Here is a 72,089-nt window from a genome sequence, read left to right as displayed (position 1 = left end):
AATCAACCCTTCCGGGTACAGTATAGTGAGAAAACTCACCTCGCGGACGCTGGAAGATAACAACTCCTGAAATCCCTTGCACTTGATCCTCCGAGCTACAAGCTCCCTGTAACATAATATATCTCTTCATTAATACTTCTATCTTCCATGTTAACTGACCCTAAGAATTCACACCGGTCAACTCTGGTCAACGGCCATCTCGACTGGACTCGGCGAGTACCCTGGCGACTCGGCGAGTCTAGTCGTCCTCACAAATTCCTGAATGTTCCCTTTCTACTCGTCGAGTATCCCTCTTGACTCGACGAGGTCCTCGTGGAAGAATCGCGGGGCCACCCCGACTCTACTCGCCGAGTCTGAAGAACACACTCGGCGAGTCCCAGTAAATCTTCAAGCTACTCGCCGAGTCTGCTCATCCGACTCGGCGAGTCCACGCCATGCAGTCGATCGAACTGCTTCCTGAGATACATATATTCCCGAATATACAAACATGGGACCTTCTGGACTTCTAAGGGTCCTAATACAAGGTTATAAACATTGGGTAACGACACAACAATCCATCTAATCTCCAAATGGGTTTCATAAACCCTAAATTCGTGTACACATCAAAATAACAGGAATGATCCGAAACATAACCTGAAAACGTACTCTCTGTGTCCCCAAACCTCAGAACTCGAACCCCTTGATCTTCCTTTGGCCAAAATCCTTCCTCTTCTTGCACCACAATTCCTTCAAAGTCAATAATGGCCTTCAAGTTTGCTCTAGATGCCACAGTCGTTCAGGGTTCTCCTCAATCGGCCAAAAGACGTGAAATGACGACATAACAATCCTTATATACGACCCAATACGAAACGGCTAGGGTTTCCGCTGAACAGCGTCGACTCGCCGAGTCCATACCTGGACTCATCGAGTCCAGTCGCGAACCCGCGACCAAATCTGCGACCCTACTCGGCGAGTCTGGCTCCAACTCGCCGAGTCTCCCCTTTAAAACACCCCAAAAATGCAATTTAACAATACTTGAGATTTTGGGCTGTTACAGCAAGGTTTCCCACGACGTGTTCATGTTGGAAAGGGCCAGACGTTATGGAGCCACCACAACGTGGCAGCTGTTTAGGCCCAAGCCCATGAGTTTCCATGGCTCTCTTCCTTGGAAGTGAGCTTGGTGGCTTGATCCTAAGGTTAATTTTCTCTTTTGGTGAAATTTGAAAAAGAAAGAAGTTCATCTTGGTCTATGGAAGCTAGGAACAAGCATGGACCCAACATCTTCTCCACATTTCAAAGTTATTGGAGGTATAAAAATCATATCTTGACCTTTTGTTTATTGTTTGATGTTTGAGCCCATTTTTTGATGTTTTGGTTCCATTATTAGATACTCTTGGAGTTTGAGAAACTGCATATCTTGATATGGTTCTCTTATGGTCATGAGCTTCTGATGTTAGTGAGAAAAAGGTCTTAGCTTGAGTGTTCTTGATCCCATGTTTGAGTTTTGGTCGTACTAAGTGCTTATTGGATTTAGGGCTCATGATTTAACTTTGGATGAGGTCCTAACAGATAAACTTGGAAACATTATCCATTAAGTCATTTAGAAGGTGTAGATCAAAAGTTTTGGATTTAGGTCTATAAGGATTAAGTGCTTAATGAAGAAATAGCAGTTCAGACGGTTTTCCACGGTGTGGCGAAGGTGAACACACGTGGCAGAGTTTGGAACCTCGATTGTTTTATCTTGGAATGGCCATGACATGGCCAAGAAAGGACATGACATGGCAATGGTCTGCATGTTGACTGTTTGACTTTGACCGTTGACAATTGACTTTTTAACCAGTTTGACTTTGGGTCAAACTTGAGTAGAATTGAGCTTTTGGATAATGATTGATTCAGTTTGGGTTTAGGAAGTTTGGGTTGGCTGTTCCATTGCTGAGGTGGAAGTTGATCTTTCCATGAGTAGTTCAGGTGAGTTTATCCACTATACTTGTGGGTCGAAGGCTCCAATTCCAACCTATTGGATTATGTTAGTAGTAGGATAGTTTTCTCCATGAAAATTTCATGTTATGCCTAATTATGCTTGTTGGTTTTGTGACTTTTGCTGATATGATTATAGCTTAGATGTAGGGGTGAAATAAACATAGTAGCAATTGAAAGATACCAGAGTAGATGAAATAGACCTAATACCGGTTGAAAGATACTGAAGGGCGTGAAATATACCCAGTACTGGCCAAAAGGTACCGAAGGGGGTGAAGTAGACCCAATAGCGGTTGAAAGATACGAAAGGGGTTGAAATAGACACAATACCGTTTTGAAGATACTAAAGTGGGGTGAAATAGATCCAATTATGTTTTGACTGTTATGTATGTATGGTATGGGGTATTTTGAGGGAAGTCACTAAGATTTGTGCTTACAGTTTATGTTATGGTTTCAGGTACTTCTGGTATGAAAGGGAAGGGCCCGACGTGATCGCACCGCATCCAGCCATGTTTTCCACATTATGTGATTTTATGATTTCTACTCTAATGTTATATTCACTGTTACATACTTTTGGTTGATTTGATATGAATATTCAATGCCTTAGACTGAATTAAAAATAAAGTTTTTATCATCATTTTTTCGGATGTTACACCATCGTGGGGCATCGTACTTGCTATTCTTAGAAAATCATGTCTACAAAACCAATTATATCTTCTTCTTCTATTCCTCCCATTTCTTTTAACAATCTATCACGACGTCCAAACAGACATCATAATAAGAAGAAAACTTATGAAACCTCCAAGAAAAGCACATCTCCGATCACTAGACATGGAAGTCAAGGATCTAGGGAATTCCAGGATCCTACCATTTTAATGTCCAACAACGAAGTCTTCTCCATGGTAAAGATGTTGAGGAAGTAAGTGAGTCAACAACATGAGGACAACTAGACATTGCTCAAATAAATGGAAAGAATAAGAGCAGAGATCCGAAAACCTCGCATGACCATCGATCTTGAAATCCAAGATCCTAAAGTTTGATAGCGTAGGATCCTCAATGAATCATCGGGAGACTATAGCCCCAACATCAGCTGCTATTTCGAATGGAGGTGTAACCCCAAACAATAGAACAACTGTGATGCAGGATCTTGAGGAAACTTTCATTACTACTGTTAGGGCTAGGATCTTAGGACTACCATCAAGATCCTCAAACCTCAGGATCCTTAAACCTTAAGATCCTTAAACGTCAGGATCCCAAACATACTTTAGGATCCTGACTATTATTTTACAAATATTTGTAACGATTATATACTCTTTTATCTCTCTCACATGTGTAGAAATAATCGGTCAAAACATTATTCTCAACGAATAGTCGTCATAGCCATGTAAGAGACCTGAAAGACCAAGTCAAGTAACGTCTATAAGTTGATCTCAGAGGATCCCAAAATTCTCAGACTTTTTGTTACTTAGCTTTAGACTATTAAAATCACTTGTATTCATCACACTGAGCATGAGACTTAGTAGAACATCAACACTTATACTTGTACTCTTTACATTTTCATTGTAATCGATATTTTCAATCAAGGAAATCATCAAGGTAGGTGATCATTATCACCTCCCAAGGTTTTATGTCGGAGATCCTAGCAAGGATCAATTACATTCCTTGTAAAAAACTTTTGTCAAATTGATCAACATTTAATACTTAGATTATTCTAAACATCACAGCTTCTTATACACTTTGGTTGACTCTTGCATGTTATTTTTTTACACAAAACAATTTGGCACCCACCGTGGGGCCATGGTGTTCAAAATCCTTCAAAAAAACATGTCCACTCAATCAACTCTATCCTATTCCTCTATTCCTCCCATTTACAACAAAAAACTTCCACCACTTCCAGTTGGAGCTCCCACGAAGGTATTAGAAAGACTGAAGAAAAACACCTCTCCGGTCATTACCCCGGGACCCCAAGATCCTTCTGTATTTATTTCTAACAGCAACATCTTTTCTATATTAAAGAGACGAGAACGATAAGTCACCCAACAACAGGAAGATATGAATAAAATTATAAAGGAAATGGAAGGATTGAGGATAAAAATTCATAAGCCTGAGGAGGTAGCACCCTTGATCTTGCAGCCCAAGATCCTAAAATTTGATAACCTTGGATCCTCAGTGATTCATCGTAACATAGGATCCTCAACACCGACCTGTAACGACGTAATTTTTCAAAACAATTTTTCATTTTTAAACATAATATACATCTCATAAAACATTCACAAACTCAAATGTGAACTCAGCAAAACACATCCTAGAATCTCAATACATAAAACTTCACCAGTGTGTACAGATCATGCCAGAGCCTTCCCACGATCCTCGCTAGTATCTGAAACACATAACACATAACACGTTAAGCATAAATGCTTAGTGAGTTCCCCAAAATACCACATACAACACATATGCCAGTCGAGGATATAACTCGGTATGACCCTCCGATCAATGTGTCTCTGCGGGACCCTCTAGTCTCGCAGCTCGTTGGACACTCTGGTCTGGTCTAGCTCGTTGGACCCTCCGGTCCGGTCTTATCGAGGACCCTCTGGCCTCATGACTCGTTGGACCCTCTGGTCCGATCTATATATCACTTAGCATACATATAACACATTGCACATAATCACAAACATACACATACACATACGACCCTCTAGTCTGCACATAGATACCACTCTAGGTAATGTATAGTGAGAAGACTCGCCACGTAAGATGTCTAGAACGCTCTCGTGCTCGAATCCTCGATCTACCCCGCCTATCAAATGATAACATCTCGAATCAATACTCTCTCTTTATGCTCTCATCTCTAAAGGATGGGTAAAAGACCATTCTACCCCTCCATGGCCTCTCTTGAATCAGTTGACCAAAACCCTAAGGTCCACGGAAGTCAACTCCAGTCAACTGTCCTTCTTTGACCAGACTCGTCAAGTGCATTCGAGTGACTTGGTGAGTCCATATGTGTTCTCAGAATCCTCCTAAGGCCTCACTCAAATAATCAAGTTAACCACTCAACTCACCGGGTTACCACTAGTCACGAATCACGGGGCAACCCGACTCGACTCGTCGAGTCCTCTCATGGACTCAACGAGTGTCCTCCATGGCAACACTCAGTTGACCTCCTGAGGTTAGATCTGTTTCTCTAGCTTATAGATTTGTCCTTCTGACACCCAAAAGTCAGGTAAAGGGCCAATCTTTATGCTCATGCAACACTCATATGGCTCTATTAGATGATTTAGCTCTTAATATGACAACCAAGATCCAAAACCCCAAAGGATCTGAATAAAGATGGATGATTGGGACTCTCTGGACCTCCTAAGGTCCTGATGTAAAGAAGAGATTAATGTAGAGTTGGATCATGTTTATGACCCGAACTACCCTCCTCTAACAAAATGGACTAAGGATCATCCCAAAACATAGATAATTGGTGAATCATTCGAACGGGTTCTCACAGTCTCAATTGAAAGCGAAGCAAACTACATTATTCTCTCAAATTGAATTCTGCATGTTTAATTCGTTTGTCTCTAAAATCGAACCAAAGACGGTCAACACTACACTTGATCATGCTAATTGGGTACATGCAATGCAAGATGAACTCCATGAGTTTGGACGCAATCGAATTTGGAGAGTAATACCCACACTAAAGGATGCTTCAGTAGTGGGATTGAAGTGGGTTTTCAGGAACAAGATGGATAAAGAAGGCAATGTTATTATGAATAAGGCTCAGCTGGTGGTAAAGGGATATTGCAAAGAAGAAGGAATAGACTATGAGTAGGGCTTCGCTCCTATAGCCAGACTGGAATCAATTCAAATCTTTTTAGCATATGCTGCTCATAAAAACTAAGAAGTTTTTCAAATGGATGTGAAATGTGACTTAATAACTGGAGAACTAGAAGAAACGGTGTATGTTGAGCAACTTCCCGGGTTCGTGAATGAGAAATACCCTGATCATTGCTACGTGTTAGATAAAGTTGTGTATGGAATGAAGCAAGCACCAACGGCCTGGTATGAAACATTAACATGCTTTCTAAAAATGTATAAATTCAAGCAAGGTTCGGTTGACCTAACCTTCTTTCACAATAAAGAAGATGATTCTCCATCAGCTTCCTTGATGGTAAACTAGTTAACTGGCAGTCCAAGAAACAAACCTGTGTGTCTCTCTGAACAGCCGAAGCAGAGTACATAGTTGCTGCTTCGTGTACCTCACAAGTAGTGTGGATACAAAGTCAACTTAGAGACTATGGCCTGAGTATGAAGAAGATTCCTCTTTATTGTGACTTTGAAAGCGTGATAAGAATTTGTCACAATCTGGTGCAACATTCAAACACAAAGCATATTGCACTCAGGTACCATTTCATTAAGGACATTACTGAAGATGGAAACGTGGAAGTCCATTTTGTTAGGTCCTCAGATCAACTTGCAGACATTTTCACTAAAGCATTACCAGAAGCTAGCTTCAATAAAATTTTGCAAGGTTTGGGAATGATGGAAGCCGAGTTAGTACCGAATCCTCAGACCTCTCTCAGTCTATTTCGGTTCCAAAATTTTAGGAACCAAAATAAACCGAACGCTCTGCTTATTTTGGATCCTTAATTTTTGGGAATCAAAATGAACCGATCACTCGGTCTATTTCGGCTCTGGAATTTTAGGGAACCGAAATGAACCGAACGCTCTACTTATTTTGGCTCCTAATTTTTGGTAACTGAAATGAACTGATCGCTCGGTTTATGTAGCTTCAATTATTTAATGTTTAAGTTCGGTTGTACCTTTTATAAACTTTCTTTTCGCCCATTATTTTTTTTATTTTTTTATTTCTATCATGTTTTAAAGTTCATTCTTTTTGCTATTTTTTTGTTTTTATTATTTTTCAAAAATTTTAATAATCCAAAAAGTTTTTGTTTTACAAAAATAAATTTAAATTCCAAAAAGTTTTTTTGTTATTTTTCTTGTGTGTGATTTGTTTCTTTCTTTTTCCTTAATAGGTATCAAGTGCACACCCATAATATAAACTCGTGAAGGGGCAGTTACGTTAATTTTACTATAAACAAGCTAGGTGTCCCTAGAAGCATGGTGTTTCATGTTGTCCAAAGCCTCTTAGAAATTTGAGTGAGGCCTTAATGATACGATCTGTGCATATCGTTTCTTCCCAATCTAGCCAACTATATTCACTCAAGTCATGAGCTGCCCCTACTCTTCTCAAATGAGTCAAGAGTTTTCTGCAATGTCACTCTTTTAAAGCAAGGGTACTTTATGTTCCTTAACCACCTCATCTATATTCTCCATCTACTTTCGGTTCATCAAAGTAACCCTTGAGACTCTCAGAGATTACCGTTGAGTTTTATGGTTACACAAACTCTGTGTTTATGATGTTAGATGCGTACACCTCATGCTAAGTGAGACCCAAAATCGAACACCAATGCTGAATTGCGGTGAATATTTATATTCAAGAACTCACTTGTTACCAAAAGAAGTCTCTTTTATTTTTCTTGTGTGATCTTTATGAAATTGTCTGACAGCAAGACATTTCTTCCCAAAAGATCCAGTTTAGTTTTTGTTTTTGAGATTTCTATTATAAATCCTGTTATTTCCAAACATTCCAACCTACTTGTTCAACAGACCACATCGGTCTCACAAGAACTTCTTCCCACATTCGGTCTTATGTTAAGTATCGAAGTTCGGTTGAAGAACAACCACACACTATAGCCGATGTTTAAAAAGAAGCCTTTCAATGTTTCTTAACAAACATTTGATCATATTCTCACGGGAAACCACACAAGCACTTCAAGTATCTCTTGACTTTGAAGGAAGAGATTCGTACCTTGTATCTTCTGCTTTATGTCATATTTGACATCACTCACATCCCATACACTTGTTGCTTTATTTCTTATTTGTTGGCACACTAATGCATGAAAATCTTTGAGATTTTCCAAAATTTTGGTTCGTGACCATTGTGAGTTGTTTTTACTTTCGGCTCTAACCATTACTCAAATTATGGAAGCAATAACGTATTCTGTATTGTGACTTAAACCTGGATTGGGGCAGTTGAATGGATACGAAGTTACAACGGGTCTTTGGATAAGTTGAAGAATGGGCACGTGAAGTCGAAACAACTCCTAAACCTTCTTCGTATGACATGTATCTAGGGAAAACCAATTTGTCAAATCCCACTTTTACATGCACCTTTTCAGAAACCGTTTCATCATTATGGCAGATTCTTTCTCTCTCATGGTAGTCGTATATAAATGAGGTCTCGCTCTACTATACCTTTTACCTCACTCCTATTCTCTCAAACACACCGACGATTTTAAATTTTTCATCTTCTTCACAAGTTTAATAATGGCGGATTCTTCATCGCTTCATGCTCAAACTGTGTCGTCATCCCTTCTTTCGATCAAGCCCAACCAGAATATGATCATTCAGATGACTCCATTCCTGTATGATTCATACATGCTTCAAGTCGTGGAATGTCTCAAGTATTCCCCTCTTGTAATCGCTCTAACACAAGTGGAATCCGTTCCAATGTCATTACTGTCCCAAGTATACTCCATAACAACTTACGAAAAAAATCAAAGAGAGAATGTATTTTCAGATTCATTCTCACAAGGCTTCTATTTCCAAAGGACGATTTTGCTCTCTTCTAGGGCTTGGAGTAGACGCCTCAGTCATCTCACCAGACTTTATCACAATGACTCAACTGTTCTCGATGTTCTACAAGATGGGCTACACTGAGGTGGTTACCACCTTCACCAAGTTCAAGAAATCTTGCTTACCCTTTCAATGGAATTGATTACTCACCCTTCTTCACAAGGGGTTAGTTGAGCGTGTTGGTGGATCCGATGGTTCGAACAAATGTTTTATGACGATCTTGTACGGTATCTACAATGGAATCAACCTGGACTATGGGTCATTGATCTGGACCCAACTGGTGCAAAGTCTGTCCTCCTCTACCAGGCATTAGGAAAAATCCCATGGTTGCTTTTGGACCATTATCGCTCAAAGGGAAATAACCTCTCTCAAGGTTCCGGTTATGAAGGATTCTCTACTCTCCTTTGTCTCCTCCTTCCATACCAAAAAGATAATCGTACCTGATCCAACCAAGTTTTCACACAATGGTTCCATTTTGGAAACCATGTACCGGTCTGTTTCTCAGGAAAGTAGGGTTATCTCTGAATACAAATTGCTTCCTCCCAAGAGTCCACGAAAATTGACTCCTTAGATGCATGCTGCCTTAGACGAGGTTCAGAAACCTGCTAAACGAGGGAATAAAGCCACTCTTAAGAAAGAAGAAACCGAAGATCCCTATTTCAAACTCACTAAGTCAAAGAAAAGGAAAGCTGAGAAAGGTGATTCCTCTGCACCAAAGAAAGTAAAGAAAATGGCTCACAGAAAACAAACTCCTTCTCCTTCCCATTCAGAACAGAAAAATGAGCAGTCTAAAGGAGAGGAAGAGGAAGAGCAGCACGAAGGTTCACCTAGGGGGACTACACCTCCCCGAAGGTTGTTATAGATACTATTCCCACTCCTTCTCCATCTCCACCCAAATCCACTGTTTAGGATTTGGTTCCACCTCCACCTACATCTCAACCCTCTTCTACAATTGCTCCATCACCGCCTGTCAGTTCTACTACTATCACCACTGCTCTATTACCACCTCCTATTTTTTCCCAAGCAAACCTTCATCAGTACACATACCATCACCTCTACTACAAATTCTCCAGTCAAAGTTAACACATTTGATGTGGGGGCTAAGACTGAAGATCCTCCTAAAGTCACTACTGAACCAATTTCCCCAACTCCTTCTATTGATTCCAATCCATTTCTTGGAGGTGCTGAATTTGAGTTTGAATCCACTTACTTTAGTCCCTACAGAATCCCAAGTGAAGAGGATGATTCTGCTTTAGCAACCAAGCAACAGATCGACAATGTTAATGAAAAACTTGATACATTGATCGAGACATCCAAGAAGTGTAACGATATCATAATGAAAGCCTTTCTAGACACTACTTTGCATTAATATCATGAGGCTATCGACAAGTGCACTGCTGATGTGGATGACTCTACTTCTATGTCAAAATGATCCACATCTGATATTAAAGAACTCATCAAAGATTACAAGGTTTTTCTTGACTCTTTCAAGGGTCACGCTGAGACGAACGATGGAAAAGTGATTGCATCCGTTGATTCGCTCTCTCAGTCCCTTCAAGGGGAACACGCCAAGTTCGAGACTCTATGTTCTGTTGTCTTTACTGATAATAAAACCTTTCTGGCATCTGTTGACTCTCGGTTAGAAAAGCTCAATGCTGAATTCCAAGTGGAAAGGCAACTCCGAGATGCTCTTGCTCAACAAACTGCTATTAATGAAGTGCAGAAAGCAGAACATGCCAAGGCAGAAAGAGAGATTTCCTTGTTAAAAACAGAACGAGCACTTTTTCGCAGTTGTGTTGGGGATGTAATTTCTTAGTTTCACAATGTGCTTCAGGCTCATGATCCCATTCTTATGCTTACAATTCACAATCATTTAACCTACAAACTCCTTCCTTCACTTGAAGTCTTACACAAAATGAAGGGTGTTTCTGAGAGGATGTCTACTCCGTAACAAGGGGGAGAAGGCATTGTGATTCCTCCTGATAACAAATCGAAGGTGACTGTTAAGACCAAACTGAAGGATAATGTAGCTTCGGGTTCTGGTAACAAAGAAAAGAAAAATTATGTCATTGGGAGCTCTTTAGTAGCTCATAGCAGGGTGACATCGAGAACCTAGGAGATCCCAGGAAGTGCCTTAGTGCAGGAGCTATGTTGTTTAACGGATTTTAGTAGTATCATAATGAGGAGGTAACTTAGAGGATTCAGGATGATTCTTGAGGAAATTATGGATACGTGTGGAAGGTAGTATTGAGCATGTACTATGGGAAGCATAGGATCCATAATCGAATCGAGGAAAATTTTAGGGATTCTAAGGAGCTGATTGAGGTTAGATTGTATGGTTTGGCATCATGATTCATTGTAAGTGTTTACATCTTATTCGGTTTATCATTCATGGTTGTTCAGGCTAGGGATTAGACTGGTGATTTTTGGGCCTTGGTGGCATTATCAGATTAGGATTGAATGGTGCAGAACCATGTGAGTTAGTTCATTTCGAGGTCTTTAGGGCCTTGCTCGAGGTTGTGCTATTTGAGTCGTAAGACTCAAGAAGGAGGAGTTTATGATGATCGACTTGAGGATTGTAGCAGGGGTCTGAGTGAATAGTAGACGGATTAGGATGTCTCTATCTTCGATGGGAATTATGTTCGTCCAGCTTTCTGTATTCGGAGGAAAGAGCAAGCAGACATGAGATTTTCATAGTTGGAATGTGTACTAAGCTTGAGGCTAGATGGTTGCGGTGTGTTAGCAGCATGTAAGATAGTTTGGGGAATGCACAAGAGGATTTTTATGGTATGGTTTCCTTGAGAGGAGATCAAGGGTCAGCTTCCTTTAAATTTGGATGGATTCGGTGCTATTTGTTTATTCTAGGTGATCAAGGAAGGTGAATTGTGAGCAACAAATTTTGTTGTCTTTGATGTATCTCGACTATGAGGACGTTCCCCCTTGTATTTATGAATGATCCTCACGATGAATTAATGGTTGGGGATATATATATGCGGAGAGTGTAGTAGTCCATTTATTTCTAGATAGGAAATCAGTGTTATGAAAGGACTGTCAATTATTGTTGTGCATTTGCATGAGATTCTTGATGTTAAAAACAGTTATGATTGGGAGGTTTCTAAGGTCTGCATGGGAGATTCAAAATCTCTTTCAATTGTTTGGTATTTTTTGGAAGATCCTCATGTATTATATGTTACATTCCAAGGGCCATGATGTATATGGTTGAGCCAATTTGAGTTTTGGTCAGTTTGGAATGTAAGTTGGTTGTAGTTCGAACCCTAAGTAGGGGAGAAATAGGGAATCTGTTTGAAAGATCATCGATCTGTTCGGACGAGGAGGTGAAAAGTAAGTTGCTGTCAGATGTACGTGCTCAAGAATGCATGAGTTGTCTTCGCGACATGAAGTCGTTGGCCAGGGAGCTTGTTGTAGCCATTGCTTCTTTTTGGCAATGCCGATGTATAGATCGAGAGCTATTTGGGTCACTCAAATTGAGAATTGGTTGTTGAGGGATTTGTCAGCTCATTGTATAGATTGATATCTACAGTCCAGGATGGGCAGTTGTTTTCTTGTAAATCAACTTTAGATTTTGGTATGTTTAGTTCCACATAGTTTTTTTTGTTCAATAGTGAATTGGATCATGGATTAGTAATCAATGTATTCCCGATCATTGGTCATTTCATTTGTCGTCAATAACTAATGTTCTTGGAAGTTTCGAGCTTTGACAGTTGAAGATGAATGGATACGTTAATCTATTGTCAAAATCTGTATATTTTATATTTTGATTTCTGGGTTCGGGTACCCTCAATTTTTGGTTACAGAAGTATTATTGATAGCAGGCTAAGGTTTTGCAAACGAAGTTCGTTATTAGAAGTTCGGAAATTGAGGCAGTGTTAATTAGTTTTTCAGGTATGGCTTTGGATCTGTATAGAATTCAATTGTGGCATATCGCGACAGAAGGTTGGTATTTTGGATTAATAAAAAAAATTTGATAGCATTTTGCTTGGCTTTGGATGTTTTATCGAGCTATTTAGCTATTGGTGGTATCTATTTGGTTTCAATCAAGGTATGAGATCATAGTCTTTAGATAATAATGAGGATGCTTCTATTAGTGGTTGAGGTTCGTCATTTTGATTAGATCTACTAGTACCCCACCTAATAGTTAAGGGTTGTGAGGAAAAAGGAGTGTAGTGGATCTAGGTTAGGTTAAATAAGATAACATGAGAACACATGGATTGAGTTATTGTCATGGTTCTAACAAGAATGCAACCGAGTATCACATTCTCTATTTGTGTAGAACTATGTTTTTACCTAAAATATGTATTGGTATCCGCCTGTCCTGTGAAGGAATTGCGTGTGATAGAAGGGTATGACCTGTATTCATGTTCAATTAATATTGAGAGGGATGCTGATTGGGTTTCTGCAAGTCGGTGGATTGATGGTTGTGTATATTTAGGCCCCTGTGGCTGTTGTCATGAGTCTCTAGGACAGTGATGGGATAATAGCAATATTGGTATAGTATAGTGAGCCAATCATTTTAAGTGGTTAGAAGGTGTCACGATGTATCGTGAACTAGTGGTGGTATGTTTCTTATGGGCAGGACCCAACGTCGTTCGAATGATCCTGTTAGGTCTTGGAGTGTTAGTCCTATTGGCATGCTTCGGTTTTAGTTCATTGATGGGCGTCGGGAGACACAATGAACAGCTGGTCAGGATCTTAAGGATTGTAGAAGTGTGTTTTGGTGGGTATATTAGTTATGCGTCGGAAGTCGCTTGTTGAATGTTATCAATTTGGGACGTTGTCTCCTCGAGGATGCCTTATTAGGGGTATGGTTGTGAATGATGGGTATTGGTTCTGAAATCTCGAGTGATGATATCCGTTGTAAATGTCTCGAGTGATTTTTAGGTTAATGTACACCCGAGATGATAAGGGATTCATAGGTAACATGAAATTCTTGGGTGAACCATCATTATGCTTGTCAGAGTAATGGGTTAGTGATTACTTGTCGAGAAGTCAAGTGTATATTTAAGGCTTTTTGGCACAACTTCTGGATTTGAGATTTGTGGAAATTCGCGATCGGGATATTTTAAGTATTCTTTCGGCATTAATTGGTGTTATTCGTGGTCAGGGAACTAGGGGTAGGTTTGACAAATGGATGATAATCAGTCTCAGGGTATGGTTACTGAAGTTTAACTTATGATTTCCCGGTTTTGGGAAGTGTATTGATGGAGTTGGTTTTTGGTTGTAGTTTTGAGAGTTTCCAATGTGAGAAGTTTTCACTGGAAGTGGGGTCTTACAAGTTATCTGAAAGGAGTGTCTTTATCAAGTTAACTACTTCTTGTTGAGGATGGAATCAACATCGGTAGTGGACGGTAGCCGGTTGCTTATGATGTCATCTGGAGTTTCAGAAATCATGGTGTACCGAACCTTCTGGGTCTTTTAAATGTTGGGGATGAGCATTCAGATTTGGAATCCATAAGTTCTTGGTTACTATTCGAGATGAGAGGACAATGACGAAATGTATAGGAGGAATGGGAATTGGAAGAACACACAGGGGGCTCAGAGGATGTTTAAGTGTAAGCTGTAAGAGAGAATTTTAAGGATGAAATCTAATTGAAGTAGGGAGAGTTGTAACACCTGTGTTCCAGATTGGTTATGCCTTTGTCGTCTAAGACTAAAGATGGATTTTTTTTTGAAGAAAACTTAACGTAAAATTGTGGCGCAAGGTTTCCCACGACGTGTCCATGTTGAAAGGGCCAAACGTTATGGAGCCACCATGGCGTGGCAGCTGTTTAGGCCCAAGCCCATGAGTTTCCGTGGCTCTCTTCCTTGGAAATGAGCTTGGTGGCTTGATCCTAAGGTTAATTTTCTCTTTTGGTGAAATTTGAAAAAGAAAGAAGTTCATCTTGGTTTAAGCAAGCAAGGAACAAGCTTGGATCCAACATCTTCTCCACATGTGCAAGTTATTGGAGGTATAAAAAAAATCATATATTGACCTTTTGTTTATTGTTTGATGTTTGAGCCCATTTTTGGATGTTTTGGTCAAATTATTGGATACTCTTGGAGTTTGAGAAACTTCATATCTTGATATGGTTCTCTCATGGTCATGAGCTTCTGTTGTTAGTGAGAAAAAGGTCTTAGCTTGAGTGTTCTTGACCCCATGTTTGAGTTTTGGTCATACTAAGTGCTTATTGGAATTAGGGCTCATGATTTTACCTTCGGATGAAGTCCTAATAGATAAAGTTGGGAGCATTATCCATTAAGTCGTTTAGAAGTTTTAGATCAAAAGGTTTGGATTTAGATCTATAAGGATTAAGTGCTTAATGAAGAAATGGCACATCAGACGGTTTTCCACTGTGTGGCGGAGGTGAACACACATGGCAGAGTTTGGAACCTCGATTGTTTTATCTTGGAATGGCCATGACATGGCCAAGAAAGGCCACGACATGGAAATGGTCTGCATGTTGACTATTTGACTTTGACCGTTGACAATTGACTTTTTAACCAGTTTGACTTTTGGTCAAACTTGAGTAGAATTGAGCTTTTGGATAATGATTGATTCAGTTTGGGTTTAGGAAGCTTGGGTTGGCTATTCTATTGCTGAGGTGGAGGTTGAGCTTTCCATGAGTAGTTCAAGTGAGTTTATTCACTATACTTGTTGGTCGAAGGCTCCAATGCCAACCTATTGGATTATGTTAGTAGGAGGATAGTTTTCTCCACGGAAATTTCATGTTATGCCTAATTATGCTTGTTGTTTTTGTGACTTTTGCTGATATGATTGTATACTTGGATGTAGGGGTGAAATTAACATAGTAGCAATTGAAAGATACCAAAGTAGATGAAATAGACCTAATACCGGTTGAATGATACTAAAGGGCATGAAATATACCCAGTACTGGTCGAAAGATACCGAAGGGGGTGAAGTAGACCCAGTACCAGTTGAAAGATACAGAAGGGATTGAAATAGACACAATACCGATTTAAAGATACTAAAGGGGGTGAAATAGAACCAATTATGTTTTGACTGCTATGTATGTATGGTATGGGATATTTTGAGGGAACTCACTAAGATTTGTGCTTACCGTTTATGTTATGGTTTCAGGTACTTCCGGTATGAAAGGGAAGGGCCCGACATGATCACACCGCATCCACCCATGTTTTCCACACTATGTGATTTTATGATTTCTACTATAATGTTATTTTCACTGTGATATACTTTTGGTTGATTTGATATGAATATTGAATGCTTTAAAATGAATTACAAAAAAGTTTGTATCATTATTTTTTGGGATGTTACACCATCGTGGGGCATGGTATTTGTAATTATTAGAAAATCATGTCTACAAAACCAATTATATCTTCTTCTTCTATTCCTACCATTTCTTTTAACAATCTCTCACGACCTCCAAACAGACCTCCTAATCAGAAGAAAACTTATGAAACCTCCATGAAAAGCACATCTCCAATCACTAGACATGGAAGTCTAGGATCTAGGGAATTCCAGGATCCTACCGTTTTAATGTCCAACAACGAACTCTTCTCCATGGTAAAGATGTTGAGGATGTAAGTGAGTAAACAACAAGTAGACAATTTGACATTGCTCAAATAAATGGAAAGAATAAGAGTAGAGATCCATAACCCTCGCATCACCATCGACCTTGAAATCCAAGATCCTAAAGTTTGATAGCGTAGAATCCTCAATGAATCATAAGGAGACTATAGCCCCAACATCAGCAGCTATTCCGAATGGGGTGTAACCCCAAACAATCGAACTCCTGTGATGTAGGATCTTGAGGAAACTTTCATTACTACTGTTAGGGATAGGATCTCAGGACTACAATCAAGATCCTCAAACCTCAGGATCCTTAAACCTTAAGATCCTTAAACGTCAGGATCCCAAACATAATTTTGGATCCTGACTATTATTTTACAAATATTTATAACAATTATATACTCTGTTATCTCTCTCACATGTGTAGAAATAATCGGTCAAAGCATTATTCTCAATGAATAGTCGCCACAGCCATGCAAGAGACCCGGAAGACCAAGTCAAGTAACGTCTATAAGTTGATCTCAGAGGATCCCAAAATTCTCAGACTTCTTGTTACTTAGCTTTAGACTATTAAGTTCACTTGTATTCAGTACACTAAACATGAGACTTAGTAGAACCTCAACACTTATACTTGTACTCTTTACATTTTTGATTTAATCAACATTTTCAATAAATGAAATCATCAAGGTAGGTGATCATTATCACCTCCCAAGGTTTTATGTCGGAGATCCTAGCAAGGATCACTGACATTCTTTGTAAACAACTTGTGTCACATTGATCAACATTTTATACTTAGATTATTCTAAACAATCATCTCTATGATCTTCCTCTATTCCTCCCATATACCCTAAAAAACTTCCACCACTGCCAGTTGGAGCTCCCAAGAAAGTATCAGAAAGACTGAAGAAAAACACCTCTCCGGTCATTACCCTGAGAATCCAAGATCCTTCTGTATTGATTTCTCACAACAATATCTTCTCTATAAGAAAGAGACTAGAACGATAAGTCGCCCAACAACAGGAAGATATGAATAAAATTATAAATGAAGTGGAAAGATTGAGGACAAAAATTCATAAGGCTCAGGAGGTAGCACCCTTGATCTTGCAGCCCAAGATCTTAAACTTTGATAACCTTGGATCCTCAGTGATTCATCGTGACATAGGATCCTCAATACCGACCTGTAACGACGTAATTTTTCAAAACAATTTTTCATTTTCAACCATAATACATATCTCTTTAAACATTCACAAACTCAAATGTTAACTCAGCAAAATACATCCTAGAATCTCAATACATAAAACTTCACCAGTGTGTACAGATCATGCCAGAGCCTTCACCAGTGTGTACACATTGCACATAATCACAAACATACACATACACATATGACCCTCTGTTCTACACATAGAAACCACTCTAGGTAACGTAGAGTGAGAAGGCTCGCCTGATAAGATGTCTAGAAAGCTCTCGTGCTCGAATCCCCGATCTACCCCACCTATCAAATGATAACATCTCAAATCAATACTCTATTTATGCTCTCATCTCTAAAGGATGGTTAAAAGACCATTCTACCCCTCCATGGCCTCTCTTGAATCAGTTGACTAAAACTCTAAGGTCCATGGAAGTCAACTATCCTTCTTTGACTAGACTCGTCAAGTGCATTCGAGTGACTTGGTGAGTCCATACATGTTCTCAGAATCCTCCTAAGGCCTCACTCGACTCAGAAAGTTATCCTCTTAACTCAACGGGTTGCCACTAGTCACGAATCGTAGGGCAACCCGAGTTGACTCATCGAGCCCTCTCATGGACTCGACGAGTGTCCACCGTGGCAACACTCAGTTGGCCTCCTGAGGTTAGATTTGTTTCTCTAGCTTATAGATTTGGCCTTCTAACACCCAAAAGTTATGTAAAGGTCCAATCTTTATGGTCATGCAACACTCATATGGCTCTATTTGATGATATATCTCTTAATACGACAACCAAGATCCAAAAACCCAAAGGGACTGCATAAAGATGGATGATTCGGACTATCTGGACCTCCCAAGGTCCAGATCTAAGGTCTATTCCACATTGGGACTTCTAGTCCAACTCAAGAAACGGTAAAGAAACCCTTGATTCAGCAAGCCTACACAATAAAGAAGAAAAGGGCCAACTGCTACCTCAAAGTGGAGTCTCCTTGCTTGAAAGTCACAAAACAACAACCTCCTTTGGTCCTTCTTGCTAGATCACTTCTCCTCCTTATCAAAATAACAACAAATGGCTCAAGGTGGCCCTCTCTCTCACTTCACACACTCGATATGCTAGGGTTCTATTATGTAGGAAGGGTGGCCACAAATGAAGGCCATAAGGATCCTTAAATAGGGCACCAGCCCAAGGATTTAGGGTTTCTGCCAACAACACAGTCTCGTCGAGTCCATTCGCCGACTCGTCGAGTCCATTTGCTGACTCGCCGAGTCCATTCATTAATCTGAGTCATCATTCGCAGTCCTACTTGACAAGTTAGGGCATCATCTCGTCGAGTCACTCCTTATATCTCAAATAAATAATCATATGATCATACCTAGGAATCCGGATTTTACAATACTCCTCCACTAGAATCAGACTTCGCCCTCGAAGTCTTACACAAACAACTCTGAATGCTGCTCCAGCATCTCCGCTTCCAGCTCCCAGGTCAGCTCGGACCCTCTCCGATGTTGCCACTGGACCTGAACCAAGGGCACCTCTTTGTTCCTCAGAACCTTGATCTATCGATCCAAGATTGTGATTGGTCTCTCAATATAGTTTAGGCTGGCATCCACCTGAACATCCTCTAGTGGTACTACTACTGTCTCATCGGCTATACACTTCCTCAACTGGGATACATGGAAGGTATCATGAATCTGACCCAACTCCTTGGGTAGCTCTAAACGGTATGCTACCTTGCCCACCCTGTCAATCAATCTTAAAGGACCAATGTATCGGGGCCCCAGTATGCCACGTACCTCACCCATAAATGACACCCAAATCTGACCATGGAAGGTCATAAGCCCACCACGTACCCCACCCATAAACGACACCCAAATCTGACCATGGAAGGTCATAAGCCCTCGACTATCGGTAACAAACTTAGATACCTATCTAATCACCCGCTCTCTCTTGTAGTTCTCAGGTCTCACAGCCTTTGCCTAGGCCTCTTGAATGGTATCCAACACCGAAGTAATCACCATCATCCTCATTCATATGTATCGAACCAGGGCACTCTCCGCCCTGTGGCTCAGAGCATCGACTACCACGTTAGCCTTGCGCGGGTGGTATAGGATCTCACAATCATAATCCTTTACCATATCTAACCATCTCGTCTGATGCATATTCAGGTTGGGCTGATCCATCAGATACTTCAAACTCTTGTGGTCCATGTATATGGTACAACAAACCCCATACAAATAATGGCACCATATCTTGAGGGTGAACACCACTACCCCCAATTCCAAATCGTGGGTAAGGTACCTTGTGTCATGAGGCTTCAGCTACGTCGATGCGTATGCTATCACGTATCCTCTCTGCATAAGCACTGCACCTAGCCCCAATATAGACACATCACAATACACCACAAAATCCTCCATTCCCTCCAAAAGAGTTAACAGCGGGGCTTCGCATAACTTCTGGAAAAGTGTCTCAAATTAGGTCTGCTACTATAGACCCCAAGTAAAAGCCACACCCTTCCAAGTCAATCTAATGAAGGAACGAGAATCTTGGAGAAATACCTTATAAATATCCTATAGTAGCCGACTAATCCTAGAAAACTTCTGATCTCAGTGGGGGATCTCGACACCCCCAATGCATAACAGCCTCAATATTGGCCGAATCGACCAATATCCTATTCTGGTTAAGGAGGTACCCCAAGAACTGGACCTCTCGTAACCATAAATCACACTTGGAGAATTTGGCATAAAGCCTCTCCGATCTCAATAATCCGAGGATCTCTCTCATATGCTCCTCATGCTGCTCTCTGGAGTTCGAATACACTAGAATGTCGTCAATGAACACTATCACCAATCAATCAAACATCGGCCTGCATACTCGGTTTATGAGATCCATGAATGTTGCTGGTGCATTGGTGAGCCCAAAAGGCATCACCACGAACTCATAATGCCCATAATGAGTCCTAAACGCCATCTTCGGGATATCCTCATCACACACTCTCATTTGATAGTATCTCAACCTCAAGTCTATCTTGGAAAACCAAGACACTCCCTGCAATTGATCGAACATATCATCGATCCTTGGTAGTGGGTAACGGTTCTTGACCGTTTACTTGTTCAACTCCAGGTAATCAATACACATCCCGTGTGTTCTATCAGTTTTCTTGACAAAAAGGATTGGCACTCCCCATGGTGAGCTACTCGGTCGAATGAATTCCTTCCCCAGCAACTCCTAAAGCTGCGAGGATCAATCCTGCATCTCTAGTGGCGCAAGGCGATAGGGTGCCTTGGCAGTAGGCGCTGCTCCCATAACCAAATCAATGTGAAACTCTGCCTGCCTCTCTGGAAGCACACCCGAAAACTCTTTGGGAAAAACATTCGGGATCTCACACACTATCGGGACCTCATCGATTGAACTCGACCTCACGGTGGCAATTCATGTATCCATCATGTAGGCTACAAACCTTCTACAGTCTTGTTATAGACTCTGCCTCACATTGGCAGCCGAGCAAAATGCTGACCCAGATCGGGTACCCTCGCCATACACCGTAAGTACTCCCCCACTAGGGTCTCAAATGCTCGCCAACTGATGCTCGCAGTTGATAACAACTCTAAATCAGCTCAGATAGTCCATGCCCACGATGACACATACATCCCCATCACAATTGGTACCAAATCTATCGGGAACTTAACATCGAAAATCTTGAGTACACATCCTCGAATCAGATCCGTAGCATACACAACTCGCTCATCGGCTATAGAAACTCGTATGTAACACCGTAAAATTTAAAACAAATTTTCACATTTTTAAACACGTTTTACCAAACACATTTAACAAAAAAATCCCATTGTATCATAACTTTGGCTCACAAAATATTTCCTAAGAACAAAATACATAAAGATCCATGTGTGTGTACGAATCATGCCGGCGCCTTCCCGTGATCATCACTGGTACCTGAAACTCATAACACATAACATTGTAAGTGTAAAGCTTAGTGAGTTCCCCAAAATACCATACATAACACATATTAGCCACTCGGGGCTATAACTCTGTGGGCCCGTGGGCCCTAACTCTGTGGACCCTTTGGTCCTAACTCTGTGAACCATTCGGTTCTAACTCTGATATACTCTAATATAAATCACATAGAAACAATGCAGTACAACACATCACATAATAGCATACGATAATTCTGGTACATAAATCTAATTACCACTCCAGGTAAAGTATAGTGAGAAGACTCACCTCAGATGTCCCGGTAAATCACTAACTTGGTAGAAATACGATCTAGCCTCCGCCTAAACACATAAAGTAATACTTTCATAAATATAACTCTCAGAACTAGGCTCCACTCTCTCTAGGCACCCTCAGAAGGGTAAAAGACCATTTTACCCCTCCTTTGGCTCAAATGCCCTCAATGTTAACCAAAACATTAAAAGTCAACCAAAGTCAACGGTCAAACTTTGACCCGACTCGGCGAGTGCACTTGGGCAACTCGTCGAGTCCACCTATGTCCACTTAACTTTTTAGTCCCATTCAACACGTCGAGTCCCTCCCTTTACTCGACGAGTCCCCAGGAAGAATCACGGGGCCACCCCGACTCAACTCGCCGAGTCTCAAGAACAACTCGGCGAGTACATGCCATGCACAAACTCCATTGGCCTCCTGAGGTTAGATCTGTTCCTCTAATCCATAGATTTGGCCTTCCCAAGCATAATAATCACGTAAAGTCCATACCTTGACACCCATATATCATCTAGATGGTTTCAGTTGGTGATTTAGCCCCAAAAATGACATTCTAAGCTCATGACTCCCAAGATAATTCTTAAAGCTCCAAGGGTTAAGGTCTTTAGACCTCTTTGAATCCAGATCCAAAGCATAAACTCAAGAAGGGACCAATTACTCCGTATAATCATCCTCAAAAGAGGTTGGAAAACCCTAACTCTAAGAATCAATACCAAGACTAAAGAAGGTCCGAATAAATACCTCAAGTTGAAGTCTTTGGACTCTGAAATCACTAGAATCACACCTCCTTCAGTCTCCTCTTGCTCTTGATCACCTTCTTCTTGCTAAACCAAAGATAGAAAGATCAAATATGGCTTCTCCTTCCTCCCAAACGATCTTGCTGACTTAGGGTGCTCTCAAGGGACTAGTAGCCGCAATAGGAGGCTAAGAGTGCCCTTAAATAGGATCCAACCCCGGAGGATTAGGGTTTCATTAAATAGCGTGGACTCGTCGAGTCCACTCATGGACTCGCCGAGTCCAAATGCGAACCCGGATGATAATCCACGACCCTACTCGGCGAGTCTTAGCATCAACTCGCCGAGTTCCTTCACAAATTCCAAAAATAAAATATTAGAATAATATACCTGGGAATCCGGATGTTACATCGTAGAGGTCGACTCAATGCCTCTCGTCGGATACTGATGTGCTGACTAAATGCTAAAGATACAAAAGAGTGACTTGCACCTGAGTCAAATAACACCAAAGAGATACAAAATTCACAAGAAAAGTACCTAATCATACCACAGTATAAGCACAATATCTCAAACTCAACATAAATAAATAAAAGAATACATACCAACCACGACATCGGGCGCTGGACGGACCTCCTCAGCTGTCAACTAGAAGGCTCTCCCGCAAGACTTTGGTGCCTCGGCCTTCGCTGGCCTGACCTCGGTAGCTCTAGCAGCAGGTGCAGATCCATGTGCTGATCCCTGAAGTAACTGCAGGCACTCGGCCTTCCGATGGCTGGTGTGGTTGTAGCGAAAGCAAACTGCTAACCCTTGGGGAAATCCCTCGCGAAATTCCCCTCCTTGCCATACTTGTAGCATACCATTGCTTTGTATACTCCCTCATGGCTCTTGCAGCAATTCCCAAAAGTGCGACCCTTCTGACCCCCAAATCTCGAATCAGCAGGCTTTGTCCACTTGGCTGCCAGCTGAGACTAAACTGGATGCCTATCCCTCCTCTGAGAGTCAGCCTCCTCCCTGGCCTGAGTCTCCAACTTGATCTCCCTCTTCCGGGCATTTTCCTGGAGCTCAGCAAATGTCAAGGATGTTGAGTTCGCCACGAACTCACAAATGTATCTCCTCAGTATGCTCAGATATCGACTCATGCGTGCTTGCTCATTAGACACATGTTCAGGGAAAAACAATGCCTTCTCATGAAACATTTGTGAAATCACAGTCATGGACTTCGTCCCCTGCTTAAGGGACAAGAACTCCTACGCCAGCCGTTCCCACTCCACTGGGAGAACATACTCATCTCGAAACATGGTGGGGAACCTCTCCCAGACCACCGATGTAATCTCTCCAGAAATGAAATTAGCCATCAAAAATTGCACCAATCCTTCGCTCGCAAGCGAATCTGGTTCAAAGAGAACCGAACCCTGAGATGCTCCAGACATGAATAGGTGTAGAAGCATCCCTCAACGTTTGAAATCCCTATAATCACAACTATCGAATCCTGAGTCCCATCAAACTCCGTGGCTTCGTATTGCTGAACTTTCGGTACAGTAACGAGTCACCCCTTGTGGCCTCGCGGCAACAACAACTGATGTGGCTACAACAATAGCTATATTGGTAACAACAGTGTACCTCTAATCAAATGTCTCAATTAGCATGGTCTTGATAGACCCAAAAATCTCCGGAATGGCCTCCCAGATTTCCGCGGCCACCTCGTCATGAATCATCCGAGGAATCTCCTCGTCGCTGATGCCGCTGCCCCTGGTGTGTGGCGTGTCCCAACAATGATGTCTTTGAAACACAACACAAAAAATATCAGAGACTCACTCGAGTATACTCACACTCGATACTTAGCCCTACTTGTTCCTTGGTACCCCAAGGATTCTTACTTGGACTGATCACCGATCTAGTGTTTCTAGTAGTACGGACCCTATAGTACCTTCCACACCGCATCAGTAATCACCCCAAGTCCTCTTCCTCGGATCCTAGGTTACAAGTACTCTATATCTCACTGAACACATGCTACCTTCCAGTAGACCACTCATAACTCCTTGCTACTACCTACTCACCCTCATAGTATCTCATAATAGTAGTAATCTCCTGGGTTAAGGCATCACGAATCAGGCCACTCTAGTCCTAGATATGAATACCTAGCCTTCTCTAGCATGCATAGCATATCACATAATATCTCATAACACATAATGTAAGGGTATTTTAGGAAATCACCATTTGGGTGTTGGCTGATTGTACACACTGCTCCGTTCTGCTTGTATCAAAATCTTTTATTCTTTTAGAAGAAAATTGTTTATTTTATGAAAATTTTATCAAATCCTCAATTTGAGTTTAGATACTCCTGAAGGTACATCCGAATCCCACAAACCAAGGCTTTGATACTAACTTATAACGACATAATTTTTCAAAAAAAATTTCATTTTCAAACATAATATATATCTGATAAAACATTCAAAACTCAAATGTTAAATCAGCAAAACACATCCGTGAATCTCAATACATTAAACTCCACCAGTGTGTATAGATCATGCCGGCACCTTCCCACGATCCTCGCTAGTACCTGAAACACATAACACATAACACGGTAAGCAAAAATGTTTAGTGAGTTCCCCCAAAATACCACATACAACACATAAGCCACTCGAGGGTATAACTTTGTATGACCCTCCGATCAATGTGTCTCAACGGGACCCTCCAAACCTGTAGCTCATTGGACCCTCTAGTCCGGTCTAGCTCGTTGGACCCTCCGGTCTGGTCTGATCGAGGACCCTCTGGCCTCATTAGTTGTTGGACCCTCTGGTCCGATCTATATATCACATAGCGTACATATAACACATTGAACATAATCACAAACATACACATACACATAAGACCCTCCAGTCTGCACATAGATACCACTTCAGGTAATGTATAGTGAGAAGACTCGCCTCGTAAGATGTCTAGAAAGCTCTTGTGCTTGAATCCCCTATCTACCAACGCCTATCAAATGATAACATCTCAAATCAATACTCTCTTTATGTTCTCATATCTAAAGGATGGGTAGAAGACCATTCTACCCTCCATGGCCTCTCTTGAATAAGTTGACCAAAACCCTAAGGTCCACAGAAGTCAACTCCAATCAATTGTCCTTCTTTGACCAGACTCGTCGAGTGCATTCGAGTGACTCGGTGAGTCCAGACGTTCTCTCAGAATCCTCCTAATGCCTCACTTGACTCGTCAAGTTAACCTCTCAACTCACCGGGTTACTACTGGTCACGAATCGCGGGGCAACCCGAATCGACTTGTTGAGTCCTCTCATGGACTCTGCGAGTGTCCTCCATGGCAACACTCATTTGACCTCCTGAGGTCAGATCTGTTCCTCTAACTTATAGATCTGGCCTTCTAACACTGAAAATTCATGTAAAGGTCCAATCTTTATGATCATGCAACACTCATATGGCTCTATTTGATGATTTAGCTCTTAATATGACAACCAATATCCAAAACCGTAAAGGGACTGCATAAATCTGGATGATTGGGACTCTCTAGACCTTGGGCTATTTGATGATTTAGCTCTTAATATGACAACCAATATCTAAAACCCCAAGGGGACTACATAAAGTTGGATGATTGGGACTCTCTAGACCTCCCAAGGTCCAGATCTAAGGTCTATCCCACATTCGGACTTCTCATGCTTCTTATTCCAACTCAAGAAAGGGTAAAGAAACCCTTGATTAAGCAAGCGTACACAATAAAGAAGAAAAGGAGGAATGGCTACTTCAAAGTGGAGTCTCCTTGTTTGAAAGTCACAAAACAACAACCTCTTTTGGTCCTTCTTGCTGGATCACTTCTCCTCCTTAGCAAAATCACAACAAATGGCTCAAGATGTCTCTCTCTCTCTCTCTCTCTCTCTCACACACACACACACTTCACACGCTCAATATGCTAGGGGTTCTTTTCTTTTGGAAGGGTGGCTGCAAATGAAGGCCATAAGGATCCTGAAATAGGGCACATACCCAAGGATTTAGGGTTTCTGCCAACAGCATAGACTCGTCGAGTATATTCAGCAACTCGTCGAGTCCCTTCATTAATCTGAGTCATCATTCGCGGTCTTACTCGACGAGTTTGGGCATCAACTCGTCGATTCACTCCTTATATCTCAAAATAAATAATCATCTGATCATACTTGGGAATCCTAATGTTACATGACCTCTGTTCTCACTTGGAGTTTGAGTCCGAGAAACCAAGCCCATACTACCTAAGTTTCCAACGAAAACTTTGTTACTCCCAATAACAAGGAGCCTGGTAACCGCATGAATAATAATATCCATACTAATAACTTAACGGATATTGATACATGTTTAAGCCCGATCATGGCTAAAATGATCTCAAGCGTACCCGAATTAGTTCAGCCAGTACCGGAAGTATACCCCACAAGGCACATGATCTACATATTTTTATAGCGATAGAGGTTACCAAAATCTTGAAGCGCTTTCAAACCCCCAGGATGAAGCCTTACGATGGAACTAAAAATCCTAAGGAGCACGTAGCACAATACAGAGAATGGATATAAATCATTCCCATCCCCACTCAGTTGAAAGAAGCTTGCCTGTGCATGGGTTTTGGTACCACCCTTACAGGATCAACTCTAAAATGGCTTCTTAAAGTTCCTACTTATTCGATTACGTCATTTGCTTATTATATTAATTTATTTAACAATCAATTTTCTTGTAGTAGAACATTCAAAAAGATCACTAGTGATCTCTATTGGGTGGTTCAGGATCCTAAGGAACCCCTTAGGACTTTTGTGAACAGATTTGGAAGGGAAGCTCTATGTATCCCCAACATCGACATGGAAATTGCAGTTGAAGCCTATAAATTGGGCTTAAAGAAGGATTTTCCCTTATATGAAGACCTCGTAATGACTCCATGCAAGGGAATGGATGATGTCAAAAGCAGAGCACTAAGGTTTATCAGGCATGAAGAAGACAAGGAGATCCAAAAGAGGAGCAACCACCAAGCTCTAATGATCACCCCAATAGGAAGGAAAATTCTTTGACCCAAAGATCCGATAAATGAAGACATTATTCCAACCCTGACCATCACATGGTTAATTCCCTTGAAGATGAGGGAGTGGAAGAAGATTTTCCTATGATTAATGTCTATTGTTTTTATGTGGATTTTTTGGGTGTAATATTTGCTATTCTAGATCTTGGAGACATAGCAAGATGGACTAGAAAAGGACGAAAATCGACCATTTGGAAAGACAAGACCAAATACTGCGCATATCATGAAGACTTGGTTCACATCACAGAGGATTACATAACTCTCAGGAAGGAGATCAACTATCTCCTAGGAAAAGGATACCTCAAAGAAATCCTTGGAAATAGAAAGGAGAGATCCAAAGAAAAAGACCAGGACCCTCAGAAGATCCTCAACAGACTAGTATCCCTCCCAATTTCCGACACCAAGGTAATCAATGTGATCTCTGGAGGATCCGACATTTGTGGTGCCTCTTACGCTGCACCAAAGAGGCATGCCTAGGTATCCAAAATGGAGAATGAAAAAGGACCATGGAAGAACACATTGATCACAAACGAAAAGGAGATCACCTTCGACGATGAGGATAGACAAGGTATCCAAGATCCTCACCATGATGGATTGGCGATTACTCTCTACATCACTGACCATTTCGTCAGAAGGATCCTCGTCGATGGAGGATCGTCGGTTACCATCATACTCCTAGATGCATTGAAAAGAATGAACATCCCGAATCCTGAGATAGTTGTAAGATCCTCAGTACTGATTGGATTTAGAGGCAAAACCAAGCACACCATCGACGAGATAAAGCTACCAATCTACATAGAGGGGTAAACTCTATACAATTTTTTTTTGTAATTGATACATTATCCTCTTATAATATTGTAAAAGGTAGAACATGGATCCACGAAATCATGGTCGATCCATCAATGTATCATCAATGCGTAAAGATGCCCACCCCATGGGGGACAGTGAAGATCATAGGAGACCAATAAGATTACAAGGAATGCTACAAGATTTCGATGAAATCTTTAATAGTACCACGAAAAGCATAACAATTAAGGCAGGGGCACATGATGTGATAGAAGCAAGATATAAAAGAAGTGCCCCTGAACCTTGAGGATCTTGAAACCAAAGTTCTCATAGGGTCCTCAATGTCTAAACAAGTCGAACATGATCTCATAAAGTTCCTCAAGTCTAGAAGCAAGATGATTGCATGAAAGCATGAGGACATGACATGTGTCAATAAAATCATATAAACCCATAAACTTAACATTGATCCATATTTTAGGTCGATACACCAAAAGAGAAGGAAATTTGCATCAGAAAGAAACCAATTTATACAAGAAGAAGTAGAAAAAATCCTTAACACTAGCATGATCAAGGATGTGAAATTACCTAGATGCGTAGCTAATGTGGTCGTGGTACAAATAAAGAATGGTAAATAGAGAGTGTGTGTGGATTACACATAACTTAACAAGGATTGTCCCAAGGATCCTTTCCCTATACTACAGATAGACTCCATGATAGACGAAATAGCGGGTCATGAATTACTAACATTCATGGACGCATCACCAAGGTTCCAACAGATCCAGATGGAACCCCCTGACCAATAGAACATGACATTTATAACTCTAATAGGTATCTAAATATTGGTCAACAGGATTTTCAAAGAGAAACTGGGGGACACCATGGAAGTCTACATCGATGATATGGTGGTCAAGTCCAAAAAAGATGAGGATCACCTAAAGGATCTTGAAGAAGCCTTTGACATCCTGGACCTGTATAACATGAAGCTAAAACCCTCCAAAGTGCCAATTTCGGATGAGGTCGGGTAAATTCATGGGATACATGGTAACCAAAAAAGGAATCGAAGTAATCCCAGAGCAAAGAGAAATTAGGGGATACCATGGAAGTATACATCGATGATATGATGGTTAAGTCCAAAAAAGATGAGGATCACCTTAAGGATCTCAAAGAAGCCTTCAACATCCTGGACCTATATAACATGAAGCTAAATCACTCTAAGTGCCACTTTGGGATGAGATCGGGTAAATTCCTCGGATACATTGCAACGAGGAATCATAGCAATCCCGGAGCATATCAAGGCTATCCTTGATCTAAGATCACCATCCTTGACAAAATATATCGAGAGACTCACAGGAAGAGTGACATCCCTAAACAGGTTCATCTCAAGATCCTCAAAAAGATGCAAGCCTTTTTACGACATCTTGAAGAAGAACAAAATGTTTGAATGGAACCTAGAACATGAAGATGCTTTCTAGGAAATTAATAGATATTTGAGTTCACCACCCCTATTGGTAAAACCATTGGACGGGGAACCACTCTTTCTTTACCTCTCAGTATCCTCGAACACAGAAAGTGCAATATTAGGTAAAGATCTTAATAGGGACCAGCATCCCATCTACTATGTAAGTCAAAATGTCTCCTGAATCCCGTGACAAAGTATTCCCACCTTAAAAAACTTATACTTGCATTAGTAATAGCTTCTACTAAATTAAGACGTTATTTTGAAACACACCCTATAACTGTAAGAACTAACTATCCCATTAAGATTGTTATGAGAAGACCAGAAATGTTAGGAAGGATAGCAAAGTGGTTCATAAAGTTAAGAACATATGACATAAAATACGAACGAAGATCCATTATAAAGTCCCAAGCATTGGCATATTTTGTGGCTAACTTTAATAATGATATAAGAACTGAGTCGAAATAGAAGCCAAACAACTTTTCGAAGAAGAGAACATGGGAATATGATCATTATTCGTAGATGTAGCATCAAACCAAAGATTAACTGGATTAGGGATCATACTAAAATTGCCACCAGGGGACATCCTACACGAAGGAATCAATTGTGAGTTCAATGCAACCAATAATGAAGCAAAATACGAGACACTAGTCATGGGACTTTAGCAAGCCAAAGATCTTAAAATCACAGATCTTCAGGTATTCATTGATTCTTTTTTGTTAACTAACCATTTTAATGGATCTTATGCAGTAAAAGGAGAGAAGCTAGCACTATATCTCGAGATCCTCAAAAACATGGCCTCAAAATTCGAAACATTTAGCCTAAACTTGGTTCTTAGAGAATACAATGTTGAAATAGATGCTTTGGACAATCTAGGATCTTCCCTAAGGATCCCACCAGAAATCAAGATCCCTATAACCCATGTATTGATCCCCAAAACTGAGTATCTTGCCGAGAGACTGAAGGATCCCAACAATCACGTGAAAACCACTAACGTCGCCACAATCGAGGTTCCCTATCCGACGATACAACATCAAGATCCCAACATCAAGGATCCGTCTTCAACCTTGGGATTTTGGATCGAACCCATTATGGAATACCTCCAGAATGGCACGATCCCTAAGGAAAGGAAAAGCGAAAGGGCATTTAGAACAAGGATCTCAAGGTTTATTACAATCCAAGGTAAGATATAAAAAAAATCTATAGCATGTCCATACCTTAGGTGCCAACAAGAACATGCAGTTGTAGAGGTCCAACATGATATACATGAAGGATACTACAGCAACCACACTGGGGGCAGATCCTTATGCTCCAAAGTGTTGAGAACAAGATACTATTGGCCAACCATGAAGGAAAATTCCTTCCTTCACGCCTAGAAATGTGATGCTTGTCAAAGACATAACAACATCCTACATTAACCAGTAGAACCTATACATCCTATTATCTCCCCTTGCTCATTCATGAAATGGGGAATGGATATAGTTGGTAAATTGCCAGTACTCATGGAGGAAAGGTCTTTATGGTAGTGATCACTAACTACTTATAAAAATGGATAGAAGCTGAAGCCTTCATCCAAGTAAGAGACAAATAGGTGGTTTCCTTCATCAAACATGACATCTTGACCAAGTTTTGGATCCCAGCCGAAATTATATGCGACAATGGATCCCAATTCATAAAAAAAAGGACAAGGGACCTTTACACAAGTTGGGGAATCAAGATGGTAATGTCTACTCCTATCTACCCTCAAGCCAACAGCCAAGCAGAATCCAACAATAAAATCATTGTCACTAACTTGAAGAAAAGGCTGGATGAGAAAAAAGGAAGATGGGTAGAAGAATTTCCTTTCGTATTATGGGCAGATAGGACCACTTCCAATGTAGCTACTGGTCAAACCCCATACTCATTAATGTTTGGACCAGAAGCAATGATTCATACTGAAGTGGTGATCCCAACAGTGAGACAACTACTTCAAAACCAAGAGGACAGGAACAGGATTCCGGTGCAGGATCTTGACACTATAGATGAACTTCCAAGATCCGTATTGCTGCTCATCAACAGAGGATCACTGAGGCATACAATAAAAATATAAAATTCAGAAGATTCCAAATAGGAGACTTGGTACCAAGGAAAACATTCCAAAATACCAAGGATCCATGTGCAGGAAAATTGGATCTTAAATGGAAAGGGTCATATCTCAAAGATGCCAAAGTAGGAAAAGGGGCATATTCGTTGGCCACCCTAGATGGAAGCATCTTGCCAAGATCCTAGAATGCTATACAACTGAAATCCTATTTGATGTAAGTAAGGTTAGTCGTGTCCCAACACACTAAAGGTACGCATGCTACTTACCTTTTACCCTTTATTTTTATTACTATTTATTCTTTTTAAATATTATTACTAACTTAAGCATCATAGGGACGTTAGCTAGGCTAACGCCCAACCTTAGCTAATGTTTGCTGCATGCAGGGACTTAAGGATCCTGACCTATAAGGAACTTGACGGTTGAACACTCAAGGACGCTGATACTTAAGGATGTTGACCTCTAAGGATCTTTAAAGATGAATATTCGTGGATCCTGAAGTTCAAAAGAGCACTGGAATAAAAGATCTCCATGAATGCAAACATCCAACTATTCACTATATGAATTTCCAAAGAATAGAGACTGATCATCTCTCCTACGAATAAGGGTACTTAATCCCCTCTAAGCATTAAAGAGTTAAGTACCTCTTTCACACAAGTTAAGGTTTATACACCTTACTTGGATGCACCATATCCAACAATAGGATGAATAAGGGGATCATTTCATCCTTTAGTGGCTTGGCAACCCTCTCATTTGTTAACATAAGTTGAGATCCTAAAGTTTGATTCTAAGGTTAATAACATTTACATGTTATCTTAAGTTGGGATCTTCCCCATAAAATTCCTAAGGTTTATAACATTTACATCTTATCTCAATTTTGGATCTTTCCCATAATATACATAAGGTTTATACGTAACATCCCAAAAACCGAGACCAAACTTTTTTGTTTTAATCATATTGCTTATAAAACTTGTTTGAGGAAAACATTATCGATAACATATAAATTCATAGACCACATTTACATGTCTCAAAAACCATATCAATAATTAGTAATAATGTCAGGGTACAATCTTATAAATCTCAAATGCGGAATCATGTGTGTGCGATACGCTGCTACCCCGCCAGGTCCTTCCGCTTCAATGAAGAGGTACCTGAAACCAAAACTGAAAACCGTAAGTAATAACCTTAGTGATTCCCCCCATCATGCCACATACCATACAATCATACATACTATCGCGCAAGTCTGGGGTGCCTGACCTACCCATGCCAAGCCATTATAAGGTGTTGACCTACCCATGTCAAGCCATTATGGGGTGCTGACCTACCTGTATCAGGCCATTCTGGGGTGCCTGTGTACCCTCCGATCTATCTCACACGATCACGGGGACTATTTCACCCCCTACTACTATCACATAATAACATATCATAATCATGTTGTGTGACATATTTGCGGTGTCCCACCTACCCTTCGGTCCTAATGACCGAATCGGGAGACTATTCCCCTTCTACTACCACTATCGCATATAACATATCATACTATCGCATAGAACACATTAGATAGTAGCAAACCATACAATTATCACAAATACAATCATCTCAACTAGAATCAACTACTAGTGGGTTGGCCATGGTGCCTTAGACCCAATTCTACTGGAAGATAACTCAACTCGATGTCGTGTAGTGTCTACACTGTCCTCGGTTTTCAAATCAACTCTTCCTGACTCATTAATCCCTACAAAACATCCTCTCTACATTACTATTTCATACTTATAACCCTTACAAGGGTTACTCAAGTCCAAAGTCAAAGTCAAGGTCAAAACCCTGGTCCCTACTCAACGAGTCTAGCAAGAACATGACGAGTTCACCTTCAACAACACATCAGATCCTTGTTCAACTGACTCGCCGAGTTCATCCTCATCCGTATGAGGGTACTTAGTTTGTGACTCGCCTAGATTTCATTTAGGGATGTCAACGGGGGTAAACGGGAGCGGAAATAGATACCCCCACCCCGCCCCCGAATCCCGCTCTGGCCTCCGGTTCCCCCGTTGACACATCCCCCGGTCCAGCCCCCGGCTACCTCCATCACCCCCGCTCCCCCGGTTCCTCGGCTTAAAATTAATTTTTTTTTGCTAAAAAACTGTTTTGTTTATGGAAAAAAAATACTATTTTTAATAAATTTAAAAACTTAAAACCATATGTTTTAGAAACTAAAAAATTATCATTTATAACGTTATCATAAAACTTTACTCCATAACTTTATTAACAAATAAGAACTAAAGCAGTAAAGCTATATATTTATTTTGGCAAACAGCAAGCAACAACAAAATGATTAAACATTATCACTAGAGGTTGCAAACATCAAGCTTTCTACAAAATTTGATCAAGCATTCTTACTTGTAGCTAACTAATTGATAGCAACAATATAAATGATTAAAATACAATATATGAAATTAAGAAACCCGGAAAAGATTAATTGCAAGGATCGAGTTCTATAGCAGTATTCTACAAACTTATACTTAATTCACTGATAACATACAATATATGAAATTATGAAACCTGGAAAAGATTAATTGCAAGTAGCAGAAAACAGTGGGAGTGATAAACAGAAATCGGTGAGAGTGAGAAGCAGAAATCAGTGAGAGTGAGATTTTATAAGCAGAAATTGAAAGCAACAGAAATTGATAGTAGCAACAGGTGGTATTTACCGTCAATTGTGGAAGGCTTCAGCAACGGTGAGCCAGTAACGGAAGATAGTCGAAGTCGCAGCCTCTCAGGTAGCCCGTGGGAGTTGGAGAATGGAGAAGTCGTGTAGGCAGTCGTCACTACTCACTCGCCACTCACCGGTCGAGGACTGGGAGTACAGGTCGCCGACTACAGGAACGGGAAGGAGAAGGAAGGTGAAGTCCTCGATGACTCGACGTCGACTCCTCGAAACTAGAAAGTCGCCCTTCCTATTTGCCCCCATTCATGGGTGACGATTGAAAACGGACGAATGAAAGATAAAGCCCTAATTTTTGATTTGTAATTATATATATATATATATATATATATATATATATATGTGTATATATATATATATATATATATATATATATATATATATATATATATATATATATATATATATATATATATATAAACGGGCCCCCCGCGGGAGTACGGAATTGAAATACTCACTCCTGCCCCCGGTCCCGAAAATAAACGGGAGTTAATATCTCCCCCGTTCCCGCTCCCCCTCCATATTTTTTTAAAAAAATTAGTCCCGTACGGTATCGGAGTCCCACGGGGATGGGGTCCCGTGGGAGTTTTTGACATCCCTAATCTCCTTGAACTCATGGAGTCTGTCTTCTTGTGGTTGGGACATTTCTTTGAACTCACTGAGTTCCTCCTTGAACTTGTCGATTCATTTGATCTTCAAGTCTAAAACAAACCGGAACAGACTGAGCTTTCCTTCAACTAAACCCAAGACCATTTCCAAAAGACGTTTGGGGGAAACTGCGACCCGACTCGCCGAGTCACCTAAGCGAGTCGCGAACTCCCTCTTTTTCCAAAGCTATACAGTCGATTTTAATCAGTCTTAACGCATCCAAATCATAGATCTGCCCCCCTTGGGTCCATAATATACGTAAAGTTCTGTCACAACTGGGATTTTGCTAGGAAATTCTATTCTCATGTAAACATGATCCATTGTAAAAGCTTTTACTGTAAGTGAATACTATACTTTATGCTCGTTCAAATACATCTCATATGTTCAAATAAGCGTTGGAAACCATAGAAATTTCAACGCAAGTTCATTATGGAGTAGGATTTCCTTATTGGGCCTAATGGACCAATATGCTTCTAATTTGCCTGTTTTGGGCTTAGGACCCTTAAATGGGCTCTAATTGGACCCACCTTCATGAAACTTAACATTTTCTGCCATAATGGGCCTACAATAAATTTGTTTAACCTTAATGGGCCATAAACCCACTCCTTTTACCATTTTGGGCCGTGAACCTTCTAAGGGCCTAAGGGGCCGAAAATTTTCTCTATGGACTTCATAATTTATAACCAAAGAAAGAATTGGGCCAAACTAATTCATCTTCCTTTCTCTTAAGCCCGAATTCTCAACCCATTATGCTTATTAGATAAAGAAAAGAGAAAAAGAGGAAATAACATGCACTTGACACATCATTTTTGCATGGTGGTTCTCCATGAAACCATCACTTCAAAAACCCTCTCTCCCCTCTCCTCTTGATATCTTGGCCAAGAACCAAAAACACACACACACACACACACTCTTCTAAACACTCCCTTAATCACTCTCAAGCATCATTCTCCTCCTTCCTCCAAGATCTTGAAATTTTGCTAGAGCTTTAAGGATCTTCATCAAGTCATTCCAATCTTTGGTAAGTTATTGTCAAACACGAGTATCTTCTTTCATCTTAACATGAAAAACTCCTTCTTACATGGTTTTATTCCATGATCACACATTATAAACTTCATAAACACGAGATCCACAACAAAGGTGTGCTAAGACCAAAAATCACATCATCTTCTTCCATTTCTTCTTCAAAACTGAAAACATCAAAGAAAAGGTGAGTTCATAACCCCTATTTTCAATTTTTACTTTGTTTTAGGGGTGAATACAAGCTGTGTTGTGTAGATCTATGGGTGTATGCATGAATATGTGTGTTTTTCATAATTTATTTGGTGGTTATGTGTTATTTGCTTCATAAATCTAAAAATATGTTAAGAATATTTAGTTTATCACTTGGATCTACATGAAAGCCTTGATAAAATTTTGTGTTATCACATCTAATACATGTAAACTAGCAGATCTAGGATTTATACACTTAAAATAGTAAAAAATGAGTGTTGTGTTCCAAGATCTATAAACTAAACTAAAAAATCAACTCTTCACAGAAACGTTTTGGCACCTATTAAGTGTACGATCATAGCCTGTAGTGATAACCAGAGTCTCTTAGAGGGAGAGCGGGGTTTTGTGTATAGATCTATACGAGGACGACACCCCACATCAGTCTAGGGTGACGAAAATCTTATAATCAAAACCGGCGTCCAACAACGCCCAGATAGGCAAAATTGTCATTATTTAGTGTGGTTATGATAGCTCACTTAGAGGAATTAACATTATGAAGTTTACGGAAGACCATTCTATTTTCTCTTGAATTACTCGGAAACATACTCGTACTAGTATTCAACCTTGGGGGTTGGTATTGCAGTTTTCTCTTTTACATACAACATCGGGTTGTCTGGGAACATTTTCTTTACATTCTCTTTACATTCTCTCTACATTCTCTTTACCCTTTTTATTCAAATAAACAATAACATACATGCATTAACATAAGATCTGTCACAAACATACTAAACCGTTTTCCGAAAATATAGGATTTTCTATTGGTTTCAAAGTTAGACAAATCATTTTCTCAAACATGCTTATGAACTCACAAACATTTTCATGTTGACCTTTTTAAATTAATTTGTATTCTCAGGAAATCGTTGAAGCAAGATGAACGAAACAAACTAATGGATATTGTGTTATATTTTGTTTCATCATACTCTGACTATTTTGGCATGTAATATCCCAATACAATACTCGATGTAGACAATGAATGTTGTTATATTACATGTGTGATGATGATGATGTTATGTTTCAATTATACAATCTGTAATGATACTACAATATTGAAAGTCGCACCAAGCCACTGGACGTTTCTACCGTGTGGTTCGGGGGTACGACAAGTTCCAATCTTGACGTCTATGCATGAGGTATTTGGCCTAAATGGCTCTAGAATGGAGTCTACAAGATGCATGGGGGGTACTTATTGCAATAAAGTTGGCACCTTTATGCCATAAGAACCCCCACTGGTTCCAGATTCGAAGCAATACCCTCAATGAACCACAAATTCTGAGTATGACACCTCTAAGGCTTTAAAAAGGAAGAAATGCGCCCTAACTAGAGATCTAAGAGATAGATGGTCAAGGTTTCAGCTTTATACCTCAAATGAGATGGAAATGGTGCACAACCTCTAGATATACTAGCTTCCACTCGAACTTCCAAGCCGCTTCTTCCTTCTGAAGCTTCACAATCACCACAAACACACAAAAAGGCTCAAGAACACTCAAACAAGGTTATGGTTTGGATTTCGGGTTTCTCTGAGTTGGGAGGGATGATGGGGTTGGGTTGAGGTACAATAAGTTGTTTAAATAGGGTGCAAACCCTAAATATTAGGGGTTCATCGAGACAAACCTACTCGTTGAGTTGGTCTCCTGACTCGTCGAGTAGGTCACTAAGCCTCCAAGTCAAAATAAAGTCTACTTGACGAGTTGGGCCTCCAAATCGCCAAGTACCAGAGCAAAACATGAAATGAATTGAATTTAAATACATACCAGGAACCGGGTGTTACAAATCTCTCCTACTTATTTTAGACACCATCCTTGAAGTCTGCTGCTGATTCCAAAAAAAGCTAAGGGTAGTGTTCCCTCATCGCGTCCTCCAACTCCCACGTCCATTCTTAGCCATTGTGGTACTACTATTGCACCTTTACCACCTCCACCCTCTTGTTCCTCAAATCCCTCGAATTCTTGTCGAATATAGCTACTGGCTACTCGATGTAGTTCAGGTTATCGTCCACCTGAATATCCTCTAAAGGCACCACCGCTGATTCGTCTACCAGATACTTTTGCAGCTGGGAGATGTGAAAAGTACTATGAATCTGACTAAGTTTGGTTGGCAGGTCCAACCTATATGCCACCTTTCCCACCAAGGCTACAACCTTGAAAGGTCCAATGTACCTGAGGCCTAACATTCCCCGCTTCCTAAATCGAATAATACCTTTCCAAGGCGACACCTTTAGGAGCACCACATCCCTGACCTAGAATTCCAGGTCCGAATGACACTTGTGGGCATAACTCTTCTGCTGACTATGAGCAGTTTGAAGTGTGCTCTAAACATGTTGGATCCTCTCTATAGTGTTGAGTACCACTTTGGTACTCCCCATGACCCTCCGTCCAACCTCACCCCAGCATATCGGGGTCCCGCACTTCCTCTCGTACAACATCTCAAAGGGAGGACGGTCAATACTCGCGTGATAGCTATTATAGTAGGAAAACTCTGCCAATGAGGTACCTCAAACTCTTATGGTCCGTGTAAATGGTACAATGGACCGCATAGAGGTAATGATGCCAAATTTTGAGGGTGAAAACAACTGCCCCTAGCTCTAAGTCATGTGTCGGATAATTTTCCTCATGAGACTTTTGTTGGGTTTTGAGCATTCTAACACACCTATGGTGTACATGCAACCCTATAAACCTTGGATCTATGATCTCTCTATTATACATGCAAATAAAAACTTTCCCAAGCTTTAATCCTAACTAGCATATTATGAAGTTCTTATTCTACAAAGTACTAGTTAGATGACATACCTTTTGATGTAGCTTGATGTCTTCAAGCTTTAAGAGCTTAGCCCCAATAGTGTGGAAGCCTCAAGTGGAATCACAAATCACCAAAACACCTTGGAAGACTTTAGAGAATATGGATACTTGGTTCTCTCTAGTGAAATCGGATAGCCCTTCTTAGTGTACCACACTAGTCCCAATTTCACCAACCAAGGACATCTTTATATACTATGGAGACTAGGGTTAAACCCATGACCTTTCATTTCATATGATCCATGGGTTAAACACTCCATGGACTATCCATGAAAGCTTAGCCCAACCTAAATGAACTTGGCCCATTCCATATATATATAAGAGTCCATATTTAATTAGTTCATTTTGATCACTTAATTAATTCTAAATTAATTCTTGATCAATACTATTTAAATAATATGATTCCATATTAATATATTAGAGCTTATAATATATTAATATTAATCATAAATATACTATTCTCAAAAGACTATCCATATAAATTGTGTTGGTGAAGTGCAACCCAAATGGACCATGCCGGGTCGGGTCAAGTACATACCAAATATAGTTATGGACTTAGACATTAATCCAACAGTCTCCCACATGGATAAGTCTAAAATTATTATTGAGTATGACTTCAAAACCTAACTGGCAATCATAGATCTTAAAGCCGCTATCGAACTCTGATCTTGTCAACGAACTTGTCCATTAGATAAGGGATCATATATTCCTCTATTCTAAATATCATATGGACTCAGACATGGATTATAGTCATTCTCTCTATCCATTTGTTGTTTCCCGATTTCCGATTCTTGACGACTGACTAATTGAACAAATCAAATCAGTCCTGGCTTGGCCAAGCACTCACATGTGTCATCATTAAATCACCGAGGGGGCCACAGATATCTCTTTTATCCCGAAGGTAAAAGGAATGTATAAACTTCGACTCATATGGATTGTTCTACTACTTGTTGAATCATACACAAGGGCATGTTTATGACACCGAGTTACCGAATGCGTTTTCATGCAATCAATGTACAACGAACTCATAGTAACAACTCATATCTCTAGGTTTGAAGAATATAAGATATTATTATCTCATGATCACTCGTGATAAAATCCATGAAGTGATTCCAATGAGCACGGGTTGAATCCAATACTCAGAACTTATGAGCACTCATGAGAATTGTAGCCCTTTGTCCAACATCTTAGACCTCTACAAGCCAACCCATGACAGTCTTGATTCATATCTACTTCCAACATATGACAGAATGTGGATGGTTTGAATAATTTAGTCATTCCGGAAGAAGAACCTAGTTTATTTTGGAAGTCAAAACATGCAAAATGAAACACAATAGTAATTGAATCCAATATGGTATCAAAACCTAGGAACATAAATAAAACACCTTTTATTTATCACCATATGATCACACATTATTCATTATATACTGTTTCGGCTATCAACTTTATTCTTGAATTTAAAACAATAGTTGTCCCATGCTCCAAGCATGTACACTATCTTTTCTAAACACTAGTCATGCCATACACCAAGTATGCATACTATGTTTGTCTATGATCTTTACTTTGTGAACTAGATCTATTGAACATAACTCCAATGATCCTCTTTTCATAGTCCCAAATCCTTACCGCAAATGTTAGAATTCCAAATTCATGCGATTTACTGAAATCTGTTAGATTCTAAACTTATATGCATTGATCATCTTGTAATGATTATGCACGAAGTCAGAAAGACTTGACAACAATCATTACAGAGCATTCCAAAGGATATCAGCTCCTTAGAAACATCCTTCTTGCATTAAGTTTCCTAATCTTAAACAGATTGAAAAATTCTAACTTTGAAACATTTCCAGATTCCATTTTGACTGTCACTTCTGAACAAGAGCTACCTCCTTACAGATTATGTCAATATGTCCTTCCAGAATTATCACTATACTTCCAACTATCCTTGAGCACCCAATCTTTGGTAAACCTTAGATCGTCCTCGACAATTGTTTAATCCGTTTAGTCATATCAAATTTTAGACCTTTTCCCTTCTTAAAGCCCCAGGCATTTGGAAAATTTTAGAATGGATGAATAGCACATGTAATCGATCCAATATCCGAAGCATATGGGACACGATTCATGATGTCTCACATAAAGACTACACCAGTCTTTTTGCTATACTATTTCCATTTCAATTTGCCAAGTTCTCATAATTCAGATTATGAAAAGGTATGCCGTAATCATAATCGAATTTTAGAACGCAAATAATGGACCCATATACAGAATTTCCTTATGTTGAGCTATTCCAACATGAAATTCATATATATATATATATATATATATATATATATATATATATATATATATATATATATATATCCTTGACTAAATACGATTAAAACCTCAATCTAAGCTTTTACATTTGAGATGAAGTATAATTTCCTCTCCCTTAATTATAGCAAAACAACTTTTTCCCAATTTAAACTTTGTTTTCTATAATTAACATTGCTAACTTGCAATACCTATCATAATTATCATGCTCCCACTAACATGATGATCATTAGCATAACATTTATGCTCCCATTAGCTTTGACATGTGCTCATAAATTAACTGGACTTCTAGAAATCAATACTTTATTAACTTTCTTTCCAAAGTTCAGATTTCTGATACTAGATTGCTTTTATAAAACTTTATCAAAATCATACACCTTGCCTTAGATAGCACACTTGTGTGTCTTAAAAATTTAAGAACTATGAAAAGGGATGTCGTAATCATAGTCTCGATTGTTTAGACCTTTGCCACTTCTCACAAGTCCAGGTTAGTGTGCCGGTAAACCACACACGCTCCACTAACGTCTTTGAGAATGCAAATATTACAATTGGTATCTAGCTAAAATCTACTTAGCGAAAGAGTTTCCTCACCATCATTATTATGAATCGGAGAGAAACCTTATGACTCTTAGATTTACTGGTGTATGTGTTCTTATCCATGTGAATTGTCAATACCATAGTCACAAGACAAGGATAATGACAAATCTAAACTCATATGGAATGAACTCAATTTTGATTTCTTGCCACCTGGCAGCTCAAGGGCCTGTCATTGCTTCCAAGTTGTTGCACAACCAATTGAGAACTCTAAGAACTCATATGCAAAGCCAACTTTAACTAGAATGGGCACATAATATTTCAACATGATAGGTTATAAACCTCAATTCGTGTGCTAGTGAAGAACTTCAGGTTTTTATTCTTGATTAGTTCTTGAGACTTTCAAGACCTTTAAGACTCCCACTATCCTCTTGACCTATAAGACTCCCTTGTCAAACATCCAAGAGATAGTGCGGATTCTAATAAAGACAAACACTTCACACAGTTGGCCTTAGTTGGTCTTTGTTTTATCCAAAACATCACAACTAACCAATTTCAAATGTACAAGAGTAGGATACTTTTACTCTTACATTTGACAAGTGTTTTAAACCTTCTTAAGACATGTCAGTCAAATTACAATCTTGGAGTATGACTCTAAGACTTGTATTGCAACGATGTATGACTCATCTTCTTGATTTAACCATTTCAACAATTCAAGATTCCTCTTCTTAGTCATAAGAATGCACTAAGATATCCTTAGAGAACTAATCGTGCTATGGTTTCTTAATCATTAAGATGATCACAAAACTGATACTAAAGTACTCTCCCATCTTTTCAGATTTGAGAAACTTTTATCCTTCTGCCTAAGTTGATTCTTCTTATTCGCTCTGCCTTACATTGGAACCTTTTCCAAAGTCTCAGAATTACACTTAAGCTTGTAAGTATAACCATATTTATTGAGCTTTAGTAAATTATGACGAATAATCTTATCGATCTTTTGTGGTGGACTTGACCAGTGCACAAGAATGTGTACTCAATCCCTTAGTCTGTTACTTGACTCACACATCCATGTGAACAAGTAGATGGTCTTAATTTTCCAATACTTGAAAGTTCTCATTCATCATGCTATACAACTTGCATGATTCCAAGTTCCGGTCCAATTGAAACTTAGGTGATGAGAATCTTTCCTTATTTGGTAAATTTAGATATTACCACAACTGAAAGAATTAATTTCATATTTCCACTCTAGCTATTAATGTAATCATATAAGCAACAATTTTCCTCAAATGCCATTGTAAGGATATTTTAAAATAAATAAAATAAAAATTTTCTTTTATTTTAAAACTTTGCGGAAAAACTTATCCTTACAATCCATATGAAAACTTGTTGTTATCTATTCCTAAGCAATATCTCATAACTCCTAAGAAGTAGCTCAAGAATCCAATCTTCAAACCGTGTGATAGAAATCCATCTACGCGATCAGATTCAGCATATTCTTTCTTTAAGTTTCTTCCCTTTTCTTTGATTCTTAAAACATCACCATGTTACCTAGTCACATCATGTATCAAGAATCTCAGAATAGAAACTTAGCAGAGTTAGATAGTGGACTTTACCTGAAGTAGAGTCAAACTTATTGATTTTAACATCCTTAGGTAAATTTGGTAGCTTCCCAACAAATGACCCTTCCTTTGGCAATATGAACATATGGACCCTTTGATAATGGTACACGGGACTATCTCAGACTTTGCCTTTCTCTTTACCATTTGGTCAACCGAGTTGACTATGGCCGATCCCTTTCAACTGGGAAGAGAGAGCTTTACTAGATATCCAATGTCATAATTATCAATGTCCATAAAGTTTTAGGAAGTTGATCTTAGCAAATAGATAAGATCATTAAGGGTCTTGTCATAGCCTGTTTCATAGGTGTTCCAAAAGAACTCACTATGTGACTTAGAAAGTAGTTGAACCACCAACTTTCTCAAGACTTTGACACTTAACTCTCCCAGCTTGTCAATATGTGACTACATCTCCAAGATATGATCACACCTAGACCTTGCCTTGCCAATAAGGCTTAAGTGACCTTGAACTTGTGGGTTAGGGAGAATAATTGGAGGAGGTTAAAGAAGTATGATTTCCAAAGGACATCATCTTCATTTAGGAAAGCTTGTTTCATGAGATTTGGAAGATCATAGATATCTAGACCAGACATCTTTTGGGAGATATTCAAGATAGTTGATCTAAAGTCCTTAATATGACAGCTAATATGAAATATTAAGGCTAGGACCCAACAAACTATTTTATAACATAGAAGAGGGATGCCATAATCCAAGCTATAAAATATTTGAAGGTAGGTGAATGACGATTCACCATTTTCCACCAAGATAAACGAAATGTATTATTAGGTTCTAATTGGATTTGAAACTCCTAGATCTTTGAGATTCAATGAACTATTCAATGGCATGTTTCAATCTCGAGTGTGCCCTTCAGGTTTTATGACTGGGATGCCAAGGATCACAAAACAAGGTGTGAAGTAACCATGCAAATTACTTGGTACCCTTAAGTGTTTACCCCTCAATCGATGTGCCGGTTAACCACACACGCTCCATCGATACTATGATAAACATTAAGTTTCCCTTTTCCTACCTTGTTAAATACGAGTTAGTGTGCTGGTTAACCACACACACTCCACTTACCGACTTAAACAAGGTGCAAAGTGTAATTTCATGGATTAGCACCTTATTCACATTTTCCTATGTAACTAAGATTGGGTATTATTAAGAGTTTAGTTACTTAGTATTTATCATTAATACTTTTAATGAAGGGAGAATTATAGTCCTGTCAAACCCGTTCAGCTAACGACCTCCACCGATCAAGGAAGCGGTGGGTGAGAGTGGACACCCATTAAACTGCCATTTTATAGGTAGTAACCTTATACCCCCTTATAGACCGGCTTTGTGAATGAGGCCTACTAACGGTAAGATTGACTTTACTCTTATACTTATATATAAATATTATTAACTTATAATATTATAAAGTACAAGGGTTGAATTTTAACTTTTAAAATTCTAAGGGCTAACTTGGAATTAAAGTATTCATAAGATAACACTTTTTCAAATTCCAAAACTTGAGGGCAAGTTTTTGAAATTATTCAAAACTAATTGATTCCATAACTTATGTGTTTAAAGTAGCTTTAATCCAAAAACTCTTCAAGTTCCATAACTTGAGGAAAAGTTATGGAAGACTTTAAACTAATAAAATAATTAACTTATCTTTATTTAATATCTTATGGAATTAATTTAATGTTACAAATTTATTATTTAATTAAGTGACTCTTGAACCTCCATAACTTAAGGACAAGTTATGGAGTCAGAAATACAATTAATGATGACAAGACTCTTCATTTTTTGTAACCATTGCCAACTTTTATGAGTTTTATGAATCTTTAATGTGACTCCTCATGTAACCTGAGGACAAAGTTACACATACACATTTTATCCTCAACTTTTAGATTAAAATGGATTGAAAACAACTATTTCAATTAACTTTTCTATTAATATAAGCAACTCATAAGAACAAGATAATTCAAATCAAACTTTTTCATGTAATTAGTCTAAACTTTAAACTAATACAAAACATGAATCTATTGACAATTATTTTTGAAATTGGATTAGCATGAACATTACCACATCAAAATCAAGTTTATAAGTCCAAAAACATCTTAGGGTAATGTTCCTAGTCCAATTCTAGCCAAAAAAGTCCAATTTATGCTGTCTGGGGGTCCAACTCGTCGAGTGCATGAACCAACTCGGCGAGTTGGATCGATTTGATCAATTTTTATGCGTGGACTCGCCGAGTCTCCTGATGGACTCGCTGAGTCTGATGATCAGACATCAAACAAATTTGATTTTTTAAGCAGTTTTGCAAGTATAACAAGAAGACAAGCCTAGGCTCTGATACCACTGTTGGGTTTTGAGCATTCTAACACTCCTATGGTGTACATGAAACCCTATAAACCTTGGATCTATGTTTTCTCTATTATACTTGCAAATAAGAACTTTCCAAGGCTTTAATCCTAACTAGCATATTATGAAGTTCTTATTCTACAAAGTACTAGTTAGATGACATACCTTTTGATGTAGCTTGATGTCTTCAAGCTTTAAGAGCTTAGCCCCAATAGTGTGGAAGCGTCAAGTGGAATCACAAATCACCAAAACACCTTGGAAGACTTTAGAGAATATGGATACTTGGTTCTCTCTAGTTAAATCGGCTAGCCCTTCTTAGTGTACCACACTAGTCCTAATTTCACCAACCAATGACATCTTTATATAGTATGGAGACTAGGGTTAAACCCATGATCTTTCATTTCATATGAACCATGGGTTAAACACTCCATGGACTATCCATGAAAGCTTAGCCCAACCTAAATGAACTTGGCCCATTCCATATATATAAGAGTCCATATTTAATTAGTTCATTTTGATCACTTAATTAATTCTAAATTAATTCTTGATCAATACTAATTAAATAATATGATTCCATATTAATATATTAGAACTTATAATATATTAATATTAATCATAAATATACTATTCTCAAAAGACTATCCTTATAAATTGTGTTGGTGAAGTGCAACCCAAATGGACCATACCGGGTCGGGTCAAGTACATATCAAATATAGTTATGGACTTAGAGATTAATCCAACAACTTTAGCTTCGTTGAAGTGTAGGTGATAACATGCCCCCTCTGCATCAATACCACACCCAAACCCGCTATGGATGCATCGCAATACACCACAAAATCATCCACACCCTCTCGTCGGGATAAGATTGGCTCCTCACACAATCTTTGTCTCAGTGTCTAAAATGCAGCCTACTGCGCAGGCCCCCGATGAAAGACTATGACTTTCCTTGTCAACTGGGTCAAGGGTACGACTATGTTGGAGAAGTCGTAAATGAATCTCCAATAATAACCTGTTAGTGCCATGAAGCTCCAAATCAAGGATGGAGACCTCAGAACCTCCCACCTCATCATGGCCCCCACTTTCGCCGGGTCAACCGAAATCCCGTTCTGGTTGACAAGGTGCCCAAGAAACTGCACCTCGTGCAACCAAAAATCACACTTGGAGAACTTGGGATACAAGCTCTCCCTCCTCAAAGTATCCAACACCTCTCGCAAGTGCTCCTAATCCTGCTCCTGCATCTTCGAATAAACCTAGATGTCATCAATGAAAACTATCACATACCCATCTAACATCGGTATGCACATGCGATTCTTGAGATCCATGAACGCAACATGAGCATTGATGACACCGAAAGGCATCACCACGAACTCATAGTGATCATATCGTGTCTACAAAGAAGTCTTATGTACATCCTCCTCTCTAACCCTCATCTGATGATAACCCAAAAACAGATCAATATTGGAGAACCAAGATGCTCCCTGAAGCTTGTCAAAGAGATCATTAATCCTTGGTAGTGGGTAATGGTTCTTCATCGTTACTTTATTCAGCTCCCGCTAATCTATACACATCCGATGTGACCCGTCCTTCTTATTCACAGAGAAAATTAGGGATCCCCATGGTAAACTACTCGGCCTGGTGAATCCCTTGTCTAACAGCTCATGGAGCTGTGTAGACAACTCCTGCATCTCAGGAGGAGCCAACCGATACAGTGCCTTGGCTATCGAAGCCGCACTAGGGACTAGGTCGATCGTAAAATCTACCTGCCTCTCTGGAGGTATCTCAAGAAGCTCCTCTGGGAATACATTTGTGTACTCTCGTACCATCGGTACATCACTCACTATCATCTTACCCGCCTCTCAGGTATCCAAGACATAAGCGACATACCCTGTGCAACCCTGCTGGAGATAGCGTCTAGGTCTCGCTGTTGAACATAAAGTTGGTCCACGCTGTGGCCTCTCGCCCTCCACTTGGGGTCCTAACCCAGAGCAACTGTTGCGTACAGTCGATCACTGCCCCATTGGGGCTTAACCAATCAATGCCCATAATAACCTTGTTCCCCCGCAATGGTATGGGAACCAAGTCTACCAACTAGTGCTCCTCGAACAACCTCAAAACACAATCCTTGAAAACCTCCGCAACTCGAATTGATTAGTTGTCCGCAATCTCGTCCTCTAGAAGGGAATCCAACATGCATGAGGACTCAAGGAACCTCGTGCTAAGCGCAAGAGAGACAAATGGTTGGGTAGCACCCGAATCAAGCAACACCTGAACTAGGATACCGTTCACATGGAACGATCCTAAATAAAACGTATAATATGGCATATCAATATCAGAAGCGACATATAATAAAAGTAAGAGAGAAGAAACCATACCCGTCACCACATCGTGTGCGGTGTGTGCCTCTTTGGCTATCAACTGGAAAGCTCGGCTCCTCACTACTGGAGCCTCTAATGTCACCTTCTAGCCATCTGTAACCCGAGTAGTCGCTGGAGTTGGCGCCAGCACAGGCGTTGCAGCTGCTGTCAACCTAGAGCAGTTGGCCTTTTATTGCCCCTCTGATTTCAATGAAAGCAAATCAGGTCTGATGTCTAAGTAGTAGTGACAGGGGCAGTACAATCCCTGCCAAAGTGCCCCGTCTTTCCGCACTTGTAGCATCCCGGTGATCCCTCTCTACAAGCTCTCTCATGCGGCCTGCCGCATTTCCTGCAGCTGCTCTGGCCCGGATGGCCCTTCGACCTAGTGTCATATCCCTTTTGTTTCTTCCCCAAAACTCCAGTAACATGCTCCGTCTCTGCCTTCCTCTTCCTGAGGTTCTCTAAATTCATCTCCCTCTCCCTCGCCCTGGTAATCATGGACTCCAGGGTCGAGTAGCTGAGTAGCTGACTTGCTCTCGAATATTAGCCCTCAACATGTCATGATAGCGAGTCTTCCGCATCTGATCATCCCCTGCGTACTGAGGTACCAACAAGAACCTCTAGCAAAACTTTTCGGTGATCTCCGCCATTGTCTCTATATTCAATTTCAAGTAAAAAACTCCCTGGCCAGCTGTTGAAGCTCCACAGCTGGCACAAACTCAACCCTAAACCTAGTCACGAAGTCCGACCAAGTCATAGCCTCGATGGTTGGGGCTCTTAGTGAGTCACCAACTGACTTCCACCAATCCGTAGCTCTGTCAATCAAACAACCCGCATCAAAGCGAACCTTCAAACCCTCCAGGAAGAAGCTCGTGAATTGCGCAGAATCGATGTCTGCGATCCATCTCCTAGCAGCAATGGGGTCCTTCACCCCATGAAAGTCTGGTGCACCAGTCCGCCTAAAGTCCTTGAAGGATAGTGTGTGCATCCCCGACTAGCTGGATGCCAAGTCACTCCTGAATTTCTGGAGGCGATCCTCCATCAGCTCAATAATCCCCTCCTTGATCGATCTAAAAATGACCGGGGTCGCCCCAAGGATACCTCTAATGATATCAGATGCGATGAACTCGCATAGCCCATCATTAACCTGCTCGGGTCCCGCACCCGAGCCTGATCCTGATCCTGATCCAGACCCTGAACCTCCTGCTCCATGACGCGTAACCACGATTCTAAAATAAAACATATAAACATCAAGGTCATTCATACTCTCAAGAGGCCTCACACGCTCTCCCAATTCCTTGGTTCTATCTTAGCCCTCCTAAACTCGAGTACGGATCCTCTTCTTCCAATAGTACGGGCCCATACTACCATCCACATCAATACATACTTTCCTCAAGGATTGCTTCGACTTCACCAAGTCCCTTTCACTAATATAACTCTCTAAACTAACATCATCCTAGGCTTGTACTATGACACTCTCCAGCCTACTCTCCTCCATCAGCTGCACAAGGAGTCCCTACCACTCTTCCCTAACTAGCTTGCGAATACTATTACATATTCGCTTGGTAGTTAGTTAAAGCTAGCTAGAACGCCTATAAGAACAAATCAAGCAGCATTCGTGCATTGAGTAACCTTAACCCAGCTTAACCTAATCAGGCTATCATACTGCTGACTAACCAGAACTAGCATATAGCTCAATAAGCTCATACAATAGGCATATAAGGCATCCTTCCAAGATCATTAGCCCTAATCTAGCATGCAGTTCTCATAATCACATAACAGGCACACAAGGCATCCTCTTTAGACCCTTATCCCAATTCTAGCATGGAGTTCTCATAATCATATCATATAACACAATATAACACGTATGCGTATCTTGGGGAAAACTTACTTGAACTCGGTCGGTCGCACACATCGCACACCTTATTCTTTCTCAAACTCCTTATTTTTTAAATTTCAGAAAACCATTTTCTTGTAAAGATCTGTCAAGCCCTCGATATGAGTCTAGACACCGCCAACGGTGCGTTCTAATCCCTTTAACCAAGGCTCTGATACCAACTTGTAACATCCCATAAATCAAGACCAAATTTTTTTTGTTTTAATCATATTTGGTTATAAGACTTGTTTGAGGACAACATTAAGGATATCATATTAATTCATAAATCATAGTTACATGTCTTAAAAACCATATCGCTAATTAGTAATAATGTCAAAGTACAATTGCAGAAATCTCAAATGCGGAATCCTGTGTGTGCGATGCGCTGCTATCCCGCCAGCTCCTTCCCCTTCGATGAAGAGGTACCTGAAACCAAAACTAAAAACCGTAAGCATTAATCTTAGTGAGCCCCACATCATACCACATACCATACAATCATACATACCGTCGGACAATTCCGGGGTGCCCGACCTACCCATGTCAAGCCATTCTGGGGTGCAGACCTACCTACGTCAAGCCATTCTGGGGTGTTGACCTACCCGTGTCAGGCCATTTTGGGGTGCGTGCCTACTCTCCGATCTATATCACCCGGTCACGGAGACTGTTTCACGCCCTACTACTATCACATAATAACATATCATAATCCTATTATCAAACATATCCGGGGTGTCCAACCAACCCTTCGGTCCTCACGAATGAATCGAGGGACTATTCCCCTCCTACTACCACTATCACATGTAACATATCATAATGGAACACAGAACATATCAAATAGTAGCAAACCATAAAATTATCACAAAGACAATCATCTTAACTATAATCAACTACTAGTGGGTCGGCCTTGGTGCCTTAGACCCATTTTTACTGGAATGTAACTCATCTCGATGTCGTGTAGTGTTTGCACTATCCTCAGTAGGGAATTCAACTCTTATCGACTCCTCAATCCTTACACAACATCCTCTCTACCTACTATTTCATACTTAGAACCCTTACAAGGGCCACTCAAGTCCAAGTCAAAGTCAAGGTAAAAACCCTGGTCAAAGTCTACATTGGTCAAAGTCAACATCCGGTTGACTAGACTCGCCGAGTTGGTTTACCAACTCGTCGAGTCCCGACGCCCAAAAACTGTTATAACCTCGTCCCTACTCGTCAAGTATAGCAAGAGCTTGACGAGTTTGCCTTCAACAACACATTGAAGGTGCTTAGTCTGATACTCGCTGAGTTCATCTTCATCCGTATGAAGGTACTTAGTCTGATACTTGTCGAGTTCTCCTTGAACTCGTCGAGTCTGTCTTCATGTGGTTAGGATATTTCCTTGAACTTGCCGAGTTCCTCCTTGAACACATTGATTGATTTCATCTTCATGTCTAAAACAAACCCAAACATGCTGAGTTTTCCTTCAACTCAACCCAAGTCCATTTCCAAAAGACGTTTGGGGGAAACTGTGACCCGACTCTCCTAGTCACCTAAGTGACTCGCCGAGTCCCTCTTTTTCCAAAGCTATACAATCGATTTTAATCGGTATTAATGCATCCAAATCACTCAAGTCCAATTCAAAGTCAAGGTCAAAACCCTGGTCAAAGTCTACTTTGGTCAAAGTCAACATCTGGTTAAGTAGACTCGCCGAGTTGGTTGACCAACTCGTCGAGTCCCCACGCCCACAAAATGCTACAACCCCGCCCCTACGCGTAGAGTCTAGCAAGAGCTCGATGAGTTCTACTTCAACAACACATCGAGACCTTCTTCAAGTGACTTGAAAAGTTCATCCTTCAACTCGTCGAGCTCATCTTTATCTGTATGAAGGTGCTTAGTCTGATACTCATTGAGTTCTCCTTGAACTTGTTGAGTCCTTGTTCATGTTGTTGGGATATTGCCTTGAACTCACCGAGTTCCTCCTTGAACTCATAAAGTCCTTTGATCTTCATGTCTAAAACAAACCCCAACATGCTGTGTTTTCCTTCAACTCAACCAAAGACCATATCCAGAAGACGTTTGGGGGAAACTGCGACTCGACATGCCGAGTCCCTCTTTGTCTAAACTTATACAATCCATTTTAATCGGTCTTAATGCATCCAAATCATAGATATGTCCTCCTAGGGTCCATATTATACGTAAAGTTCCAATCTTGATGTTTGTGCATAGGTATTTGACCCAAATGGCTCTAGAGTGGAGTCTAGAAGATGCATGTGGTGCTTATGGCAATAAATTTGGCACCTTCATGCCATAAGAACCCCCAATGGTTCCAGATCTAAAGATGTACCCTTAATAAACTTCAAAATTCCGATTTTGACACCTCTAAGGCATAGAAGAGGAACAAATGAACCCTAACTAGAGATCTAAGAGATAGATGGTCAACGTGTCAGCTTTATACCTCAAATGAGCTAGAAATTGGGCACAACCTCTGGATCTACTAACTTCCACTCGAACTTCCAAGTCCCTTCTTCCTTCTCAAGATTCACAATTAGCACAAACACACAAAATGGCTCAAGAACACTTAAAAAAGGTTATGGTTTCAAGTTAGGGTTTCTCTGAGTTGGGAGGGACGATGGGGTCTGGGTTGAGGTAGAGTAAGTTGTTTAAATAGGGTGCAAACCCTAAATATTAGGTTTTCATCCAAACAGCCCTACTCATCCAGTCGGTCTCCTGACTCATCGAGTAGGTCACTAAACGTCCCGGTCAAAATCTAGTGGCGCAGCCTTGGTGACTTAGACCCACTTCTACCAGAAGGTAACTCACCTCGATGCCGTGTAGTGTTTGCATTAACCTCGGTATGGAAAACAACTCTTCCTGACTCCTAAATCCCTACGCAACATCCACTCGACATTACTATTTCATACCCATAACCCTTAAAAGGGTCACTCAAATCCAAGTCAAAGTCAAGGTCAAAACCATAGTCGAAGTGAACATCTAGTTGACTAGACTCGCCGAGTTGGTTTACCAACTCGTCGAGTCCCCACGTCGACCAAATGCTAAAACTACATCCCTACTCATCGAGTCTAGCAAGAGCTCAACGAGTTCGCCTTAAACAACACATTGGGAGCTTCTTCGGCTGACTCACCATGTCAATCCTTGAACTCGTCGAGTTCATCTGAATCAGTATGAGGATGCTTTATCTGTGGCTCGCCGAGTTCTCCTTGAACTCGTGGAGACCGTCTTTACGTGGTTGCGACATTTCTTTGAAATCGCCAAGTTCCTCCTTGAACACGTTGAGTCCTTTGATCTTCAAGTCTAAAACAAACCCCAACATGATGTGTTTTCCTTCAACTCAACCGAAGACCATTTCCAGAAGGCGTTTGGCGGAAAATGCGATGCGACTCGCTGAGTCCCTCTTTTTCCAAAGCTATACAATTAATTTTAATTCATCTTAATTCATCCAAATCATAGATCTGACCTCCTAGCGTCCATATTATACACAAAGTTCCAATCTTGAGGTCCATGCATGAGGTATTTGGCCCAATGGATTTAGAATGGAGTCTACAAGATGCTTGAGGTGCTTATGGCAATCAAGTTGGTACCTTTATGCCATAAGAACCCCCAATGGTTCCAGATCTGAAGCTATACCCTCAATGAACCACAAAATTCCAAGTATGACACCTCTAAGGCTTAGAAAAGGAAGAAATGAACCCTAACTAGAGATCTAAGAGATAGATGGTTAAGGTTTCAACTTTATACCTCAAATGAGCTGGAAATGGGGTACAAAGTCTGGATCTACTAGCTTCCACTCGAACTTCCAAGCCCTTTCTTCCTTCTCAAGCTTCACAATCACCACAAACACAAAAATGGCCCAAGAACACTCAAACAAGGTTATGGTTTTCGATTTATTGTTTCTCTGAGTTGGGAGCGACAATGGGTGCAAACCCTAAATATTAGGGTTTAATCCAAACAACGCTACTCGTCAAGTCAGTCTCCCGACTCATCCAATAGTTCACTTAACCTCGCGGTCAAAATCGCGTCTACTCGACGAGTTAGGCCTCCAACTCGCCGAGTCCTAGCGCAAAACATGAAATTACATGAATTTAAATATGTACCATGAACCGGGTGTTACATTATAACATTTTTCATGTTATCATATGGATTAGGATTTTCCCTAGTAATTCACTAAGGTTTGTAACATTAACGTGTTACCTTGAATTGGGATTTCCCCAGAGACTTGCTATAAAGTCATAACATTAGCACGTTATCTAAAGATGGGATACTCCCCCAGAAAGTAAACAATATTTATACCATCATCATACAAAGACTTTCCTTAAGTTAAAGTTAGATTCAATTAGGGATTCTTCCCGAAATTTGCTAAGATGAAGTCATATTAGGATCCTTCCCAACGAACTTCTAAAGCAAAGATCCTTCCACATAATAGCATCAAGATCATACGAAGATAAGGAAGTCATAGCTTCAAATTTTTCCTAAGTCAAAAGATAACAAGGTTCTATCTGTCCTTATTTTTGAAAAACTTTAAATTTTTTTCCTAACTAAAGTCCAAGGATCCCTAACTTTTCCGGATCCCAAACAAATATTATTTGGCTATCAGACCACTAATATTTAAGTTGACTTTAAAAGGTTTCTTATTTAAGATGGTTTGTTAGTTACTGAAAGAGTTTTACCTTAAGATTATTTATATACCAAGTTTCTTAGGATTCTATTATTTAAGGATCCAAGTACCATAACAGGCATGCAGGATAATCAAGAAAGAAATAAGAAAGAGAAATACAACCATTGCAGTAAAAAAGGGTTGTACACCAAAATAGAATAAAGTTAGTTGTTTTATATAGCAGAAGAAATAGAAAACTAGTTAGATTAATTTCTTATAGTCTTAGACCTTAGCTTGGTCATCTTCGGCCACATCCTTCTTCTTCTGCCCCTCTGCAGGCTTTGACTAATGATCCTCAGTAGCAATGACAGGATTCCCAGTTAATTTGACTAGTGTCTCGTGCCATCCAACAATATTACAAGATCCTAAGTTCTCAAGATCCTCTACCATCTTGATCTTAGCCTCCTAGGTATCCACTGCGACACTCACCTTTGCATCAACAATCACCTCCTCGATCTCCAGGATGTGCTCCTCCTCCTTCTCAGCCTTTTGTTTGCTCAGCAGCTCCACCCTCCAAAGAAGATCCTCATTGGTTGTCTTCAAGATCTTCTCTTGCTCCCTTATAGCATGTTCAGCTCTTTCAACACGGATCCTAAGATCGGTGGCGAAATGAGAGACATGAGCGAGGACCTGAAAGAAGCATAACAATAGTAAAGGTAAGAGGAAGAACAGGTAAAAAGGAAATAATAAAAATAAATTGGCTTACAGCCTGAGAAAAGGAAGCTAATTTACCAAGAGAATCCTCAATGATGAGATTCTTAATGCATAGATCCGTAGCCTCAGAAGTCTTTCTCTTTCTAGATCCTGAAGACTTCACAGTCAGATCAAGTGAGTCTTTTTCGAAGGAGGGAGAGTAGAAACCTTTTGATTCTTGATCGTAATCAAGCCACTGGTCATGTCATCTTTAAGGTCTACCAAAGCAAACAGAGCGCTGTATCGAGTGGTCTTAGAGCCTACATAAATGTAAAGATCCTTATAAGATCAAAGATCATAAAACCATCTAGAAGAAGAGATGATTATGTTGAAACATAAAAGTGACCCTCTTGAACTTAACTACCGCAACCGTTCAGTCCTTATAGCCAATACAACACCCGGAGTCAATCTCTAGAACTGTAACCGCAACGATTCTCCATCAGCAACCATATCAGCATCCGGAGTATTCAAGTCTTTCCTATCCGCAGTCTTAGTTATTTCTTTTACCATGTAATTCGCTATATTGTCCAGCATGCCTTGCACAACTGCTCATAGGGTAGTTCTTTTCTAAACTCTATAAATAGAGACTCTTTCTTATGTATTAAGTACTGGTGATATATGTGAGTGTGAAAAGTCTTAACTTCTCAATACAGAATATTTCTCATTCAATCATCTTTCTTATCTTCATCAGTTATCTATCTTATTGCTCCTCACACTCAAACTGCTATTGGAACATAACCTCTCTTCGGAGCAAGTCTTCTACTAGAACTAAGTGTATTCTTGATATAAATTTTGTCATTTATCTTTCTTTACTTTCCACAACTAACTATCTAACTTTATTATTGTTGAGCTTTTAGATCCTTAGAGATTAACTATTCTGCAACTTACTTATTCTAACGTTTGTTCAAGTGTGTCTCCAAGTTTTTCTGTCAAAAATCGGTATCAGAGCCAAAGTGGTTGCTTTTTGGATATTGGAACTCTGATTTTCTCATTAAGCCTTCTATACCACTACAGCTCATTTCTCAAAAAAAAAAAAAAAAAAAAGAATTGTGAGGTACTTAAGAAGGTTAGGTAGAGATGTATGGAGATCCGTGGAAGAAGGACCACATATTCCAGTTCTCACACCAATCCAAACTGACGGCGCTGCAACCAGACTAAGAGGAGGTCAACCAAATATGAGTCGTCCTACCAAAGATGATCTCGATAAAATGGAAAATGATGTTGTTGCTTTTTATGATATTTCGTGTGGTGTTGCTCCTGACAACTTTGATATTATCATAAACTGCAAGTAAGCAAAAGGGATCTGGGATGTACTAAAAAACCTGTACGAAGGCTCAGAACAAGAACAAGATAAGAAGGTCACAACCGCACTCAACGACTTCAACAACTTCAAAGCCCATGCTGGTGAAAGTTTGGAAGACTCCTTCAAAAGATTTAACCTGATAGTCATGAAGTTATCAAATGCTGGTACCATCCGCAGCAACCATGAAACCAATCTCCAATTCCTTAATCGTCTAGGAAGACATTGGACTACGGCCAAAATGATAGTCCAAGGTGACAGAAAGATTCACTCTTTATCACTCTACAAACTCTATGGAGAACTTCAAGCACAAGAATCCACTGTACTCAAAGAGTGTGCTGACTTCGGAAGACCGCTTGCTCTCATAGCACAAGCTCCACCACAGTCATCCTACTGTTCCTCTTATGACACCCCACCACAGTCATACGAAGCAGATGCTGAGTATGATGATGAAGAAGATTTTTAGAAGGCTATTGCTCTAGTTAGCGAACAGTTCAACCGCATACCACCTTCCTCTTTCCGCAAGAATCAACAATTCAACAAACCACCATTCAACCGTAACTTCGGTCCTCATAAAAACAACTCTCGGTATCCTAAAGTCTCTCAGAACAATCAAACCAAGGAGGTACCGCAGTCTCTTCAGAACAATGACTCTGGTACTCAATCAAAAGACAAGAATGATGTTGTGATTTGTCACAAATGCAATAAAGAAAATCACTTTGCAAAAGATTGTAAGGCAAATGTAGTCAAGGATAGAGCATTCTATCCTCGAATGGCTCAAGAATTGGAAGAAAAGGAAAAGGCAAGGGCATATGTGGCTAAAGTTAAAAGAGACCATCAAGTTTGGTCATCAGGAGATGAAGAAGAGACCATCAGCAGTGTTAAAGGATAAAGGAAAATCTTCATGCTGGCCACTGCGGATGATGATGGTCAGCAATGTTGAACAAAAACTATTGCTACATGGCGAAAGATGGGACTCTAAGCATTGTTGAATAGGTAAACCTCATGATCCAAACTTTAAATTATAGCATGCATGATTGTCAACCCTACGTAGATGATCTTAATGACACTTATGCTCCCGTCCTTTCAGACTATAACAAAGCCTTAGATGAGAATAACATTGCGTCCCAAGAGATGTTTCACGTGAGAGGAAGACTGGATAACAAGAGACTTAAGATGGTAATGTTAGAAAGGGATCTAGAGTTAGAGAAGGATGCTAGAATGTTGAGTGAAACTGTAACACCATAAATTTCAAAGCAAAATTTTTCATTTAAAATAATCATTTTATTAGACCACTTGTTTAAAATCTCATTCATAATTGAATTACAAAGCATAGTTTCATTTTCACTTGAATAGAAAACCAGGATCCTCCAAATTTTGACTCTTTCTCTGGTGTGTACAATCGAGCCGGTGCCATCCCGTGTTACTGAAAGAACCTGAAAACAACATAACACAAAACACTGTAAGCACGAAGCTTAGTAAGTTCCCCAATATACAACTTACACATATACGCCTTTCCAGGCCCTGACCTTCCGGTCCACAACACAACCCGCCTTCCGGCCCATGAGATAAACGCCTTCCGGCCCATAACGTATTGCCTTCCGGCCCATAACATATTGCCTTCCGGCCTATAACATATTGCCTTCCGGCCCATAAACATACACAGCACATAATACACTTAACTTCCGGCCCTTATAAACATACATAGCACGCATAGCAATTATCTTACCATTTATAGCACGTATAACACATATCATATCCGACCTTCCGGTCACACAGTCAAACCCTTCCGGTTACAGTATAGTGAGAAGACTCACCTCGTCGATACTAGAAATTAGCAACTCCTGAAATCACTTGTGCTTGATCCGCCGAGCTTCAAACTCCCTGGATAATGTATTCTCTTATTAATACTTTTATCTTTCAAGTCAACTGACCCTAAAAATCACACATAGGTCAACTCTGGTCAACAATCCACGGTCAACTCGACCGGACTCGGTGAGTACTCAGGCGACTCGGCAAGTCTAGTCATCCTCCAATCCTCTAAGTTTTCCCTTCTACTCGTCGAGTATCCTCCTTGACCCGACGAGTTACCCCTGGAAGAATCGCGGGGCCACCCCGACTCCACTCGCCGAGTCTGATGAACAACTCGACGAGTCCCAGTTATTCTTCAAGCTACTCGCCGAGTCTGCTCATCTGACTCGGCGAGTCCATGCCATGCAGTCGCGCAAACTGCTTCCTAAGGTCATAACTGCTCCGACCATTCATAGGTCTGGCCTTCCTCGACTGGTCCATTACATAAGGTCTTCATTTAGGTGCTCATGCTACACCCCAAAACTTATACTTTACATGTTGACCTAAGGCATAAGGATTTCAATCCAAAACCTTCACCAATTCCCGAAATGCACAGACATAGGATATTCTGGACCTCCAAGGGTCCTAATACAAGGTTACAATCGTTTGGGGAACAAGGGTAACATTCAATCTATCCATAAAAGGGTTCCATAAACCCTAATCCTCAAAATACATCACCATAGCAGAGTATACACAAATTCTTACCTGGATAATGTGTTCTCTGTGTCCCCAATCCTCAGAATGTGACCCCCTTGCTGTTCCTTAGCCGAGCCCTTCTCTTCTTTGCACAACAACTCCTTCAAAATCACCAATGGCCTTTAATCTTGATCTAGATGCACACAATCGATTTAGAGTTCTTCTCAGAAGGCTAAAACGAACAATGACAGCCTATAAGTCCCCTTTATACGTCCCAAACCTAAACGGCTAGGGTTTTCGCTAAACAGCACAGACTCGCCGAGTCCCTATCTGACTCGTCGAGTCCAGTCGCGAACCCGCGACCAGGTCTGCGATCCTACTCGGCGAGTCTGGCTCCAACTCGCCGAGTCCCCCCTTAAAACACCCCCCCTAAAATATAATTTTAACAATACTTGAAACTCCAGGCTGTTACAATTCTCCCCCACTAGAATCAGACTTCGCCCTCGCCGTCTCACTCTGAAAATAGTTCCGGATGCTGCTCCCGCATCTCACGTTCCGACTCCCAAGTCATTTCCGATCCCTTCCGGGGTTGCCACTGAACCAACACCAGAGGTACCTCCTTGTTCCTCAGAACCTTGATCTTCCGATCCCTGATGGCCACTGGTCTCTCAGCATAACTCAGGCTCGCATCCACCTAAACGTTCTCTAGTGGAACCACTGCTGACTCATCGACTATACACTTCTTCAACTGCGATACATGAAAAGTGTCGTGGATCTATCTCAATTCCGCTGGCAACTCCAAACGGTAGGCCACCCGTCCTACCCTCACAATTTCATGAAAAGGCCCAACATATCGGGGCCCCAACTTGCCCCTCTTCCTGGATCGAATCACCCCTTTTCCAGGAGAGACCTTCAGGAGTACGAAGTCGCCGACCTGAAACTCAAGCTCGTACCGGTGTCTGTCTGCATAACTTTTCTGTCAGCTCTAGGCGATCAATAACCTCTGTTTAACTTGCTGAATCTGCTCTGTCGACTGAAGCACGATCTCTGTACTGCCCACTACTCCCTGTAACCGAGAATCACCCACGATGCAATTCTACTCCAAATATCAACGATCACTCGACCCATAAGGGTTAGGAAACCATGAATCACCGGATCCCCGATCCAAAACCCACTTTATACATTTCGGAACGACTGAGGGACCCATTCGCACTCTCAGAGCAACTCTCACGAGTTCCCTTCTTGTATTCGCATACACATACTGCACTAGCCCCAACATACCTTTCTCTTCCCTTGCCTAGGGAAATCCGCTTGACGACCTTGCCACTACTCCATGTATCGCACATGCTCTGGATCTGCTCGCACGGACTCTCGGGTCTATGCGTTACCTCTCCTCTGCAAATGAGTGTCCGATATCACCTCCTATGCAACATCTCAAAGGGCGGCATACCAATGCACTAATGATGGCTGTTGATATGGGACAACTCAACCAAGGATAAATATGTACCGCGGCTTCCTCCAAAATCTAATACACATGCCCGAAGCATGTCTTCGAGCGTCTGAATCGTTCACTCTCTCTAAAGTGTCCTTAGATGTCATCAGGATAATCTCCTTTCTCATATTCCTCTTCAAGACTGAGTACCAGATCAGCTTTTGGCTCCACAGCTAAGCCCCCAACGTCACCCGTATCATGATCCAAGTGTCCCACTAACTTCCTCCCCGTGACCACTATCCCGGCCCAGTGACACGCAAGTCACGAAATCCTCTTTTCCTCATGCGAGAAAAATACAATCCAACCGAGGATCGTCTCAACTCAAATCTCTGGTTTCTGCTCCGCGTATTCCCTGCGTATCCCCTGCATCTCCTGACAGAGACGGAGACCCCCGTCTCGCCCCCGACTCAACATGCAAGCTCCAAGGACTCAATATCAGGGCTACTCAAACCCAACTCTTCCACATCATGCACTGCTCGAAAACATTCCAACATCGAAATTTTCTTGCCATCTAGTGAGTACTGCAACTCCACGCAGCATCACAACACCCTCTGAGTAGGGAGTACTACGGCTCGAATATCCATCACAGACTCTGGAGGCAATCAACATAACAAATGCCCATCTTTGCGAAAATCCACTCTCCCAAAAAATCTCCCTGGATGCCCATACTCGAAGGGCTCCCACTAGATTCACAGATACTTGATATGCCACACGTCGATTCAATTCAGGATTCACAAGTAACTCCGAAATGAAGATATCATACCCGGATATCTCAGAATACCCCAACAAAACATCACAAGATCCTGCCACAACCACTGATCTCCTGCCCCAAGCATCATATAGACACAATAATACATCCCCTCTGAACCCCATAATTAGATCTACATTTTCCCCCATTACAACTTCGGTGCATATAATTTCTCGATTGGAATACGAGAAAACGCTGACGCTACGAAATATGCTGATAATTCTCCGAAACTCTTTTTCCCGATGCTCAACATCCAAACAAGGATACGCATACCGACCCCGGGAGTTGGCCGCCCAGTCATTCTCTATCTACTTGCAACAACACCAATCACCTGTCATGGATACATTCGTCCTCCTCCTCAAGTACTTCCCGCATTAACTCACTTTGACCCCTTTCCTCGATCACCGACATCTCTAGTCTCATGATTTCTTACAGCATATCTCTTTACTCCACTTATAACTACTCTTGACAAATCTTTGCTTTACATACTGCACCCGGTTCTCCCCCACATAGGGTTCGAACCATTACCAATTAGCACACAACCAACCCACGACTATTTTTCCACCAGCGAAATCGCACCTGTCCCCGTAAAGTGCTACACCACGCCCGATAATTCCCTTTTAAGGAACTCCATCAACCCCCTGTACTCTGAACCTCTGATGAACTCCTCAAGAACCTCTCATCACAACTGCCTCTAATCGTTCCAAATCTCATACCAATCCAACACTAAGCATCTCAACTGCTCAATAACATCCCTGTCTCATAATCTGCACCGCAAAATCATCGTTCCTCTCACCTCAACTCATCAACCAATGTTCCAACACCGGAATTTTCCCAAGGACAGGGACCCACTCCCAACATAGACGAAAACTCCCTGCACTGCAAAACTCAACTGAACTCCCCACTACTACCACTATAACACAACCTACTATTCTCAATTAGGTGTGGTGTGTTCCTCGACTACCTCAGTCCCAACTGACTGTCTGCTCCCGATAAGTCACTGCCTCGCGGCACACCTGCCACCTGCTACTCTGGGGAAAATCATCACCGATACGACCTGTAGGGTGGACCCCCAAACCCAAAACTGAAACATCAGGCCTCCCGTGTCTTGCACACGAACAAAAATAGCACCACCCACCTAGAAGATGACCTCTCCTCTATCAACTGATTGCTCAACTCAGACCGAAATTTTCTCCTTCCTTTAACTCCTTACCAAAATACTCTGATAGGCACTCGCCTTTCCTCTCGAGGGACGCCTCTTCATACTCAATCATGGTCTGCAGACCTAAAACCCATAGCGTCCGATCTCTACCTCATCGATCATGACCGGATAATAAAATAATCACCAGCATCATTCACTACGAACCATGGTACTCATCCCATGACATCCCTTCTCAATCTGCTCCGGTGTATGTTACCCGAACCATAGTATCACTCCTCAATCTGCTCCGATGTATGGTACTCGAACCATAGCATCACTTCTCAATCTGCTCCGATGTATGGTACTCGAACCATAACATCACTCCTCAATCTGTTCCGATGTATGGTACTCGAACCATAACATCACTCCTCAATCTGCTTCGATGTATGGTACTCGAACCATAGCATCACTTCTCAATCTGCTCCGATGTATGGTACTCGAACCATAACATCACTCCTCCATCCGCTCCGATGTATGGTACTCGAACCATAACATCACTCCTCAATCTGTTCCTTAGGACCTTCAGAATGCTCCCTGTAACAAGTATGGGTCCTCTGCTTTCAGTAGTACGGGCCCATACTACCTGCCACATCTACCCATACTTTCCACACGGACCATCCCAGAGCTCCTAAGTAGCTGCTCGACCTGCTCTTTCACCAATCCCATCGCACGTGCCCGCTCTCCAGCGAAATCCTCTACTTTACCAGCGCACTCATCTGGCTAGGTTTACTCCCTAGTCTCTTCCGTCGTCCTCCCACTTCTTTGCTATCAGCTGCTGAAGAGCTCCTAATGATGTCAGCCATCTACCTCCTAAATATCGTCATACTCACTTAGTAGCTGACTCCCATCATCGAGAGTTCCACAAAGCACAAAGCAAGCAGCATTCGAGCATCGAAGAATACATAGGACTCCTTATCTGTGATAACTCCACCTTCTCGGCTCATCCTCGGAAATACCCCTGAACTCTGTAACTCTACCCCTCGTGCGTTCTAACTGGATACTCTCACTCATCACATACTCAAAAGCATAACGCACATATAACAACAAACCCTAGGCTAAGGCATCACAAATCAGGCCACTCTAGTCCTAAGATATGAAATACCTAGCCTGTCTCTAGCATGCAATAATATCTCATAAAGTGCATCATAGATATTTCATAACACAAAAGTAAGGGTATTTTGGGAAATCACCGTTTGGCTCTGGCTGATTGTACACACTGCTCTTTCTTGCTTTCTCTTTGAACTCTTATTCGCTTTTAGAAAACTATTTATTTGAAAACTTTTTCTTACTTCCTCAGTTTGAGTCCAGATTTACCCGAAGGCGCATCCGAATCCCTCAAACCAAGGCTCTGATACCAATTTGTAACACCGTAAATTTCAAAGCAAAATTTTTCATTTAAAATAATCATTTTATTAGAACACTTGTTTAAAATCTCATTCATAATTGAATTACAAAGCATAGTTTCATTTTCACTTGAATAGAAAACCAGGATCCTCCAAAATTTGACTCTTTCTCTGGTGTGTACAATCGAGCCGGTGCCATCCCGTGTTACTGAAAGAACCTGAAAACAACATAACACAAAACACTGTAAGCACGAAGCTTAGTGAGTTCCCTAATATACAACTTACACATATACGCCTTTCCAGGCCCTGACCTTCCGGTCCACAACACAACCCGCCTTCCGGCCCATGAGATAAACGCCTTCTGGCCCATAACGTATTGCCTTCCGGCCCATAACATATTGCCTTCCGGCCCATAACATATTGCCTTCCGGCCCATAACATATTGCCTTCCGGCCCATAAACATACACAGCACATAATACACTTAACTTCCGGCCCTTATAAACATACATAGCATCCATAGCAATTATCTTACCATTTATAGCACGTATAACACATATCATATCCGACCTTCCGGTCACACAGTCAAACCCTTCCGGGTACAGTATAGTGAGAAGACTCACCTCGTGGATACTAGAAATTAGCAACTCCTGAAATCACTTGTGCTTGATCCGCCGAGCTTCAAACTCCCTGGATAATGTATTCTCTTATTAATACTTTTATCTTTCAAGTCAACTGACCCTAAGAAATCACACATAGGTCAACTCTGGTCAACAGTCCACGGTCAACTCGACCGGACTCGGCGAGTACTCAGGCGACTCGGCGAGTCTAGTCGTCCTCCAATCCTCTAAGTTTTCCCTTCTACTCGTCGAGTATCCTCCTTGACCCGACGAGTTACCCCTGGAAGAATCGCGGGGCCACCCCGACTCCACTCGCCGAGTCTGATGAACAACTTGACGAGTCCCAGTTATTCTTCAAGCTACTCGCCGAGTCTGCTCATCTGACTCGGCGAGTCCATGCCATGCAGTCGCGCAAACTGCTTCCTAAGGTCATAACGGCTCCGACCATTCATAGGTCTGGCCTTCCTCGACTGGTCCATTACATAAGGTCTTCATTTAGGTGCTCATGCTAAACCCCAAAACTTATACTTTACATGTTGACCTAAGGCATAAGGATTTCAATCCAAAACCTTCACCAATTCCCAAAATGCACAGACATAGGATATTCTGGACCTCCAAGGGTCCTAATACAAGGTTACAATCGTTTGGGGAACAAGGGTAACATTCAATCTATCCATAAAAGGGTTCCATAAACCCTAATCCTCAAAATACATCACCATAGCAGAGTATACACGAATTCTTACCTGGATAATGTTTTCTCTGTGTCCCCAATCCTCAGAATGTGACCCCCTTGCTGTTCCTTAGCCGAGCCCTTCTCTTCTTTGCACAACAACTCCTTCAAAATCACCAATGGCCTTTAATCTTGATCTAGATGCACACAATCGATTTAGAGTTCTTCTCAGAAGGCTAAAACGAACAATGACAGCCTATAAGTCCCCTTTATACGTCCCAAACCTAAACGGCTAGGGTTTTCGCTAAACAGCACAGACTCGCCGAGTCCCTATCTGACTCGTCGAGTCCAGTCGCGAACCCGCGACCAGGTTTGCGATCCTACTCGGCGAGTCTGGCTCCAACTCGCCGAGTCCCCCCTTAAAACACCCCCCCTAAAATATAATTTTAACAATACTTGAAACTCCGGGCTGTTACAGAAACTAAATTAGAAGTAGCCTTGAATCAAAAAGATTTAGCTCAGAGAGAAATTGTACGCTTGAATCTTTTAATTGAAAAACTGTTTAATGAAAGTGAGGCTATTGAAAATTTGGTAAACAATGGAACCGTAGACAATACATATAATTGGGGTTCGTCAAATGGATATCCTACAACAATGGATTCCTCACCCCAGTTCATCAAAGACAGAGTGTATGTCCCTCCTGATAGAGAATTTCATTTCCCTGTTAATGACAAGACTTTTCCCGAAGATATCAAAACTCACTTCGGTAGATTACACAATTTGAGCAATAATTGTGTCATTGAGGAAATTGTGCCCGAAGATTCTAGTCACATATGTGATCAAACTCCCATCAGTGGCACAAATCACTCCAATTCTCAAGCTTCATCCGAAGTTGATGAAGAAATTGTTGTTGAAGGCCCCGAAGTCTCATAGGACTTTCCATCTTTATCCTAAGACTATAGTCAACTGTCCCAGAAATGTCCCACCGCAGTCTCATCTAAAACCTACTCTGCGATAGTCAAATCATCTTCACTGCAGTTAAAAAACAATTACTGCAACTTTTTCAGTTCAAGGAACTACAACTCTTCAACTAATTTTTCACGAATTGCCTATAGAAAATTTTGAGGTAGGCCAATGCTCTCAAATTCCAGAATCTTCAAGTTCTGATGATTCTAGCCCACATTTTCAAAATAATTCAAAAGGTTCCAGGAAACCACACTTGAATAACAATGACTGTGGTCCACCAAATTTTTTGGCAAAAGAGCTTTCAAAAAAGAAATTAGATCTCAAAACAAAAGTAGGCCAAATTTTTCAAAAATTAAGAAAATTCCAAAATCCAAGGGTTCAGAAAATTCTTCTTTCATGAAAACAAACAAAAAGGAAATTTCAGTTTCGCAAGACACTTCTGCTACTTCTGACACAACCCAAAAAGGTGTCAAACTTGTTAGAAACTATGTTTTTTCAGATCTACTCTTCAACTGACCCGAAGTGGAAAGGAATTTTACCCACTCCAACACTTTTAAAATCAAATCAAAACAAATGGAAAGGAATCTTATCAAATCCACCAAGAGCATCTCAATGATTTACACGTGCGAAACCTCGTTGAAAACAAACTTTTCAGAACTCAAACGTCAAATCTTTCAAAAGTTACCCACCTCGGACTAATTTCAAGTCCAACACACCCCATAAACCGCTGACCAAGCACAATGTCAGATTCAATGACAAACCGCCTTTTTGCAAATATCAGTGAAACTGTCAAAGGTTTTTATCTCATGTCAAGTCAAATCAAAGTCAAAAATCTCGTATTTTTCAGAAAACTCGTAACAGTCCAAATCTGAACAAACACCCAGGACTCGGTCTGAAAGTTGACAAAAGACTTGTCCATGTAACCTTGGACCATGCATCATTTAAGAATACATCAATCATCCCTGGCTCCAAACTTGTTTGGATGCCTAAAGTAACCGTTTAATTCTTAGGCTTTGTGCAAGGAGGAACAAGAAAAAGAATGGTTAATTGGCAGTGCCTGCTCCTTGCACATGACCGAAGGTTAGAGTACCTTCGGGATTTCAAGCCTATATGCAATGGTGGAAATGTCATGTGTTGGAAACAATGCAAATGGTGTCATCCGAGGTTACGTTGTTCTCACTACGGGGAACTTTTCCATTCAGAAGGTTGCTTATGTAGAAGGTCTTAAACACAATCTTATCAGTGTTGGCCAACTATGTAAAGCAGGACATCGAGTTGAATTTGACAATCAATTATGTTACATAATGACGAGTGATCGCAACACCTGCTTAATCAAGTCTCGCTCCAAAGGCACGATGTATCCTCTAGATGCTTCTCTCATCATTGGTAAACCGCAGTTGTGCTTTCGGTCTAAACTTGTATCTGAAGTTTGCTGGCTGTGGCACCACAAGCTAGCTCATCTCAATTTTCGCTACATCAACAACCTCGTCACAGGAAAACTGGTCTGTGGTCGCCCCATTCTCATATTCAGCAACGATACTCTTTGTCCAGCGTGCGAATGCGGTAAGCAATCCAAAGCAAGTCATCCTCTGATAATGGATTCTTCTATCTCTGAACCACTAGAGCTATTACACATTGATCATTGTGGTCCCTCAACCGTAGCCTGTCTTCACCACAAAAAGTATATACTGGTTATTGTTGATGACTATACACACTTCACATGGGTCTTCTTTCTCAGACTCAAATCAGAGACATCGCAAATCTTCATTAACTTCATCAAAGAAATCAAACTTCAAATCAACCTTCCAGTTAGACGCATCCGCAGTGACAACAGAACTGAGTTCACTAATCATCTTCTGACCAGTTTCCTGGTTTCCAAAGGCATCTCTTACAATTTTTCAGCACTCTATACACTGCAACAAAATGGTGTAGTAGAGAGAAGAAATCGCACAGTTGTTGAAGCAGCCAGATCCGTGCTTAACTTCGCCCAACTTCCTCTCCATTTCTTGGCCGAAGCCGTAGCAACCGCATGCTTTGTTCAAAACCGAAGTATTGTGTGCAAGTGTCTCAATAAAACGCCATATGAAGGGCTCAACAATCGCAAACCCAATGTTCGTTTCTTTCATATCTTTGGATGTAGATGCTTCGTGATCACCAATAGAGATCAACTCAACAAGTTTGCACAGAGTGCTCATCAGAAGAACAAGGTTGATCATTGAAAGATTTGATGTGAAATTTGATGACCCTCAAATCCGCAGTGCTCCTCCGTCTACCAAAAAAACTGCAATCATGGAAAGTGACATTCAAGCCACTTCTAGACCTTTAAATCTAGTTGAAATCAACTATGATGATCTGTTTGATCCCATTGAAATGGCGAAACTATCCGAAGTCCTAGTGTCATCTGCAGCTCAACAACAACATGCCGATGTATCTAGACTGTCTCTATCTGAAGTAGTATCACTCAATACTTCCACCTCTCCAATTGAGGGGGAAAGCTCTACTCTGGATATTGTTGAAATCGTTGAGGTTCCAGTACCTGATGCTGCTTACATTCCTGCCCGAAGTGAAGTCTCACCATCAAACGAACCTTCAGATGACGAACTCTTAGAGAATATTGACACTAGATCCGATCCTAGAATTGTCACTCCTTCATCTGCATTCCAGGGGGAACCTTCTCAGGTTCCAAAGGAACTCCCATCTACAATCCAGGGGGAACCTCAACCTCTTCCAATTCCTCAAGAAAATTCTGCCTCAATAGATCAAGATGTTTCAGCAGGATGCTCTCAAATCCAGGGGGAACTACCATCTCCAACCGCATATTCCTCTGACATCCAAGACATTCCTTCTACTGCAGCTGCTGATCATCTAATGCCATGTCTTCATGTATGGGCAAGAGACCATCCACCAGGTCAAATTATTGGCAATCCATCCGCAGGTATCCAGACTCGGTCTTCCAAGGACTTATCTGATCACTGCCATTATGCAACATTTATGTCTTCGGTTGAACCTAGAACGATCAAAGAAGCTTTGCTTGAACCAATATGGATAGCTGCAATGCAAGAAGAATTATAAGAATTAGAAAGAAACAAAGTATGGCAACTTGTTCCTCTTCCACAAGGTCATACTATTGTTGGTACAAGATGGGTTTTCAAGAACAAGCTAGACGAATCTGGCTCAGTCATCCGAAACAAGGCAAGACTTGTTGCCAAGGGCTATAGTTAACTAGAAGGCATTGACTACGATGAAACGTATGCTCCGGTAGCACGAGTGGAAGCCATCCGGATCTTTCTAGCATACGCAGCCCACAAAAATGTCAAGGTACACCAAATCGATGTTAAGAATGCTTTCCTCAATGGTGAACTAAAAGAAGAAGTTTATCTTCAGCAACCTCTAGGATTTGAAAATGATGAATTTCCAAACCATTGCTATAAGCTCGAAAAAGTAGTCTATGGCCTGAAACAAGCTCCAAGGGCTTGGCATGAGACACTCTCTGATTTTCTTGTCTCATCCGGGTACAAAAGAGGAGTGATTGATCCCACATTATTCTGAAAAGCAAATGGTGACCACCTTATGATGATACAAATATATGTGGATGACATCATTTTTGGATCTACTGATCAAGATATGGTAGATGAATTTGCAAAGCTCATGACCAGCAAATTCAAAATGAGCATGAATAGAGAGATCAACTTCTTTCTAGGTCTTCAAGTCAAACAAATTCAGCAAGGAATTTTCATTCATCAAGAAAAATACACCACAAAACTTCTGAAGAAATACTCAATGGATAACTGCTCTTCTGCTAAAGTCCCTATGGCCTTCGGATATAAGATCTCTGCTGATCCCTCTGGTGAATCTGTGGATGAAAAGACTTATAGAGGCATCATTGGTTCACTAATGTACCTCACCGCAAGCAGACCTGAATATTTTTTGTCTTTGCAACTGGTGTATGTGCAAGATACCAGGCTGATCCAAAAATGTCTCACATGACCGCAGCCAAACAAATTCTTCGGTATCTTAAAGGAAGCAAATATATGGGTTTATGGTATCCTGCAAGCAACGACTTCAATCTTCACGCCTTCATCGATGCTGATCATGCAGGTTATAAGCTCGATAGAAAAAGTACTTCAGGTGGATGCCAATTTCTAGGAGGAAGACTTGTAAGCTGGTCTTCAAGAAAACAAACATGTGTATCTCTATCTACTGCAGAAGTTGAATATGTGGCCGTAGCCATCAGCTGTTCCCAAGTTCTTTGGATGAAGACACAATTACTAGACTAGGGGTGCAGAATGATGAGGATACCAATTTACTGTGACTCTGAAAGTGCTATAACTATCTCTCATAATCCTATTCAGCACTCCAAGACGAAACACATTGAGTTATGGTACCATTTCATCAAAGATCATATTCTGAAAGGTAATATTGAACTCATCTTTATTCCTACTCATGAAGAGATTGCTGATGTTTTTACAAAATCTCTTGACTCTACAAAACTTAATGCATTCTTACAAATGTTGGGAATGATGAATCCAGACCCTTAGTTCTTTTTGAAGTGTTAGCTACCGCATACCGTCCTTGGTCTCCATTGTGGTTCTAACTGAGAATTACATATGATAGATGGTTTTGATACCGTAATCTAGGTACCGCAACCATATGTCATACGTACCTCTCATGGGTCTTAATGTTCCATTATTTCTAATTTTCGTACAAGTGTTTGTCTCACAGATTCTCTGAAATTTTTTCTTTCTCATCTGCGATGGAGTTTCTTAAACGCATTTATGAATTCATCCGCATCCACCTCAAAAATATTCCAACAGATTCATTAACTCTTGAATCATTATGTGCTATTTTGTAACAACGCAAATTTTCAAATAAATTTTTCGTATAAAATAAAGTAGTTTCATTCAACCAATAATATTTATTTCCTGTTTCATATCAAATACATATATAAAGTCCCCAAGATCTCAAATAGTAGCAGTGTGTATGCATCATGCCGGCGCCTTCCCACGGTCCTCGCTAGTACCTGTAACACATACATAACAACTTGTAAGCATAAATGCTTAGTGAGTTCCCCAGTATACGACTTACACACATACGCCTTTCCAGGCCCTGACCTTCCGGTCCACAATACATTGCCTTCCGGCCCGTAACATAATCGCCTTCCAGCCCATAACATTTTGCCTTCCGGCCTGTATCATATTGCCTTCCGGCCCATAGTATATTGCCTTCCGGCCCATAACATTTACAACACGTAATACATTTAACGTAATACACATAACACATACATCATACATCATACCTGACCTTTCTGTCACATAACATGTCGCCTTCCGGCCCGTATAAACATACATATCATGCATAGCATCTACCTTTCTATTTATAGCGTAAATAACACATATCATATACGACCTTCCGGTCTCACAGTCATACCCTTCCGGGTGATGTATAGTGAGAAGACTCACCTCGTAGTATGTAAACTATAAACTCTTGAAACCACTCGCACTCGGTCCGCCGATCTGCAGTCTCCCTGTAATACCATATACCCTTATTAATAATCTTATCAAACAAGACAACTGACCCTACGAAATTACATGCAGGTCAACTCTGGTCAACGGTCAACTTGACCGGACTCGTCGAGTGCAAGGGCGACTCGACGAGTCTAGACGTCCTCCCCAACTTTCCCTGTTGTTCCCCTTTCTACTCGTCGAGTATCCCTCTCGACTCGACGAGGTCCTCGTGGAAGAATC

General features: G+C 40.7%; 2 protein-coding genes across 2 annotated transcripts; both read left to right on the top strand.

Annotated features, from left to right (window-relative positions):
* The first annotated feature begins 26,935 nt into the window (after positions 1-26,935).
* Positions 26,936-27,379, top strand: LOC145046247 (uncharacterized). The gene has a single exon (XM_078994541.1). It carries the CDS (start codon positions 26,936-26,938, stop codon positions 27,377-27,379), a length of 444 nt encoding a protein of 147 aa, XP_078850667.1.
* Positions 27,380-31,346: 3,967 nt separating this feature from the next.
* LOC145046246 (uncharacterized) lies at positions 31,347-31,718 on the top strand. The gene has a single exon (XM_078994540.1). The coding sequence runs from the start codon at positions 31,347-31,349 to the stop codon at positions 31,716-31,718; it is 372 nt and encodes a 123-aa protein (XP_078850666.1).
* The last annotated feature ends 40,371 nt before the right edge of the window (positions 31,719-72,089 follow it).

The sequence above is a fragment of the Lactuca saligna genome, chromosome 5 (genome assembly GCF_052625555.1).
Source record: "Lactuca saligna cultivar CGN05327 chromosome 5, ASM5262555v1, whole genome shotgun sequence".
Classification (NCBI taxonomy): Eukaryota; Viridiplantae; Streptophyta; class Magnoliopsida; order Asterales; family Asteraceae; genus Lactuca; species Lactuca saligna.
Note: the sequence above shows the minus strand (reverse complement) of the source record. Positions and strands in the feature narration are given on the sequence as shown.

Coding starts and splice junctions, on each gene's coding strand:
- LOC145046247 (XM_078994541.1), top strand. CDS start 26,936: ATGGGTTTTGGTACCACCCTTACAGGATCAACTCTAAAATGGCTTCTT.
- LOC145046246 (XM_078994540.1), top strand. CDS start 31,347: ATGGTAATGTCTACTCCTATCTACCCTCAAGCCAACAGCCAAGCAGAA.